Here is a 72,089-nt window from a genome sequence, read left to right as displayed (position 1 = left end):
AATCTGTTAATCCTTCAAAATTCTTTCAGCCCATCGAGCCTGCTGCACCATTCAGAATGCTTTCATTTTGAGAAACATATCAGCCATGATCCAACAGTAGAGCAGACCTGGTGGACCCAACGACAGAATTCCGATTTTTTTTTTGTGCTGTGCTGGTGTTAAGATATCTTGAAATGTCTCCCGTGAATGCAGTGTTAGGCAAAGTTGCTGAATGTTTCATTGGAGTGTCAATGATAGTATGGGATAAGATTGAGGGCCTAAATTGACCATTTCTGTCCGTAATCATTGTATTCTTTTGCTTCAAAAGAGGTGGTGGTTTGGTGTGAAGTTAAAGTGATTTAAATATCAGGGGTCCCGTATTGAGATAAACGTGTCATTTTCTCCTTCCGGGTATGCTGTCTGTGTTGTCCTCATCCACAGGGAGAGGTATTTTGCAGGTGTCAAGAAATCTGGCAATGACGTTACTTCAACAGTGAGATCATGAGTGTTCAGGGCTAGCATGTTCCTCTCAGTGTGAAGGGCAAGAATGGCAGGAATAGGGAACACTGGATAACTGGAGGTAAAAAGGCTCCGTACAAGAACAAAAAGGAGGATCAGTCAATACCTTGAAACTAAAGCGGGTGGATGAATACACTTAAGATGGTGTCATGAATTTGGAGGCATGTACTGCACAATAAAGACAGATAGAATGCCATTCTGAAATGAGAGAAACAAGCACCTAGGAATATGACTAGACGGCTGGAAAATTGAAAATATTGGAAATATGCAACATTTCGCTGAACAAAAGAGATGATGTTGTGTGTGTTGGAATGAGGCCACTTTGAAAACTGGTTAGAGAGCAACTGCCATAGAGGGAGGGCGCTAATTGTTCATCTAGCATATTTCTTTTCAAGCCATTGGGAAACACTCTCTAATAAAGTATCTTTTCATTTAAAAGATAAGCACAGTAAAAAGAAAGAAGATGACGTTGGGAGATCGTCAGCTGGAAGTCTGAAGATGCGGAAGAATACAGCGATTGTGTAGCATTGAAATTACATTGATGTAATTTTAATAAGTGTTTTATTGGGAGAACATAGTGTTATAGAACTGAGGCAGCGACTTAAGAGAAAGATGAGTTTAGAGTTATCATCAGTTATTGTTCAACGTTCACTTTTAGAGTTAAAAAAACTTATGTTATTATATCGTGTAATTTTGGATTTCTCCGTCACTCATATTTCAACAGGTATTGAAGTAAGGCGAGGCGATAATTCTGTGTTTCTGTATAGTTAACAGATAGGATTACCTCCGTTTCGAAACAAGGGAAATAAATCAGTCTTAAACGGGACGTGACATGGCAATAGCAGATAAGTTAAAGAAGAATTCAAAGATAATCTGAAAGCATATTAGCGGCAAAATAAATAATTACGGGGAGAATAGGGCCACTTATTTCTTCTATCTGTAGAACCAGTGGAGATTTTGATATCTTAAATGAAACTTTCATGTGAGTATTTACTGTGGAAGACGGCATGGGCAAGCAGGAGCTTCGGGAAAATAAATAGCAATGTTTTCAAAAGAGTTCACATTACAGAAGAGGAGCTGCTGGAGACCTGAAAATGCTTTAAGGTCCATTAATCCAGGGAACCAGATTCAGTTTGTCCCAGGGCAGTATGGGAAACTAGGCAATGAATTGAGGTGGCCCGAGCAGAGATATTTGTATTATTGTAAGCCATGTGTTATGTGGTTGTAAACTTGAGGCTGGGTACTGTTTTGTCACTAATTAAGAACCACTGCGAGGGAAAACCAGGGAATTCCAGGACGTTAAGTCTGATGTCAGTGACAGGACTTAAATGTATTTGGAAAGGCAAAGAGAGGTTGTGGATAATCAGCATTGTTTTCTGCGCAGGAAACGCATTGGTACAAACTTGATTGAGTGTGTAAGGAGTGGACAAAGACATAGATTAAGGCAGAATGGCAGATAATATCTGCATGGACCTCAGCAAGGCCACCGACAAGCCATCACATGGTCGACTGCTTAGTAAGGGTAGATCACATTGGACCAGGAATAGCCAATTGAATCGAAAGTTGGCTTGACAGTAGCAGACCGGAGGTGACAAAACAGATTGGTTGCTCCAACTGGAAGACCATGAAAACCAGTCACAAGGACCGGTGCAAGGTCCACTATTGTTTACTATTCATAGAAATCAATTAGCTGAGAACTGAGGAAGCATGGATAGTTAGGTGACACCAACATTGATAGTGTAATTAACCTTGATCAAGGTTATCGACGAGTACAATAAGGTCTTGAAAAACTGGACTAGTGTTTCGATGAGTAGAAGGTGGAGGCTCAAACACATAAACGTGTGGTGCTGCAGTTTGTTAGACAAACCAAGACAGGATTTACAATGATAAGGGAAAGGAAGTGGGGAGTTCTGACGAGCAGCAAGACCCACGAGTGCCGGTACATATATTCTTGAAAGTAGGGTGACGGATAAACAGGCCAGTGAAGAAAGCATTTGTCGTACCTGGATTTGTGAATGAGAACATCGACTACAAGCATTTATACACCGTGTTACTGCTGTACAAGATAATAGCAAAATGACTTTTGGTGAAATGTGTACAAGTCTGGTTATCCTGCTTTGGGAAGGATGTTATTAAACTGGAAATGTTCCAAAAATTGGAAATTGCTGTCAACGCATTAGACTGAAGTTTTTGAGTCATAAGCGTAGGCTGCGTGGTTTCTCTCTCTTGAGTTGTAAGGCTCAATGGGTGATCTTATACATTTTAATAAGGTCATGGTGGAAATCGAACATATCAAAAGTCACGAGCTTTTCCTCAGGGTAGAGGAGTCCAAAACTAGATTCTATTGGATTAAGATGAAAGGGTAAAGATCTCAAAGGGACCTGTTGTGTAACTCTCTCACAAAGACAGTGGTGTGTATATGGGAAATCATGCATGTGGGTATGCAAAACACACACACACACACAAACACACACACACACACACACACACACACACACACACACACACACACACACACACACACACACACACACACACACACACACACACACACACACACAATGGGGGTCCTTGTCTATTAGGACGTAAGTAACGTGTTCAACATGGTTCCATAGGGTGACCGATTTGAACAGCATGATCCCATCGCAAAAAGTGCGAAATAGTTATTTGTACAATCTTTGGCTCGAAGGCAGGAGATAAAAGTTACGGTGGAGTGTTTCTTTTCGGACTGGTAGCTCGTGATCAGGGGTGTGTAACAATGATCAGTGTTTGCACTCTACTTTTTGTCATTTTATCTATGATTCAGCTCTGAACATTGGAGGAATGTCGAGTAAATTTGCAGATGACACCAAAATCGGTTACAAATTAAAAAATGACAGTCAAGAAAGTTGCCTCAAATTACAATGGGGCCTTGATTCATGCACAAATTTCGATCTAGGTGATACCCAGAGGCTGAAACTACAGTCACCACGACTCATTCATTGTGCGTCAGCAAATCCACTGGTCTTCCAACATCTCCAACACATCTTAAACTGTAACCTTTCGGAAACCATCCCCAGCATTTCCACGAAATTCCCAAGACCAGAATGAAATGAAATGCCATTTAATTCCAAGTTAAAAGCCTGTATGCATCCATAGGAGTCGAAGGGATTCCTCCTGTTACTGAACGCATGATCAGCACAGAATGACAAATACAGGCGTTCAGTGGTCAGCCATAGAACAAATTACAAAGACATGTCGCAAAGCTGGTGAAACCCCCTGTCCAACCTGCATCAACGAGCAGGACATTTAGACGTGTAGGAAAATACAAGGCAATTTTTTTAATTTCATGGAATCTGAGGTTGTTAACGGTGGAAATCGATGCAACAGGATAAGCCACACCAAAGACCAGGGAAAGATTCAGGACAGTTTTCATGTTAAAACTGGATAATTACTTGATTAACACATTGCAGGACGATCAGAATACAGTGCGGGATGGAACTAGCCGGAGGCGTCAGAAGTTGTAGGGTCTAATCACAAGAATTAGAACATGAAATAATGATATTGCCAGGTCAACTGAAATGGTGAGTTTTATTACATTCTCAATCCACCTTATTAAATAGCGCAGACGACATAAACCAAGATGAGATATCTGTTCAGAATAGAGTACTGTGCAGAGCAGTCTAATCTCCAACTAACTATTTAGCCAGAGAGGAGAGCTGTGCAGTCCATTCACCAATAAACATCGGGTATTTATCTGACCAGGATGGGGAGCTGTGCACACCACTCCAGTGCGTTGATCTGTAAACCTGGAACACTGATTGTCCCAGCATAGATGTGTACACCACCACTGAATTGCGCAGTAACACTCTCTAAGATCAAAGTCCAGCCTGGGAAATTGACAGCCAATGTTGCATTGACTGCGTGTGCAACTTTTATCCGCTCACAGATCCAAATCTCCATTGGGTCATGACAATGTGAATGTGAAAGCTACTGCCGCAGAGAGATGTCGGTGGAATCAGCTGAAATACCAACAGTCAACAGGGTTTCGGTATCAGTAGCGATGGGGAGAATTAGAGACAATGCCTTGGTAAGATTTCAGAATGCTTAAATACACACATTTCTCCAGCATTCTGCAACATGGGCTAATATTTCAGAGAATGATATGTAAACGGGATATTGGTGAGATATCAGTCAATGGTGAGTTTTCAATAAACACTTGTTCTACAGCTATGTAACTGGGAGTAGTGTGAACAGTGTCTTCGACTCACTGGGCTGAAACTAACAATAACAGTATCAGTGTCAATTTCTTTGAGTGTGACAGAGGGATCACCTGCACGAGGCTGAGTTAATGTTATGCTGTTATCATGTCGAACTCAACTTATTAACACATACCATGGTTTTCTACTCGTTGAATTCCAGTGGGATTGTCCCATCCATTACGTCATCGAATATTCGCCTCTGCTTTAATACCCTGTCAATAAAATCAGAACAAGCATAACTAATCCTCCCTGCTCTGTCAGGATAAGTGTCAGCATTTTCTCCCTGCTCCCTCACATTCACTGTATATCTTTTATAGCACCGAACCCCAACAATGCTCGTGCTTCATCAATCTCACTGCTGCATGCAACGTTTTCTCCGGCTCTCTCTCCCTCTCTCTCACTCCCATTTTCTCTGTCTGCCTGTCTGTCTCTCTCTCTCTTAGACCCTCCATCATAATCCCATACAAATAATGCTACATGGATTTTAAACTTTGAGGAGACACACTCAGGACGCCTCAACATTTCCCATCTACAAACACCAGCACGAACAGCAGGAATACTCGTTCTCACCGTCACTCCCTCCCTCCATTTCTCTCATTTCAGAACAGAAAGGGAAATATCGGGTTGTGGAATTCCCAAAACCATTTCAACACAGCCGGACCTCGGACAGGTGGTGAGGATCCTGACACAAGCCAGAGAGAATCGAGATGACTCCTATGGCAGATTCTGTAATATCAACGACCCACCAACCATGAGACGAGAAATGTTCAGTGAAGGGCAATTCTGACTTTCAACCCACTGTCAATTCTGTTTCCGCCCGGCACAAGTTAGAAGCGCTGGCCCTGATGCCACCTCCCTTTTGTGTCAGGCCGGTGCAAATAGAATCTTGGGCGCAGGAATGTGGGCTCACAACATATCGTCTCCACCAACTCCAAAGAAGGGAGCACGGAGGCTTCCTCCCGAATCTCCTACTGCCAATCTGCGAGGCTTACGCATGGTAGCTCTTTGGTTGGCGCTGAAACATCGCAGCGTCAGGGACCCATGTTCAATTCCAGTCTCGGGATACTGTCTGTTTGGATTTTGCACATTCTCCACGCGTCTGCGTGTCTTTCCTCCGAGTGTTCCGGTTTTCTCCCACATGCCAAAGATGTGCAGACTTGATCTATTGGCCATGCGAAATTGTCCATGGTGTTCAGGTACGTTAGGGGTTCATCAGGGGTAATTATCGTAAGATAGGGTAGGAAAATGGGTCTGGTTGGGTTAAGATTTGGAAGGTCGGTGTAGACTTGTTGGACTGAAGGACATGCTTTCACATTGTTGGTGTTCGATGAATTACAGTTTTTCCGACTTTTCCTGACATTTTCGGTAATCTGTGTTCATATACATAGGAGGGTGTGGGGGGTTTCTCCTGAACCATCTTTATAACAGTAAACGTTACCTTATATTATCTTTCAATGTTCTTTCTAACACAGTACATTTCCTTACACTGTTCCTCCTCTGGCAATTATCTGAACACTACACCAACTTGTAGCTGTTCTGTTGTTGTTCCACGCTGACCTCCACGCACTTTCCAATTCTTCCAGATTTGTTCTCGACATACATTAAGATTTCCATAGAGTTGCACTCCACACAGAAATGCTAATGCACTTAATATTGTGAGAAAGTGCAATACTGATAAATTCCCCACAGACAGACTGAAACATTGACATACACCAGAAAGCGTCTATGAAATATTGGCAAGGTCAATATAGAGCAACAGAAGTACTGAAAAAAATCTACATGTCGCTGTTTTTTGTCAGTGTTTAAGTGACTGTCACTATGTCTCTGTATTCACGTGTGTGCATCTATTTTGGGCCGGTCCGTCAATCTCTCGGGTGTTTCCATTGATACATGAATTCTGAGGAATCGTCACTCGACCCGAAATGATAAGTTTTATTTCTCTCCACAGATACAGCCGCACATGCTGAGCTTTCCGTTGTTGGAAATCTCCACCTTTTTCTCACGTTACTGTATAGGAGTGGCGAAGGGTGAAAACGATCATAGATTTCTACCAAATCTGGGAGTGACAGAATGAGGGCAGCTGCTCACAGCACCATTTAAATTGATTACAGCTTCAATAGATATGCGCGCGCGCACACACAGACGCACACATAAACCCTCTCTATCACTCTCTCAAACTTGCAAAATCTGACACACAGACGCACACACTTTCTCTGTCTCTCTCTCTCTCACACACACACACACACACACACACACACACACACACACACACACACACACACACACACACACACACACACACACACACACACACACACACACACACACACACACACACACACACTTGGCATGGAGAGCATTGTCGTGGTACTGAGGCCTTCAGATTGGATCACCTTCAGATGGAGAAATGTCTGTGCTCCTGCTCCCTCTGCAATATAGAAATGCTTTGTCTTTGGGCAATACTCGTGACACACAGTGTCCACACTGAAGCATATTTCCAATTGAATTATATAAAAACGACTCCGAGTGAGCAACTTTGTATGAAGGTAAGATGAATTTCATTGCACTTTCTGCAACTTATAATGTTCACTGACTTACTCTTACAAGTAAGATTACTTGTGCGAAATGCTTGAAATGTCGTAAAACAGACCAACAGTTTGTGACATTGTCTCAATTTAAACAAAGGAAGGACAGGCAGAGGGCAAGGGAGACCAGGTTTTCACCCTCAAACCAAACGATTTCGTATTGTGCAGCGAATCGGAAATCGATAAACAAATACAAATTCACACACTAATGGAGGACAGACATAACATTCACATCCACGTGCACACACACAGAGGAGTACACAGTGACATATTTACACACATAGGTAGACATAAACACGGACAGAAACACGCAGATACATGCATTGACATACGACATACTTTATATCATGCAGCACAGAAACAAACAGTACGATCCAACCAGTTCAAGCATTTCTGTTATGGAGCTGGCCAGAATCTTAAAAACATTTTTAAGCAGGTGGCTCAAACACGAATGTTCATGTTTGCTTTATAAATGTACAGAAGTTTTCCCTCGATAGAATTAGCCGGTCAGCCGATTTAGTTAGTTTTTTTTAACAGAATTTAATTACAAAACTATGGAATGAAACAAAAAGAACAACTGGAATACTGACAATTTCAACAAATACCTTTTAAAACAAAAAGAAAAAGAAAGAAAGTCATACAGGCTTTGAAAACAGAAACGGAGAGAGAGTGACATCTTCTCACACAAACAGCAGCTGAACTGAATTGACTGATCTAAATAAAGGCTAGCTACGCAGCTAGCTGTTTACTTCCTTTTGATGATAATGTTTTCTCTAAGATATGAAAATCTTATGCCAGAGGCATTATCTGTTAGGTGTAAACAATGTCTGCCTCAATAAACAATCCAAACCCTCTCTCGTCGGAGCCGGGCACATTACCTCTTCTCTGAAAAAATAATCAAGGACACAGTAACTTTCAGAAAGGACGAGCTTCGTCACAGTCCATAATCGCAAACTAAACTAACCCCACCCGCTTGCACTTGTTCTAAAATTTTTCCAACAATCACTTGAAGGTTTTGTTGATATGTATTTTAAACATGTTCACTGCACCTGCATTCACCACTTCGTCTGGAAGTTCATTCCATACGAATAACCATCTACTAAAAAGACATGCCCTCGGGTGTTTTGTAAAACATTCGCCCTTTACTTTACAAAATTCCACCACGACTTGAAATCCCTCATCCTGGGCAAAATAAACATGTCATTCACCTCATATATATTCCTTATGATTTCAGATACCTCAATACTATCATCCCTAACCTCCTCCGCTCTGTTTCAACAGTCCCAGGCTATCCAGGCTGCTTTTAAAACTCAACATCCGGGTTAATCTGTTCTTACCCAGCTTGATAACATCCTTCTTATGACAGGGCGACCAGAACAGGGCACAATAATCCAGAAGAGGCCTCACATACGTATTTATAACCGCGAAATAGCGATCCAGCTCATGTGCACAACGGTCTGAGCAATGTCGGCAAGCGCGCTAAATGAGGGCGGCACGGTGACCCAGTGGTTAGCACTGCTGCCTCGCAGCGCCAGAGACCTGGGTTCAATTCCCGACTCAGGCGAATGACTGTGTGGAGTTTGCACATTCTCCCCGTGTCTGAGTGGGTTTCCCCCGGGTGCTCCGGTTTCCTCCTCACAGTCCAAAGATGTGCAGGTCAGGTGAATTGGCCATACTAAATTGCCCGTAGTGTTAGGTAAGGGGTAAATGTAGGGGTATGGGTGGGTTGCACTTCGGCGGATCGGAGTGGACTTGTTGGGCCGAAGGGCCTGTTTCCACACTGTAATGTAATCTAAATCTAAATGCCTTTTTCAACATCTCATAGGAATGTGACACAAACATCAAACGTTTGTACCTCAACGCTGGGCCTCTGTTATACAACACTACCAAAGTTCCGAATTTTAATTGAATATGGCCTCCCCTTGTTTGGTTTTGCAAAACTGCAGTACATTTCATTTTCCAAATTACACTATAGCGATATTGTTTGCTCCCCACCTCCTGGCCTCAAACACACTCTGTCTTCAAATTTAAAAGAACCTCCCCTTTCCAGGATATCAACAAAATTTGCCCTTGGTTACCACAAAGACCCTGAGCTTAGTTTGCTGTATGCGGGCAGAAGGAGGAGGAAGGCTTGGTCGGCAGAACCAGACAGTAGTGAGGAGAGGCTGGAAAGTAATCAGCCCACTTTTTACCAAACAAGTGGTTTTGGGAATAGGACAGTCACACGTTATAGGCGGGTAATAGTCACTGGTGCTTGGGGCCAGAAAAAGTGCTCTTTCGTTTTTTGTTATATATATTCGAGATTTTTCCAAGCGCAACGTGTGTCTGCAGGATTTCATTCCATATTATTTCAGAGTACAGATAATATCTGTTTGAGCTGGAAATCGTAGCCAAGAAATTAAATAAATTCATGGTTTTCCTCGATGACAGGTTACATGCACTCAACATCCTACAGTTGAGGCACATACCTTACATCTGATTCACAATGAATAATGTTTCCTGCAACTTTCACTAAAGTTAATGAGATTTTAACAACTCAATACTGAACTAAATACGAGCAATTTAAATGTGACCCAAAATCTGCTCACAGCGTTGGTCTTGTGAAATGGGTCGCGCCCATGTCAGAACAGGTTGATGAACAAAAACTAGAGAATAATGTTGGAGCTTTAGGAGTTATTGCCATGTGGTGGTAGTGTCCCTATCTCTGGACACAAACGTTTAGATTCATGTCACCCAGAACTGTTCCACAATATTTCTAAACATGTTGATTAAAATTATTTTAGAATTGTAACTTGATCGAGAAGTAAGAGTTGTCAGTTTACAATTTCAAAATTAAGGCCCGGGATGGCAGAAAGCACAGCAGTTTATCGGAGTCAAATTTTACTTTGTAGGGGTTTCTAAAATCATAAGGGGAAAAGATAGTTTGAATAGACAATTTATTTTCTTCAGGGTCGGGTAAACCTTTGAAAAAAGGGCAACTATTGCACGCAAAGGGTGTGCGTGTGCACAATAGTGTAAGAGGAAGTGCAAGAAGCTGGTAAAATTACAGACTTTTAATGGCATCTGAATGGATGCACGAAAAGGGAAGGTTTTGAGGGAAATGGGCCAATTGCTGGCAAATGGAATTAGATCAATTTATTGTATCTGGTCATTATGTATGAGTTAGTCTGAGGGGTGATATCGTCATACAGGTTTAAGTCTGTTTCATGCTGCACAATGCTATGACTCCTTGATCCAATTGATTCAGGTCTCTTTGCAAATTTGGAGAACCTTCTTTACTGTTCAAAACGCAAATAATGTGGGCGTCATCTGCAGATTTGCGAATCAAACCTTCCGTGCTTTCATCTTAATCATTGTTATAAATGCAAACGAAAGTGAATCGTGCACGAATAACGCTGTTCACAAACCTCCAATCAGGGAAAAACATTAAGACCCTCTGGAACCATGACAATTCTCTGTCTCCTGAAATTAGCAGATAAAGACAAACCCACACACATACAGACATTCAGAAACATGGGTCCAATCTTGTCTTTGAGACAGAATCAGGTACAATTGTAATTAGTACATAATTCAAGGCTTATGGTAAAATGGCAGGAGAATTGTATGGACATGCATATCAGCCAGGAACAAAAAGGCAGGTAGACTTGATGGTCAGAAATGATGTAATTCTGCTCCAATATCTTTTGCTCACGACGAAAGTTATTAGAAATGTCATTACAACTAAGCAGTGGAGGTTTTGTTTGAGAAATACCCGACTGGACTGGTTCAATGAAATTTAGGATAGTTTTGAGGGACTGAATAGTGTACGTCTGTTCATATTTGTTGTGCAAATATTTCTCAAATAAAAACTGACTTGCTGTGAGCTTAACAGACTTTAAAATTTAGAGGTCAACTACTTACTATTGATGCGAAGAACTTTCATTCTCCATCGGACTGTGCTGTCTGTTGTGACCTCATCCCCAGGGAACAGTGAAGACCTCAATGCTTTGAAAGACGGGAGAGCTAATATTGATTGGCAACAGTAAAGAAAGCAGTGTTCAGCCACAATGAGATCCGATCAGATGTTTCTAAATTGTGCAGCAGGTTCGAGAGGTGAAATGGAAAACTGTTGCTCCTACACATGTGGTATTCTCTCACTGCAACCTATGAAGTCTGTTACAGCGGAAGAGGAAGATCACATTAGGCCAGCCAAGATCCTTTTAAAGAGACAGGAGTAGATCATTCTGGCCAACTACGTAGTTAGGTGGGAAAATAATATACTCGTTGAGCACTTTGATTACATTGCATAGTACAGGAATATGCCGTATATCTTTTTACGAAACAACACAGGAACAGGGGAGACCTGGTTAGCTAACAGGAAATACAAAGTAAAGATAATCAATTATTTTTTTCAGTTTGGAAAGCTGCAACTAGTGGGATTTTTGCAGAGATCATTGTGAGGTCATCAACATATTATAATCTCGACTAATGATTTGGATGAAGGGGCTGAATGTGTTGCAGTTCGGTTAGCTCCAGGATGACCAGGATAGTCATTCAATAAGATTGTATCTGGAGACAAAGCAACTGGAGTGGGATACAGACAGGGGAGTGCAGTGAGTAAACATTTTGAGTAAAATGTGGTAATGTGAATTTTGTGTTTTGGGGAAATTATAAGTTAAAACGTAAATTATATAACTGGAGAGAGATTGCAGATCTCGCTGGTACAGAGGATGTCTGTATCCTGGTATATGAACCTTATCAAGTAGTCTGCAGAAGCTCCAAGTGGTTTGGAAGAAAAATGGAATGACGCTGTTTCTTGAAAACGCAGTTGAGTATGATCTAAACGATGTTTTACTGCTTCTGCACTACGGATTCCTAAGACCACATCTGATGTATTGTGTGGATTCTTTTTTAATCACCAAAACTGAAATGAAAAAAGACATAATTTTATTCAAAGGTGTTTCTTTTTATTCAGTCTTGGGATGAAGATGCTATGTTATGAAGGATTAACAGTGTAGGCCAAGAATGACAGATGTTGTACTTGACCATATAAGATCTTGAGGAGAGTTTAGTTAATGAATACTTAATGGACATTTCCTCTTGTCGGGAGAATAAAAGTGGCGAAGTAATTTAAGAATAACACACATTCATTTTCAGAAAGATACTGTGAAGCCGTTAAAAGCTTTACTTTTAGATTACATAGGCGCATATAAACATGCCTTCTTGGGACTATCCTTGCTGCGGAAACGACTCTGTGTACAACGGCAGCAATAATGCACCAACATGCAGCAGGGAATGTGCTGAAGTCATACAGTTCCGACAATGTTCAAGGAGATCACACATAGTCTAGTTTGGGGTTCAATAACATTATTGTGTGTTTCAACTCAGAGAGTGAGGAAACTAAACATTCCTGAAAAAGAACGGCCTACTGCTTCCCCTCTCTGTCCGCAGTCCTGTTTCAAGCAATGTGTACGAGCTAAAAACACTCAGGCACGCATGGAGAATTTCTGATGAGTGTTCGTATCTCTGTATTGCTTGAAGCAAAAGAGAATTTATCCAAATCTAACTGATCCAGGAGGAAATCCCATTGCTCGCAATATGTTAGAGCGGAATACCTTGGTAAACTGGACAATATTTTGGACAATCTCTCATTTTTCGTTTCACCATCAGTTCACCTCATATTTGGCCGAAGTTCTTTAAGTTAACGCTCCACACAGATTTGGTTTATCAGTTTTTCATCAAGCATGTACATGTGTCCGTTGTTTTAGAAAAGGAACATCGATGTCCATGTTTCCAATATCTAAACTGTTTATCATTGATCTCTCCGTCGTAGTTTGTTTAACATTATTTTAGTCATGAATTTGTTAATTTAAGCAGATTAGAGATACATGCCTGACTTGTTCCTAACACTGATCCTGACTCCGTCTCGGTGCAATAATATTGGTCATATCACCAAGTTGGTTACATTTAACATTTGTTGTGTCATATAGTGGAGAGAGACTAGAAAAGGAATTAGTGACCTGAGCACTCAGTGAACTATGGACCGGTGACTCTGACATCGTTGTTGTGTATGGTGTTGTAGGGGATTCCGAAAATATGATGCACATGTATTTTCAGATGCAAAGAGTGTTGTGAGATATGGTTTTGTCAATGGGAAATTGTGTCTCACGAGCATGAATGTGTTTTTTGTAGAGGTAACAAAGAAAATTTAAGAAGGCAGTGTGGTAGACGTTACCCATTTAGACTTCAGCAAAACGTTCGACAAAGCTCTTCATGGAAAGCAATTCAGTAAGGCTAAATATTAAATGGATCCTGGATGAGCAAGCCAATTATCTACAACATTGTATTGTAGGTGGGAGACAGTGTGTTGCGGTAGAGAATTGCTTATCACACTGCAGACCTCTGTCTAGCAGTGTTGCGCAATGATCAGTGTTGTGACCACTGATTTCATCATTTATGGAAGTGACTTTGATGTGAATGTGTGCATGGTTGATACGGTTGCAACAGACTTGAAAATCGATGATGTAGTGAACAGTGGAGAACTTGGACCTTTGTGTTTAGTTCTGGTCGCATTATTATAGGAAAGTTTTGGAAGCATAATAGAGGATGCAGATGAGATTTACCTGGCTGCTGCTGGAGTGGAAGGCAGGTTTTTGAAGAGAGTTTGTGGGCGCTTGGGCCTTTCTTATCAGAACGAAACAGGATAATAGGTGACGTGATCGAGGTAGACAAAATGTTGAGAAGCAAAGGATAGAGTCGAGACCTATACACCTTTTAGATTTGTGGAAATGACTATCACGATTGGCACAACTTAAAGGTAATTGGTGGAACGTTTAGGAGAGATTTAAAGGGTAGATTCTTTACACCGGGACTGGTGTTTGCATGGAGTCTGGCTGCCAGATGACATAGTAGAGTTAGATAGATTAGGGACATTTAAAAGACACTTGGATCGGCATATGGAAGTTAGTACAATGAAGGCTATGCAGGTTAGTTTAAACTTAAAGTAGGATAAAAGTCTGGCTCAGCATCAAGGGCAAAAGGGCCTATTCTGTCGTGTGTTGTTCAATTTTCTATGCTCTATTAACTTGGATGACTTCAGGGCATTTTTTCAGAGGTGCAGATTAATCTTGATTTAGATAAATGTGGGGTGTTGAATTTTGGTAAGGTGAAACAGGGCAGAACTTATAGAATTAATGTTGGCACCTGAGGAGTGCAACTTATAGAATTAATGTTGGCACCTGAGGAGTGCTATTGAAGAAAAGGTTGTAATCTCGTCGTTACTTGAAGCCGAAGTCGCATTTCGGCAGGGTGGTGAAGAACGCGTTTGGTATCATGCCCATATTAGTCAGTGCATTGAATATGGGACTTGTGAGGTCATATTCCGCCTGAACAGGACGTTAGTGAGGCCACATTTACAATACTGCATTTATTTCGGCTGACTCTGCTATACAAACGATATTGTTAACATTGAGACAGTGCAGAAAAAAATTCCAAGGATGTTGCTGGGACTGGAGGGTTCGAGGTGAAGAGAGAGGATGGAAGACTGATGGTTTTCTAAGACTGATGGGACAGTGACAGGATGTAGAGAATCTGCTGGGAAGGTTTCTCACGCGATGAAACGAAATGATCGGGTAAAGTGTATCTGCTTTAACGCAAGGTGTGTCATAATTTCTCCATGGATTAATGGAGTCTGAGAGGTGACATTATAGAGCTTCATAAAGTCATGAGGGAAATTAATGCTATGAGTAGCCAAGGGCTTTATTTTCCCAGGGCTGGGGATTTCACACACATAAAAGAAAGTATTGCAGTGAGGGGGAAACGTTTTACAGGTGCCTTCGGGGCATAATTTTGTTGCATGTATGGAGGGTGGTGCTTGTATGGATTTGCCTGTTAGAGGAAGTGGTGAAAGCTGGGACAATGACAACATTGAAAAGGCACCTCGATGGATACATGAATGTGAAGGCTTTAGAGGGGCCGAACGCTGGCAAATGGGACTGGATCAGATTAGGATATACGTTTGGCACAGAGGAATGGGTCTGTTTCCATGCTCTGTGGCTGATAAGACGGATAAGGAGAAATTCTAATCGGGCAATTCAAGTCGGAATTCTCTTCACTGGAAGTTTGTAGTGCCTTTCTGGTAAGTCAATCACGTGACATGTTAATCAAGTCATGTGATACTGATAGGAAAATGCGGCTGAGACCAAAACCAGATCAGCCACGATTTTCATGCATGTTTGAGAAAGCTCGAAGTGTATCATGCCCCACTCCTGCTCCTCAGTCCAATGTACCGATGTTCGATTCGACTACTCAACCTGCCAGCGAAGAACAGTCAGAGGTCATTTCCTCCAATAACTTGGTGCACAGGAACAGTGGAGACTATTCAGTCCCTCAAGGCTGTCGTACATGCTTCGGGTGGTTTGAAAAAATATGATGTATAAACGAGGTCTTTCATCTCTCGAAAATCTTGCTCTCTCTGCAACTTGTGCTTCATTTGTTTTCCATGTTGCAGATCATGTTTCTGTGAATGAAGTCCCCCATACGTCACCCAGAGATGGCTCACAAAATCCTCTAACCTCCCTGAGTGCAACATTCCAAAACAGAGTTTTCTGAAAAGTAAAAACTGTTAAAATTCCAGGAACATAAATTGAAAACATCAGACTCAGGAGCAGGTCGTTTCCTCCCAAATCTGCCTTGCCTTTCGAAATGATCACGGCTGATCTGCTCTCAGACTCAAATCATCTTCAATTCGCATTTCGTCATGGCCCTCAATTCTCTAAAGTTCGTCATCCACACATTTCCCCATAAATACTCTTCGTGATCTAGCTTCCCAACTCTGTGAAAAACAGAATCCCTGGCATTTTTTACTCTCTGTTTGAAGAAAACATTCCCTGCTTCTATGCCATGACCTATCGATATGAGAGAAAGAGGTGACTGCACGTGCGCAGATAAGAGATGTGGGTGGCACGGTGGCACAGTGGTTAGCGCTGCCTCACAGCGTCAGAGACCCGGGTTCAATTCCCGACTCAGGCGACTGACTGTGTGGAGTTTGCACATTCTCCCCGTGTCTGCGTGGGTTTCCTCCGGATGCTCCGGCTTCCTCCCACAGTCCAAAGATGTGCAGGTCAGGTGAATTGGCCATGCTAAATTGCCTGTAGTGTTAGGTAAAGGGGTAAATGTAGGGGAATGGGTGGGTTGCGCTTCGGCCGGTCGGTGTGGACTTGTTGGGCCGAAGGGCCTGTTTCCACACTGTAAGTAATCTAATCTAAAAAGACAGACTGTTTCTAATATCAAAGCAGTACTTGACTGTCGATGACATCAAGGATCCTGAGCAAAATGGACTTAATGAGTCAATTGTACACTCTCAACTATTCAGAGTCATTCATAACTGAAGAGAAGTAAATTATCATAAGTGGGCATCAATCATCTCAGCCCTGGAACATCATTGCTGCGGATGCTACATATTGGCACCACTGTTATAGCCAGGATAGAGATGAGGAGCTTACAAGTGACTACAGAGAGCTAGGTTAGAGGCTGAAGAGTAGGACGAGTAAAGTAGTGATCTCGGGTTTTCTACCTTTGCCAAGAGATAGTGAGATGAGGAACAGTCAGCAAATGCAGTTGAGCACGTGTCTGAGGCTGGTGCAGGAAGGAAGGCTTCAGATATCTAGACCATTGGGATACCTTCTGGGGAAGGTTGGACATGAACATGAAGGACGTTTCGCATCTGAACTGTAGGGGCAAAAATGTCCTGGATGGGAGATTTGCTCGTGTGTTTCGGGAGGGTTTAAACTAGTTTGGCTGGAGGTTGGACATCAGAGCTACATATCTGAGATGAGGGCAGGTGCAGATGGGACAGTGACAGGATGTAGAGAATCTGCTGGGAAGATTTCTCACGCGATGAAACGAAATGATCGGGTAAAGTGTATCTGCTTTAACGCAAGGGTGTCAGAAATAAGTGTGACTAACTTAGATCATGGATCAGTACTGGGGCTATGATGTTTTGGCCATTACGGAGAAGTGGGTATCACAGGGGAGTTTGATTGGCTGTTTAATGTTCCAACGATTAGAACGTTTAAAAAGAACAGTGAGGGTGGGAAAATAGGAGGAGCCCGAGCATTGCTAATCAGAGAGTGCATCACAGCTACAGAAACAAAGGTTGCTGAGGAAGGTTTGTCTACTGAGACAGTATGGGTGGAAGGTAGAAACAGCAAGAGAACAGCCACCTCATTGGAGGGGGTGGGTTTCAAAAGACCCCCTAAGAGAAGTAGAGAGATTGTTGAACTCATATGCCGGCAGATGTTGAAATATTGCAGATTTAGCAGGGTTGTTGTTATGGGTGATCTCAACTTTCCCAATATCGATTGGAACCTCTTTAATGCAGATGGTATGGATGGAGCCGTTTTTGTCAGTGTGTTCAGGAGGGTTTCCTTACTCAGTATGTAGACAGATCGACGATAGCAGAGGCCATTTTGGATTTGATGCTCAGCAATGTTCCAGGACAGGTGTCAGATCTCACAGTGGGAGAACATTTTGGCGACAGTGACAGTGGGCGGCACGGTGGCACAGTGGCACAGTGGTTAGCACTGCTGCCTCACAGCGTCAGAGATCCGGGTTCAATTCCCGCCTCAGGCGACTGACTGTGTGGAGGTTGCACGTTCTCCCCGTAACTGCGTGGTGCTCCGGTTTCATCTCACAGTTCAAAGATGTGCAGGTCACGTGAATTGGCCATGCTAAATTGCCCGTAGTGTTAGGTTAGGGGTATGGGTGGGTTGCGCTTCGGCGGGGCGGTGTGGACTTGTTGGGCAGAAGGGCTTGTTTCCACACTGTAAGTAATCTAAAATCTAAAAAATCTATCAACTGCCTCACATATACCATAGCCTTGGAGAGGGATAGGAGCTTTTCCGGAGGGAAGATACTTTATTGTGGAAAAGGAAATTATGACGCCATCAGACAGGGGTAGGGAAATACATTATGCTAGCAGTTGTCTAACTAAAAGGGCAGAGCAGACATGTGGAGATTGTTTAGGAGCTGTTGTTCCAAGTGATGCACGAACGTTTGCTCTTAGACACTTAAGAAGGGGTAAGATAAAGGAACCTTGGATGATGAGAACAGAGGAGCTTCTCTTCAAAAGGAAGAAGGCAGATTACGTAAGGTGGAGGAAACAAGGGTCTAGCACAGCTTTAGAGGATTACAGGCTTGCTACAAGGAGCTTACAAATGGACTGAGGAGAGCTAGGACGCGGCACGGAAACGGCTTGGTAGGAAGAATTCGGGAGAACCCAAAGGCATTTTACTCATGCCTGAGAAATAAGGGAAAGATCAGTGAGTAGGTAGACCTGATCAGGCATAGCGTAGGGAACTTGTGCGTGCGGTCTGAGCAGTTAGGGAAAACCCTACAAGAGTTGTTTTTTGCTTTGGTTTTCACGAAAGAAAGAGACATTTTTGTGAATGAGAACGTTGAGGAGCTGGGATACGGCTTTAGCAGATCAAGATTGATGAAGTTGATGCGCTGGAAACTGTACCAAACGTTAAGATTTGTAAGTGCCCAGTGCCAGACCAAATTCATCCTAAGCTGCTCATCCTAATAAAGCGAGAAAGGAGATTGCTAAGCGCTGGAGAGGATCTTTGCCTCCTCATTCTCCACTGAAGAGTCGTACTGCAGGATTGGAAGGAGCTGAATGTTGTTCCTCTTTTCAAAAGGGTTAATACGGAAATCTCGTCCAATTACAGATTAGTCGATCTTACATCTGTGGTATGCAAAGTTTTGACAAGAATTCTGAGGGATAGAGTTTATGAATATTGTGGCAAAGGATGGCGTGAGTAAAGGCAGTGTTCATGGCATTGTGACGGGCCGGTTATGCCTCACAAAACTTGTTGCGTTCTTTGAGGAGGTGACCTGTCAGATCTATGAAGGTCAAGCAGTGGATGTAGTGTCTATGGACTCGGCAAGTCATTTGATCAGGTTCCCCGTGATAGACTCATTCATAAAGTCAGGAAGTCTTGGATACAGGGATATTTGGATATCTGGATTCAGAATTGGTTGGTTGACAGAAGGCAGAGAGTGACGGTAGATGGAAAATATGCTGCCTGGATGTCAGCGTTGAGTGGGTTCCAGCAAGCCCTGTTCTTGGACCTCTGCTCTTCGTAGATTTTTTTAAATAAATGACTTGGATGAGTAGTTTGGGGGGTGGGTCAGTAAATTTGCAGATGACACAAAGATTGGAGGTGTCGTCGATAGTATCGAGGGCTGTTGCAGGCTGCAGCGTTACGAAGGCAGGATGACGAGTTGGGCAAAGAAATGGCAGATGGAGTTCAAACTGGATAAATGTAAAGTGATCATTTCGGAAGGTGGAATACGAATGCTGAATATAGGATTAAAGACAGGATTCTTTGCAGTGTGGAGGAAGAGCGGGATCTTGGTGTTCAAGCACATAGAACCTTCAACGATGCCACCCAAGTGAATAGGATTGTTAAGCAAGCATGTCGCGTTTTGGCTTTCATTAACAGGGGGATCGGATTTAAGAGCTGCGAGTCTTTGCCACAAGTCCCTGGAGAGACCACACTTGGAATATTGCGTCCAGTTCTGAGTGCTTTACTATAGGAAAGATACAGAGGCTTTGGAGAGGGTGCAAAGAACGTTCACTAGGATGCTGCCTCGACGGGAGTGCTTGCATTATGAAGTGAGGTTGACGAAGCTCGGACATTTCTCTCTGGAGAGAAGGAGAAAGAGGGGTGACCTGGTCGAGGTATACAAGACACTAAGAGGCATGGAAAGACTCAATCGACAAAGATATTTCCCCAGGGAAGGATTGACTGCCCAAATTGTATTTCATGTGTTATGTTTCACCCCTACCCACCCATAGACTCATAAATTCTCTCCTCAACTATGTGCAAACATGTCAAATGTCTTCTAAAAATCCAAATACTGCACTCCCACTGGTTCTGATTTGTCGATGTCACAACAGACAACTTACACAATGTCCAGCAAGTTTATCACAGATCTTTTCCCTTTCCAGAATCTCGGCCTACCCGACCAAGTCCTATCATTATTCCCTAAGTGTCCAGTTGTCATATTTCTTATAAATAGTCCTAATATATTTCTCACAGCTGACATCAAACTGTCCACTATTTAATTTTCTGTTTTCGCTCTCCTTCATGTTTTAAGTATTTAAATCCACCATGGCTGCTTCCCAGCCTTCAAGATATTTCCAGGATCAAATCGCTTTGATCAATAATCAGTATTTTTGTCACTAGCTCTATTTCCCCCTTATTCAATACTGTGGAGACGTAGCTCACCTTATACAGCAATTTACCACTCTTCAAATTAATCTGATTTTCAAAGGCATTCTTTTTATGAATTCTCGTTTTCCACAGTTCCACGTTTTCACCAGTCACTCTGTTTCCACATTTATTTTCCTCTACCTTCCTCTTTGGAGATAGATGTATTGGTTGTCAGCGGGTAGGTGGCTTCTGTCAGAGAGTAGCTACACTGGAGGAATGCAATTTGCAGATGATGCATATGTCACTTCATCCTGCCTGGAAAGTTCCAGACCAGAAACTGTACGCTTCATCTGAGTTTCAGCATGCGTCTGCCGTGGCGTGCGGCTGCAAGTTAGACTGAAGGAGAGGACAGAGCTGTGTTACCACCTTATTTTTCAAACAGACTGGGTTCACACTTTGCAACAAGCTAAGATCCAGCTCAGAACAATATTCCTGGAAAGCCCAGAGAGGAAATTGCAGTGCTCTGCTCCGCTCTGTTACTGAGGTCCCCTTCTGCATAATTTTGGCTCCATTTGTTTCCCATGGACACAGATAAAAACTAAATGCAGTGTCCAGAATTGGGTCACTGAACACTCGAGTCTCTCTGATTCCACACAGCAGCTGCAAACATAAACCGGATAAAATCGCCCACAGAAATTACGCAGAATTTCCAATGAAAGGAGCAGGTCAAATGCCTCACCAACTCAATGATGAAAATACTTGCCTCTCCTCATTTTCTCCTCCTGCTTGAAACGCCTTTAGGTCTCTACACAGTTGTAGCAATTGACAATGGAACTTTACCTTTCTCTGCATCTCAGCATTTGTAACGGCATCTTCAGCAATCTCGATGGGGTTGATCACAACACTCGGAGAGGAGAGACAGACGCAAGATGACTCACTTTAAACAGGGACTAACTTAAATGCACGTGATATTCAGTAATATGGGAAAAGCGATTCTGTTAGAACAACCACCAATTTATTTTCCTTCCAGTTCATCAGCAATCCCTTTCCTTGACGTTCGTTTTGTTTTTCCTCTTTCGGGCCATTTCTCCATCCATTCAATTCCACAGACCGTCTCCTTCCCTGCCCTCATGTAAACCAACCATCCCGATACCAGCATAAATGATAACGTTTTGCTTTCAATTCTGATGTAGGGTCACTGGACTCGAAATGTTATCTGTGTTTCTCGTGCGAGATTGCTGTAACTGCTGAGATTCTCGAACACTGTGAGATGATGGAGAATCTTATTTAGGTTCTCCAGCTTCCACAGTTCCATGGATTATTTCATCTTTAGTTTTGTTGTTTCACAACATGTCAACATCGTTGGGAAGGGCAGCATTTGCCGTCCATGACGAATTGCAATTTACCATGAGGTCATTTGTCAAGTCAACCATTTCGTTATTAGTCTGAAGCCACACGTAGTCCAGAGTTGGCAAAACGTTCAGGTTCTTTACGAAAGGCTGTCTTTAAAATAATGAAAATAAGCCCTCTGGTTTCTATCAGTGAAATTTTGGTTCATTCCAACATTTGTCTGGCTGTGGTCGGATTTCAAATTCTCCCTTCGGAGTTGTAACCTGTGTCTCTGAATTGCAATGCCATTTCACTTGCCATCCGCAGGAAGAGCGGGAGATTGGACCACGGGCCTGTCGGGAAAGGTGAGTCACTGATTTAAATCTTTACATGCACATCTCGAGCTTCGGAGACCTCCATTTCAGTTACCAGCAGGAATAAGAGCGGGTCCTTGGACCAGCGGGCCTGTCGGGAAAAGTGAGTTACTGATTTAAAACTTTGAAAACTTACCTTGAGGGTCGAAGGTCTCCATTTCAGTTTCCAGCAATAGGAAGAGCTCGAGGTGGACTAGGACCTGTCAAGAAAGATGAGTCACTGATTTAAAACTTCAAACGCTTCCCTAGACTATAGGAACCCTTCATTTCAGCTGGCAGTTGCAGCAAAAGAGGGAGCTTGGACCGGCACTTGTCGGGAATGGTGAGTCACTGATTTACAGCTTTAAAAGTCTATGTCAAACATCTGCCACGACAGCACGAAAGCAGAGCTTTCCGGTAAAGGAGAGACGTTTTCCCGTCAGCTATATCAGAGAGTGTTTCCTAAAACCGAGCCTCTACCCTTGCAGGACCTCCCACCAATCCACCTCCTCTAACCGTACATACCAGGGACACATCAGGTAATGTCAACTTCGTTTTTTTTTTAAACTTTCTGATAAGGGGACTCGCAGAGATGACAGTGCAGGGAGAGGAATGTTCCTTCTGCATATGTTTGATGTGAGGGATGCGATTAGTGCCCTATCCATTCGCATCTGCAGGAAGTGAACCCACATTTTGCACCTCAAAGACGGTGTCTGGGAACTGAAGCGGGAGCTGGATGAACTTCGGAACATTCGGGAGGCAGAGATTCTGATAGGTTAGAGTTACATGGAAGTCGTTGCTTGTAGGCACGAAGAAAACTGGGTAACAGTTTGAAGGTGTAAACTGTCTATGCCGGGGATATTTTGTGGTCGGTTCCCTGAAAAAAAGCAAGTATACCATTTTGAATACTGCTGGAGGGGATGACTTAGCATGGGCATACTGTTGCACAGAAGGGAAGGGGAGAAAAGAGGACAGTGTTAGTCACTGGAGACCAAATAGTGAGACAGTCAGATAGCAGGTTTTTTGGGAACCAAACAGACTCACGGCTGGGGTGTTGTCTTCCAGGTGCAAGGCTCTACGATGTCTCGGATCGTGCCTTTGGCGGCCTGAAGGGAGAGGGTGAACAGCCCCAGGTCGTGGTCTGCATCCGCACCAACGACACAAGTAGAATGAGCGATAGGGCTGTATGGCAGGATTTCAGGGAGCAAGTGTGGAAGGTAATAGCGAGAACGAACAGAATTGATACGTCCGGAATTTTAAATGTACCACATGTTAGTGAGGCAAAGAGCAAGGAGTGATATCAGCTGAAGACGTGGCTGCACGGATGTAACAAGAGGGTGGATTTCTTCATTTGAATCAAAGCAGTACTAATATCCTAGGTGAGAAATTTGCTTGTGCTATTGAGGTAGGTTTAAATAGCTTAGCAGGGGGTTTGGAAGCTGTGTTGTAGTTCCAGTGCACAGGTGAATGAGAGTAAGGAGGACATAGACAGGACTTCACGATCACAAGAGTGTGCTTTAAGAGAGCAAGCTGTTTAGAAGTGTGTCTACTTCAATGTTATGTGTATCCAGAATAAGGTAGTGAGATTGTACCATGGATAGGTACCTGGGACTTCGATGCCGTAGGAAAAATTGAGACATGGATAGAGCAAGGCCAGCAATGAATACTGCATGTTCCAGGGTTTAGATCTGTCATTAAATGGGGGAAGGTGGTAAAAGAGGGGAAGGTGTGGCTTACTTTTTCCGAGACGGTATAACGTGGCTGAAAGTACTTTTGACGAGGACTCCTCTCCTGGGTGGTATGTGCTGAGGATAGAAACAGGAGAGGACAGGTCACGCTGCTGGGAGTTTTTTATGGGCCTCCGCCAAGTTCCACTAGTGTGGAATAAAAGATTGGCAAATCTATTACGAATCACTTTTTGTCCAATGTGTGTGGAGGGTTGCAAGACACACTATATCGAAGCAGCGACATGAGGTGAAGCCAAACTGGATTTGATACTGGGAAATAAACCAGGCCAGGTGTTTTATTTAATGGTGGGTGATTTCTTTGGAGAAGTACTCATGATTCAGTTACGTTTAGTTCAGTGATAGAAAGGGATAGCGACATGCCAAAGGTCAAGGCTTATAGATGGGGAAGGGTAACTATAATGCGATTCGGCTTGGTATAGAAGGCATAGAATGGGACAGAAATTTGCAGGCGATGGGGACAATCGAAATATGTAGCTGGTTTAAGGAAAATATCTTGCATGTCTTTGATAGCTAAATTTCTGTCAGGCAAGGAGGAGTGATAAGTTAAGGGTATCGTGGTTTACGAAAGAAATAATATCTCTTCTTAAGCGGAAGAGAGAACCTTATATGACATTGGGGTGAGATGCTTCAGATGAGGCGATGGAGAGTTACAGTGTAGCTCGAAAGGATTTTCAGAGAGAGTTAAGAGCAAGGAGTGGACATGAGCCGTCTTTAGCTGGTAGAATAGAAGGCGAACGCTGAAGTTTCCTGCAGCTGTGTAAGGAAAGAAAAGGATGACGAACGTAGAAATAGGTCCTGTCTCAGACAGAAGTGGAAAGTTCAGTGTGGAATCCGTGAAGATTGGAGAGGTGGTAAACGAATATTACTCATCTGCTTTCACTCATGAAAGGGAGAATATTGTCCAGGAGAAGACTGAGATACGGGGCTATCAAACGCGAAATGATTGAGGTCAGTAAGTTTGCAGTTCTAGAAGGTTTGAAAGTAGGTAACTCCCCTGGGTGGAATGGGATTTTTATGAGAATTCTCTGGGAAGGGAGGAAGGAGATGGACTTGATCTTTGAGTCCTCATTGTCTACAGGTTTACAACCCGAGGACTGAAGGTTTGCAAGTATTGTGCCTTTGTTCAAGAGGGGCAGTAGATTAACCCAGGTATTTATAAACTGGTGAGACTTACGTCTTTTGTAGAACAAGTTTTCGAAAGGAGTATAAGAGATAGAATTTATCATTATCTAGCAGCAGTAATTTGACTGGAAATAGTCAACATGGAATCGTCAAGGACATTTCGTGCCTCACAAACCACACTTTTTTTTTGAGAAAGTGACCAAGCACGTGGATGGGGTGAGCGTAATTGAAGTGCTGTACATGGACATCAGTAAGCCATTGATAAGGTTCAGCATGGTAGGTTACTGGAGAAAATGTGGAGACGTGTGATTGAAGGTGATTTATCCGTTTGGATGCGAAGCTTGCTTTCTGTGAGAAAGCAACGAGTGGTGATTGATGTAAAACATTCAGCCTGAAGTCCGGTTAGTGATAGTGTGCCACAATGATCTGTTTTGGGAACATTGCTGGTTGTCATTTTCATAAACAAGTTGGACGCGGACGTAAGTGGGTGGGTTAGTAAGTTTGCAGATGCTACTAAAGTCAGTGGAGTAGTGGACAGTGTAGAAGAATGTTGCAGTATGGAGAGAGTTGTATAAACTGCAAAACTGGGCTGCAAGGTGGCAAATGAAGTTCAGTTCAGAGAAATATGCAGTGATTCGCTTCGGAAACAATAACAGGAAGGCAGAATACCCGGGTCAATGAAAAGATTTTTGGTAGTGTGGATTTGTGAAGGGGTCTTGGTGTCCATAAACATACATTGCCCCATTAAAGGAAGGATGTGGACGCATTAGAAAAGGTGAAAAGTAGATTGACCAGGATGTTTGTCTGAAGCGAAAGTCGAATGGGGAAAGTTTCAGGAGATTGGATCTGTTCTCATTGGAGGGAATAAGTCTATGACGCGATTTAATACAAACATAGAATAAGATCAGAGGATTAGATAGGATAGACAGTGAGACTGCTTTTCCTAGAATGATAACATCTGCTTTTACGAGGGGGCACAGCATCAAATTGAAGGATGATAATTTAAGACAAATGATAAGGGCAAGTTCATTCCGCAGAGTGTGGTAAGGGCGTGAAATGCCCTGCCTGCCAATGTTGTTAGCTCAGCCAAATTATGGGTAATTCAACAGTGCGTTGATAAGCATATACATGACGATTGGCCAATGTAGGGTGATGAGCTTGGATTAGTTCAAGGGTCGCTGCAACATCGAGAGCTGAAGCGCTGTATTGTTCTATTTCCTATGTTGTAATTACCCGTCCAGTGACCTTATTACTATGATGCCGATTCCTGTTCTGAAGTAACTGCAGAGACAATAATACATTTCAAGCTAAAGTACTTGTAACTCGAAGAGTGATGAGAAGAGAGCTGGAGCCATGTAGTCTCAAGATAGCAAAGATGCAGATGATGGCTAATTCAGCAACACGGAGACATTGCTAGACATTGGGAATATTATAGTGGTGAGTGTAGGCTGGTTTGATGATGGAGACGATGCAGAGACAGAAGACAGTTCAGGGGAAAAGGAAGGCTCGTGGTTTTCAGCTGTCTAGTTCAATTATCGATGTTTATGACTGAGGAGACTGAAAATCATGAAAATGAAATGGAGTTTGTGACTGAAACTGAAGATAATATTCTATGTATTCGCTAATTAGAAATAACATTAATAGCAACAGCATTCACAATAAATTATATAATTGACAGAGATAGACTTAACAGGAACACCAACAATAGCAAGAAGTGGACACTAGCCCGCCTGAACAATCATCAGTACAACTCTTATATGCAAGTCTAACCATGCTCAATTCTGAGGAGCATAGTAAAGAATCAAGGATTCACTCCTGACCATTGTTGCAACATTCCAGTCAATTGTTCTCAGATTTGGATCAATTACTGGAACATTCCAATCGATTGATCTCAGATTCGAGTCAATTGTTGAAACATTCCAGTATATTGTTTTATGATTCTCTTCTGATCCCTCTCTCTGGAGCTACCGATCCCAATCCTGTTGAAGCTGACGCCGTCTCTGATATTATGGTTTAATAAGTTAAAAGAAGCCTCTTAATGAGTGAAAAAGAATCCCTCCAGTGAAAAAGTCAGGATCCAAGGAGAATGATATTAGCCACAATCACTGGGCAAGCACTTCCATTTAACTCCTATCACTACAACCCTTTTCTATCAGAGTAATAATTGGTCTGTTTGAGATGTTGGTACTGCTGGCAATTGGGCTTATGGCATATCTCCAAATGCAAGCTTACAGTTGAGAAGAGATGATGCTTTCTCTTGACAAGCTCGATGAATTTACTGCATTTTGCAGAGTCGGAAGTTTTCTGGCTTCCGAACCTGTTTGGTTCTGATTACTACGCCTGCTGCATGCTTTTGTTCAGTTATTTGTTTCACTTCAAAAAAACTCTACCAACATTTAACAGCTTCTGGGAGCATAGTCATTTATGAGAGGCTACAATAACGGCGTGGGTTTTGTAGATAAAGTATATTCCTTATGATTATTTTGGCCCATCCTGGATACTTTGTCGTGTTGGTCGTCTTCGGTGGACAAATGGTAAAGCTCTCACAGAACCAGGATTCTCCTTTCGGCAGATAATGCTGGAAACTCAGCAGGGTCGGAATGCACCAAATCTCTCCCGGCCGCTGCACACTTTCTCTCTTTGATATCTCTTAGAATTGCCTTTTGATGTTCTTTCCCCTTGGATTGGAGAACTGCATATAAAAACGTCTACTTTCTCGGGTTTTTTTGACCAGTGTGCATTTGTCGTTTGTTACCATATTGCAACAGCTTTGGTTTAGTTGCTAAATAACCTGTTATTCAATTACGTTTTCCTATTTAAATAAGTTATTCCAAGTTCATCTAACATTTGTTGAATTTTGGCTTCAGTGTTTAAATGAATTGTGATTTGCTTAATCTCGAATATTTTGACCAATCGAATCACATCTGAAACACAGCACCTCACATTTACCTTTAAATCGAGATTATATTCGGGTAGAGTCTTCTTTCTAAGTATGTTTTCAGAGGGTCTGCTTTAGTCCATAGCAAGAATGGCATATATACAAGTTTCATTTGGATACATACTTACTGGACAATAGTTTGCAGAAGGACAGGTTTTGATAGCGGAATGGTCTGAGCTGGAGCTACATCAGTTACTCAATGTACCTCACAGATCGAGCCTGGAAAATTACGAGCCCAAATGAGATATTTGTTCAACATGGAACACTGTGCAGACCAGTCTGGTGTACTGCACAGTGCAATCCATCCACTGTGCAGGGATCACAAGTCCACTACCTACCCTTTCAATTTTGGGAGCAGTACATTGATTTGTAAACCGGACAACACGATCTGTCTGGCATGTGGAGCTGTGCAAGCCACAACGGTGACTTGTTCTGAAAACGTGAACAAGATATCTGTCCAGTATGGGAAGCTGTGAATTGATTTGAAAATCAGAAGCAGTTATCCTCTCCGCTGTAATGCTACTTATGCCACCGCAGTGCTTTGGTCGGGAAATCTGTGTCAGATCGCTGCCTACCATGATAACACTTGGAGCCCATACTGGATGTGACAGTTCACATTCACTTAATGATCCATATCTACATTGTAACATGACAGCTGGTGTTCTGGGTGTGAAACTCACTGCTAGAAGGAGATGCCAGGGCAATCTGTTTAAATACCAACAAATAAAAGGATTTCGTAAGAATAAAAGAGAAAGAAAGTTTGAGAGACAATTTCATGGAAGATCACAAGTTTAAAAATTCTGAAATTAAGTCATTTTTAAGCATCTTGAAAAATGGGTCAGTGTTCCAAGGAAAGTTGGGTGAACGGGATCTTGGTATGAGTTTAGCTAATGGAGAACATTAAATGAACATTTGTTCTGCAGCTTTGTAACTTGGAGTGGGGTCCACAGGACCATTGACTCATTGCGCTGAATCTAATGCTAAGTTGTCTCAGTGCCATTTCCATTGAGTGTGACAGAGGGATCGTCGAAACAAGGCCGAACTCGATTCCTGATACTCACTTCTCTAACTCAATTCATTAAGTACCCACCCCACCCGATGGGTGACTCTTATTCAATGCCAACCCAATTCTCCCACACATCACGGCTGGAAGAAATCACCTTCGTCCAGATATTTGGGTAATCTGTGAACCCTAGCATTGCGGCATGTTTTTGAAAAAGATAATACTAGGGACACTGTCACGTTTCTTAACCCGCAGCTCTACTGCAGTTTACCCTGAGCATGGCAGATAAGGGCAATTACACCACAATTTGCTGACAGCGGGACGCGGATCCAGAAGAATGGGTTTGCCATTTTCTACCCACAGGAGGCCACACCACCTGCCGCAATGAGCTTCATCTAATCTCACAACCCAGCTCATTGTTGAATCTGTGGTTTGAATAAATGTCCCGCATACCGTATTGAGCCATAGCATCCGACAGCACAGAGACATGCCATTCGAATAACCCCATTTCCGCTAAAAAGGCACCAATCCGTCTAAACCATTCCTGTGCGTGAATTTGTTCAAATTCCTTTGAAAAGTTGTTCATGTACCCGCCTCAACCATGTCCATTGGCAGCTCATACTCGATGTGTACTAATCCTCTGTTTAAAGAAGTTTGCCCTCAGGTTTCCTTTTATTATCTCCCCTCTAACCATAACCATTCACTCTCGAGAAATTGATTTACCAAGCCTGGGGAAATATCAAAATACATTCACTCGATCATTGACTCTCAAGATCTTATACGTTTCTGTGAGATACACCTCATTGTCCTAGACTCGAATGAAACAAGACCTGGGGTGTACAACCCCTCCCCATAACTGAGTTACTTGAATCTTGGAAACAGCCTTGTAAATTTCTTCTCACTATTTGCTGTTTAGTAACATCCTACCTATAGCAAGGTGGCCAAAAATGAACTCGGTAATGAAAGTGTGGCCTCACCAACGTCCTGCAATCCTATAAATTAACATCCCAGCTTCTCTACTCATTGCTCTGACTGATGGATGCCAGGGTGCCAAAAGTCATCTTCATTCCCTGTCTACCTGTGACTCCACTTTCAGACAACGGTGCACCTTTATCTCAATGTCTCACAATTCGACAACACACCTTAAGGTCTGCACATTCAACATGAAACTCCTCCCTTGAATTGACTTTCAAAAATATAGATCCAACATTTATCTTTGGTAAACTCCATTTACCCTTTGTCCGCCCACCTACCAAAAGATCAAGATTCTACTGCAATTTCTGATAGTTTTCCTTACTGGAAACGATACACATGTACTGCATTGTTTAATGTCTTCTTCAAACTTATTAATTATGTATTGCTCGTTCTCATCCAAATTAATGATATAGAAAACAAACAGCAATGCGGCCAAAACCGACCGCTGATGTACTCCACTAGTCACAGATCTCCAGTTTGGCAGGCATCCTTCCATTATTACCTACTGTTTCCTACCATCAAGCGAGCTGTTTATCGATTTGACCAACTCTCCCTGAATTCCATGAGATCAAACTTTCCAGAACAGCCCACCATGTGGAAACTTATCGAAGAAATCATTCAAATCCAGAAAGACTGCAAAATACTGTTCCCTCATCAAACTTTCTGTTCCCTTGATCAAATAACTCAAACGAACCTGTGAGGCATGATCACACACGCAGAATACCATGTTGACTACACAATGTGAGTCTGCATTTGTCTCTGCATGTTTGTATCGATTTGTTTTTTTGTGTATTTTTGTGCCTGTATTTTCCCTGCCCATATCTGTGTGTGTATTGCACTTTGTATGTGTGCATGTGCCGAATATATCTCTGTGTGCACCTGTGTGTTTGTAATCATACGTCCGTATTTTTTAGTTAAATATGTCACCGTGTGCCTTTGTGTGCGTGGTAAGTGTGTCTGTCTCTGTAGTAGGTAAAGTGATGCAGTGACTCCTGCATCTGGCCTTCACAAGCCACTGCAGAAATGGGATTCAGTCTGGGAAGGAGTGTGGGAGGCCAGCAGCTCACAAAAGCATCCAAACTAAGAGAACCATCAACACATGCGCACACACACTAGGCTGGTGTAGGAATATTTGAAATTTTCCCTCATGGTGGAGAAGGCATTTGGAAGGGAATGTCTGCTTCCTCTGCAATGTAGAACTGATATGTCTTTGGGCATTCTCACTGGCACGTAGTTTTAAGAGTCGTATTCATACATTTCCGAGTGACCTTTTTTGTATGGAGATGAGGTTGTTGTTTTTCCCACACCGTTTAACTTGCAATGCTTTGTAATACACATTAAAAAGTGATTTTGTGGAAGATTTGTAGCGCAGGTTGTGGATCACATTGAAAGATTCCTCGCTGAGCTGGTATATTTGTTCTCAAGGATTTCGTCACCATGTTAGTCACAACCAGCAGTGAGCCTCTGGTGAAGGGTTGGTTGTCTGCCCCCGTTGTTCCTTATCGGTCTTGGTTTGTTGTGATAGATGTGTGTACGTAGTCTTTACTGGTATGCTTGCATGCGGCCATTTAGTCAGTCATGATATTGTTATTACCTTACACCGGGATTCGCCTGGTAAGCGAGAACACTCTGATTTTCCCACATAGCTACTGCTTTCCTCAAATAATTCATGACTTCTTCATCTGCAGCCACCTTACAAGCAAAACTGCACCTCAGGCAGACACTACCAAAGGGTATACATTATACCTGGGATATGAATTGCATCAAGGTCTTGGAAGAATAATTTTTTTATGTAGTCTCAGGCAAGGCTCATCCCGGACTCTGCATAGGGTATAGCCACGTAGGCCATGTTGTGACTATCTTGTGGTTCTGTGTCTGACTGAGTTACTGTCAGCTCAGAATTTGGTGTACTATGTAAATCTGTGGCGATCTGGAAAGCTTTGGAATAGGACACGGTAGTACTAAGGAAAGATGTTCTCCTTATGATATCCTGCAATAAAGTTTATCAATGCACAATTTCTGAATCCGAAGAATTTTTTCAACAATCCAGTGTAGTCGGCAAGATCATTTAATTACGGGTTCCAAGCAAACCTCCAGTAAAAAGTGGTTGTCTGCGTGATCCTAAACTGAGTCGACAGGGTGACACAAGTTTTGGAAAGACGCTGTGACCAGTTGGGATTGGAAATTTCACTGCTGTAGAACGATAATCACTAAAGTTGACTTTGAGAATTTGAGAATGTTGCAAATGTTTTTCTATCTTTGTGTGCTTGTTGTTCATTTCTCCGCGGTTTGAAGATTTACACTTTCGAATTGAGGAAGTGACAATGTTGTCAATAACTTATAAATTTCTCCAGCCGATAAGAAAATCATGCCCCGCTGAGATGGATGGCCCACGTTCATTTTTTTCCACTCCAAGAAAACGCAGGAGCACCAAGGGAAAAGCGTTTGATGCAAAGGTAAGGTAGAAGACAACCTGGTGACAGCAGGGTCACTTCCCATTATTATTTGGAAGGAGACAGATGAGATTCAATATGTTTTTCTTTTCAATTCCGACCTATTCGAGTGATCCCATGGCAAATGGCCAATAAAGTATCTTGTAAAATTGAAAACGTTGATTACTGCACGACAAACATTGAGGGTGAGTATGGCGAACCTTCTTGGGACACTGATTACATGCTCCCATGTTTCGATAATTTTAAAGAACTTGTGAAAGGCCATCAGCTCCGTAATAATAAAGAAAGCTGTCTGCCACCAACCACCTTTCACCTTCTGCCCCCTCACGCCTCACCACCTTATAAACCCTCAGTATCCTAAAATTCTTGTCCCCACACCGACCATGACCCTCCTATGGATGAAATTGTTGCTTTCGTCGCTTCTCGTCCTCTAGTTTTCACTGTCTCAAACCCTGATAATCCCTCTTGGAACCACTCTCCCACGAACAACAAGGGGGTCGGGAAGCGACACTGGTGACCGAGACCACAAAGAATCCCATCCCACTGTCACCTCCACGTCTAACACCAGCTAAACACACTCTCAAACTCAAAGATGGAACAACCCACATATCAGTTTCATTGAGTAATGATCGGCAATATGCCTCTCGATATGCCTTGGGATCATCCTGATGTCTGTGCCGTGGGTCAATACGTCCCTTATCGGCTCAAATATCTATCACCAGACTCTCATGCATCTGGCTTAGGGAACGCAATGGGCCGCAATGAAAGGCTCTCTAGTATTCGTCATGTCACCGTGGACTGTCGGAGCCACTGCAACAAGTTAGCTTGAGATGACTGATAAGTCTGCCATTATGACGTCTGCACGGCAACAGGCGGACTTTGACAATGTTAGAGACTGTCTGCAAAAAGCAAATGAGCCTTTACTTGTTTTCCTTGCTCGCTTTAATGAAGTACACGAATTGTCTGCTGGCAACCCCCTCAGTTAATCATCGGTTTGCTGTCCAGATGCTTGTCAATTTTCTGCAGCCAACCAAGCCCGACTTTGAAATCTCATAAACTCAAAAGGCAATCCATGAACTGGGATCGCCTCTTCGCTGCCCTTACCCATATGGAGAGACAGGGTCTTTTCGATGAGAAGCAGGAAAGGGAGGCTTACTCCCGATAAACACATGCATGGAATCAAGGACAAAGCCGGGGACAGGGACAGCAACAGAGGGTCTAAAGCAGAGACAGATGCAGAGCATTTTGGAATTTTGGCCACCGTGTGCGAGGATGCAGGTCCAGTTTCCATCAACAGTTTTGAAGCAGCAACACCAAACGTCCCCACAGCGACAGCCCTACAGGTCACGTTGACACGTCACGACACTTTACCCCGCAACACACCTTAGGAAGGACAAACTGGCACTGGAACGTGTCCAGCGGAGATTCACATGAATGATCCCTGGAATGGTAGGTCTAACATATGAGGAACGGTTGAGGGTCTGGGATTGTATTCATTGGAGTTCAGAAGATTAATGGGAGATCTAATAGAAACTTACAAGATAATACATGGCTTGGAGAGGGTGGACGCTAGAAAATGGTCTCCGTTAGGCGAGGAGATTAGGACCCGTGGACATAGCCTTAGAATTAGAGGGGGTAAATTCAGAACAGAAATGCGAAGATATTTCTTCAGCCAGAGAGTGGTGGGCCTGTGGAATTCATTGCCACAGAGTGCAGTGGAGGCTGGGACGCTAAATGTCTTCAAGGCAGAAATTGATAAATTATTGATGTCACAAGGAATTAAGGGCTACGGGGAGAATGCGGGTAAGTGGAGTTGAAATGCCCATCAGCCATGATTGAATGGCGGATGGACCCGATGGGCCGAATGGCCTTACTTCCGCTCCTATGTCTTATGGTCTAACATTAAGGTATAGGTGTACCTCATAATGAAGATTTTGCAGGCTGCTTAGGTATGACTCTTTCCCTCACCATTGGAAAGCGCCAGAATGGGCATTGAGCTGTTGGTCATATCGTCTCAGTTTTGTTGAACTCCAGAGCCACTTGCTCTCATTCCAACACAGTTTCCACGGTAGGTGTTGCTGGAGTGTCCTTGATTGTACATCTCTCTCTGCCCCCCAAAACTTTTCTCATCGTCAGTCCGTCGACGTTCTCCGACACTGGCATAATTTTCCTTTCCTGTGTGGTTGGCCTTCTCAGCTGCAAACTAAATGCCACCATCCAATGGTCGCCACAGAGCCTCAACTTGGAGCTCACTGCCTCCAATAACCCCATTTAATAGTCTTCCAGGTTTGCTCTTCTGCCTCCTTCCTCTCCAACTCTTTCCCTTTATGCATGAAACTTCTGGGGAAACTCGACCTGCTCTTGTCATCCCTTCTTTCTCTTGCATGATCCTCTGCCGTCTGCAATCACCAACCTTCGCGAGATCATTCAGACTAGCTGCTTTGTGTGCAAGCTTACATGCACTGCAGCTTGCCTCCTTGACTCTGATACAGCTTATTCCACTATTTCCTCAATCTGCCTTCCAAAGTGACATTGACTGGATTTTATTACGTTGGAAATGAAGGATTAGCCACTTTTATTTGGCTCGGTGGCAAACAACGACCGCTATTCTGAAATAAACCTGTCTCATTTCTTCAGGTTTTAAACACTATTAAATCCCCTTGGCATCCAAAGGATCTGGGGCCCGTGCGATACAAAATCCACAGTTTGCCGAAGGAATTTACACCACTGCACCCTCCGGATCCAGGTGCAATACAATTTCCCTCTGAGAGTAGGAAGAGTTTTGCTTGCGTTGTTTTTATTCATTCAAAGAAGCGACCTTTACATTACAGACACCACCGCCACAACTCCCATGGCAGCCCCTAATCACTCACTATTGAGCCATAATCGTTGAAATCCAATGATGCACTCCATTGACAAGCACAGCCTTATGCGGCCACTGTGAAATTGGGCCATTTTTAAAGCATACAACTTGTCACCAGCTGCAAAAGACGATGTAAAATGAGTTGTTCATTCCCTCCTACAGCAAGGAATTCTCAAGCCGATCATTCATCCCCACAATACCCCTATCCTCCATATTCCTACGACCGGAAAACCTTGATGGTGGAGATTTAGGCAAGACTTGAGGGGTGTCAATGCCATTGTTGTCCTCCGCTCCTCATAGTGTTGAAATATGCCAATGCCATCCTTACTGTCCTTTCTGCTCCTGCCACTTCTTCTTCTGTGATGGACCTCTGCTTGGCCGTTTTCTCCATTAAATTGTCAATAGACAGCCAATAACTTCTCGGTTTTACTTGCTGTGGCCATCAAAATACATGCATACTGCTTCGAAAATGGCACATGGACAGCTCCACTGCACATGTCTCTGTGGCACAACGTACTCTTAATTACCTCCACCTACCATCTAAAAGCATCTTGGTTCCTTATGCTGATTTCTTATTAGGAACCGCCCAACCCAGATGCCTGCATCGATGAAAATGTTGCATTCCTCTGTTTTCTGGCTCCAGGATGGACATAAGTACTCTATTGAAAAGCTGCAGCTCACCCAAAAGACTGTGCAATATTTGGACTCCACCTGTCATACAGTCTCATAACACCAGCTTAAGATCACATGGTAGCCAACGTTAACATCTCTACTCCCGCGTCCTGTACATGAACTGTTCCTTTGTCTGTTTTGTGCATGATGAATTACTGCAGTCATTGAATATCAGACTATAGAGTTATTGATGCATCTCTCCGACAAGCATGCTCACCAAACAAGTTTACCCAAGTGAAGTGGACACCGGAAATGGCACAGGCCTTTCAGGAATCACAACAGTGCTTAACCTCAGCGCCTGTTGTGGGCATCCTTGACTATATGCAACAGTTTCAGGTTTGTGTTAATGAATAGAACGGATATGCGTTTTGTATTCTAACACAAATGAATGGGGATCTCCAGCGCCCTATATTTTTGTTTTATTATATGGGAAGGGCAATGCCGGCCTGTTTGTAGATGTGGTGGTTTCCGCTGTAATGGTAGAAAGGTCCACCCCTATTGTATTGGATTATCCTTGTGCAGTTTCTGTTCCTCTTTTGTTGTACCTGGTGTACCTCATGATTAATTGTGCAGCGACTGAGCATTTTACGGTGTCAAGGACAACTAGCTATGAGGGCGTCCTACTTTATCACAATCTTATGCTTTAGCACACTCCGCTTTAAACCCTGCCAGACTTCTCCCTGTTATACAGGATTCCCCGGCAAAGGATCGTTAGTGTTTCCATGTAGGTGCAAGAGTTTGTCACCCCGCAGCCTGAACTCTCTGAAACTCCTTTAGACAACCCAGACGTGATCCTTTACAAAGAGGGCTCCTATTTTCGGCTGTCTGATCACCAAATGCTCGCTGGTTATATGATATACACACATTCTGAAAGCCTTGAATCCACTGTGCTGCCCGTAAGGTATTCTGTGCAGTTGACCGAACTGCTTGGCTTTACCAGAGCCATTAGAAGAAGATTGGATTAGAATCCCTACAGTATGGGAACAGACCCTTTCGCCCAGCAAGTCCACACCGATCATCCAAAGAATAATCTAGCAGACCCATTCCCCAACCCTATATTTGCCCCTGATTAATGAACTTGAAAGTATGGGCAATTTAGCACTGCTAGTTCACTTGACCTGCGCATCTTGGGAATGTGGGAGGACACTGGAGCACCCAGAGGAAACCTATAAAAAGTTCGGGACAATACGCAAGCTCCACACAGACAGTCGCCTAAGGTAGGAAATAAACCCTGATCCCTGGTGCTGAGAGGCAGCGGTGCTAGACAGTGAGCCACCGTGCTGCCCTAGCAGGCTGCATCTGTATGGTTTTGACAAAAAATAAACTCGGTTTAGATTTATACTGACTCAATATATGCCCTTAGAGTGGTACATGATTTTGAAACCCTGTCGACATAAAAAGGGTTTATTACCTCTTCTGGAAGACCCTTGCAGCATGCTCCGATCATCAGCAATCCATTTCAGTTATTATGCTCCCTTCCCACTTAAGCTTTAATAAAGTGTGCCACTTCTACCGCCTAAAATGACCCAATCACCAGAGGAAATGCTCGTCATCACAAAGCTGCTATAGCAGCAGCTTTAACTCCCACTGAATCGGTTCCACAAGCTCCGAAGCAGAAGTAGAAACAATTACTTTAAATGTCGTCAAGGACATAAGGGAAGCATAGCAATACGCTCCAGAAGCCGAGAAAGATGGTTAGACGTGCATAGGTGTTAAGGAATCCCCTTCAGGACTAACGGTGCACCTTAACAGAAGATTAATTTGCCCCAAAGCCAACTTGCACTTCCTTGAACGGGCCGCCAATGGCGTCAGACATGTAGGAAAAGGAAGGTTGCTACTTGCAGTACGACAAAATTGGAAGGCACTGGGCTTTAACTGTGAATTTCGCTAGTGATACGATTTCTGGTTTTGTTTCTGAGAGGTTTGAAAATGTAAACATCAACAAAACCGTCCTTACGAATGATGAATTTCAACCATGGATAAAAGAGACTTCCTTGCAGTACTGGAATTCAATCGGAAAATCAACACACTGATGGACGAAACACAACAACCAATCAGACAAACTTTAGCACCAATACTAAACAGAATGAAAAAAGTGAACACCTCAGCACACTGGAAAAGGCAGTCCTCAACGACTCAGGAAAGGGAGAAAGATTATAATACTACCGGCAGATATTGGGAACATGACCATTATTCAGTACAGAACACAATATTATGAAAAAATAAACTCACTACTCCCAGTTACCGATACCTGTCAGGAGGTGGCGCTGGACTAGTCTCCATAGCTAGGAAACCGTTTTACTGCTTCCCTGAGGAAACGTTGCAAGACAAGTGAAATTGACAAGACATATCTCCAAAGCATGAAATCCGAAATATTCAATATACCTCATTTCTACAGATTACTGAAGGTACATAAACAATTCCATTCAACACGATTACCCACACGAGTCATAGTCCCAATTCCTGGTACACGGACATACAGACGAGCACATGGAATGCAGTGCAAACTGAAACACATAGTTTGAAGTCTCAACACACTCCATCTACAACATCCAGAAATTCTTGAATATTCTCAATAACACCAAGGCAAAGGGCAATGAGGTCATGGTTTCCTTCGACGTGATGACTGTGCTCACACCAAGGAACACCATCCTCGCCAAACTAATATTGGGCTTACTGCTCGAGGAACCAAAGGCACAAACGCCTAACAGCACCAATTCTGTCAACAAAGGCAACATCCTCAAGCTAGTGGAGTGTGCATCAGAACCCACTTCACTGTTAAAGCTGAGAGCATCAATCAAATAAATAGGACATCTGTGGGATCAGCGATGTCATGACTTTTATCAGAAGACCTTATGCTGAGGTGAGAACACACAGCCCTTTCCAAGCTCCAGCCCAGACTTTGGATCCACTATTTTCATGACACCTTTGCCATCACGAAATGCAACAAATTATTGAAAAAACCACAAATACACAATCAACACTTGTACTGGTATAAAGTTCACGAAAGAGGAAGAGAGCGATAACAGACTCGCTTTCCTCGACGTCACAGATGAACCAATGGAGAGTCAGGAGCAATGACCCAACAAGTACAAACGGAGCTGCATCATGACACTATTTAAACCTGCCACAAACACTTCAGCAGCGAGGAAATAGAAGCTGAGGAAAAATACCTGTAAACTGTATTCAGGAAGAACAAATACCCAATAAGCGTACATTACCATTTTCATCAGAACATACTGAAACAAGAAGACACAACGCAAACAGAGACTCGAGCCACTTTGTCATGCATCAATTCTATCTCAGAGATGACAACCAGGCTAGTCTAGCAACGAGGCATCATGGCAGTTCAGAAACTGACCATCACAATGAAACATCAGACCGAACGTCAATCACATAATACGATTCAAGGACTGCAACAAACACTACATTGGACAGACTGACAGGAAAGTTACCATCATGAACACCAACTAGCTACATAAAGACATGACAAAGTATGCACACGGGCAAAATGCGTCACCAGTTCGACTGGGACATCGATGTTGGGACAGACCAAATAAAGACACGTATGGGAAGCCTGACATTCAAACCAGAACTCTATTAACAAACATATAGGGTTAAACCACATCCTCCAACCTCTCAAATCTGAACCAGAAAGGATTAACAAACAGAGATGCACAAACACAAGTATGGAAACTTACATGCAAGCACATATGTGTGAACACTCGCACACACAAACACATGTGGCCTCAGCAGTGTTACCTTATGGGATATATACACACACACACACATATATATATATATATACGTTTTCCATTATTAAGAGGTTCACAGGCCAGTTGGAGGATTCAGGAAAATGGGATTAAGCGTTCTAGATTGATCGAATTGCGTGATTCGGCTCCAATTGTTTCCTATCTTCCAATCTCCTGGTATCGTTCATTATCTTCCCACTGGTTCAGTGGAGGCTGCGTTTGTTATGTATTTGTTTGAAGGGACTTAATGGAATGTGGGCAGGTTTGAGGGATTGACTGGTCAAGTTCTGCTCCTAATTGTTTTTTATTTCCTTGTATCTCTAAAGAGTGGTGATTGGCTTGAGGGGAACATAAATTAAGAGTGTGGGGCCTACGGTTTGTGTGATCTGTGATGTTTTTGTCTCCAAAGAGAAGTGAAGACTGGGTTATTGAAAATATTCAAGGTTGACTTTCACAGATTTTTGATGCACAAGAGAATCAATGTTTATTGGGAATAGACAGGAATGAGTATTCACGCACAATCACGCAAAGAATGAGCGTTCTGAATGACGCAGATGGCACGAGGGACCGAATAGGCAACAGCTGCTCCTGATCAATGTATTGCTCTGTGACTCAACCCCACGACATCCTTTTAAAAGGGAGAGGAAGGCACCACTCGGCCAAGCAGGATCGTTCCAATGAGACGGGAGGAAATCATTCCGCCCTTCTAAAGAACGAAGTATTCAGCCCCTTGAGAATATTACACAGCACAGGACGATGCCGTGCAACCTTTCCAGGCTACTAAATAGGAACAGGAGATTGACAGCAGTCAGCAGGGGTGAATGTTTATTTTCAGGTAGTAAAGCTATATTGGAAAGTGTGCCTCAGGGATCAATTAGTTTGAGGTAATCAACGATTTGTAATCTGTATTGGTTTGACTAAAGGGACTGATCGAATTGGATTCAGTGTGTTCACCCAACAAGATAGTCATTTAATAAGATGTGCAGTGGAGGTAGAGAGGTTGCAATGGATATGGAAAGGGAAGCTCGTGTTCAAACCTTCAGCTGAAACAGTATAACGTGGGTTATGGGAGGATCATGCTGTTACATAAGAATAAAACAGGAAACGACTTAAGTGGAGAAAGATCACAGAACTCAATGGGACAGAGAGGTCGGTGCTTCCTGGTACATTAATCTCATTAATTTAGTCCGCAGATGCAGCAAAAGGTCAGGAAAGTATATGGCATTATGTTGTTTCAAACAAAGGCTATCAAATATAATTATTGCGATGTTTTCCTGCGTCTGTACAGGGAAATACTGAGACGACATTTGATGTATTCTGTGTAACGATGATTCTCTGAACTGAAAAATCATGATGTCATTGCAAACTTTCAAATATGTTTCACTTTATTCCTTCCAGTGAGGAGCAACGGTCTGTTGCTCCATCTTTTTCTTTGTTCCTCCACACAACAATGCATGAGTGCTAAAACTCTCTCAGTAAATATTAGCATTTCTGGACGATTATTGGTTGAGTCTCATCCCTGCTAAAGAAAAAGGAAATTCAGTAAAATCCTACTTTCCCTGGAATAAATGACATACCCATCAGATCATGTGAGCAGAAGCACATCAGTGGTATTTGGAAAAATCATGTTTTTTCCTATTTTCTCGACTTTACTTATTGTTTGAACGAATTTCCTTGAAGCTGATGGTCCATAGAGAACTTTTTCTTTTCTGCTTGTCTTCAGACATGTGCGCATATGTCTGTGGCTGTGCCGTGTCTGTGCGTGCGTGCACGTGCGTGTATGTCTGCATATGCATCTTTTTTGACATAATATGGGCTGGTCCATACTCCAAGTGTCAATGCAATAATCTTTCCTTTTCTCATAGCATTGCAGATTTAACAAGTCCTTATAATATTTATAAAAGTTCGCCTAGACACTAACGTTTTTCTTATTGTGAAGGCAGATGTGAAGCAGATATTCTGTTATCATACACTTGGCATTAATCAAACAGAAATTATTTGCACTACAACTGAAACACACACAAAAAATGGAATTTAATAATTACTTCACTATAGGAAACCTTAACCAACTTGATATTGTAACAACCACGAAGTATCCATTCCAATAGGGCATGGTAAACTTAAGCAGACATTCTTCCAGGCAGGAGTGAATAACATCCAAAGAGAGATTGCGGATAAACAAAAGTCACAGACTTATTATTTACTGAAAATTACAACATTTCTCTAGGCTCCATCATGTTATGACTGCTACAGTAAAGCCAAACAAGTTGGAAACCTGAGCTGGGAGATCTGCCCACTCCCCCGCCATCATAAACAAGTCTCTTTCTCCACCACGAGAGATATGTTCTCTTCCACACGTCACTTTGAGTCATGATGGAACAATTCCCTCCGTGAACAAAGCCTCCACTCCTAGCAACTTGCAAGGACACCACAAGAAGTGCAAGACCAGCACCCACACTACCCCCTCACCTCGATCCAAGGCCCTTTCACATCGGACAGAAATGTATCTGTACTTCCACATCCACAATCTACTTTCATCCATTGGTCTCAATTTGGTCTCCTCTGCATTGGGGTGACAGGACATCAACTTGCAAAGCATTTCAGAGAATATCTCTCGGACACATGCACTAAAGAAACCGACCACCCTGGTGCTGAATACGTTAATTACCCCCGGACTCGTCCAAGAACATACAATTCCGGGTCTCCTCCACCGTCCAAACATTTGCCAGGCGATATCTGCAGGAACAAGACCTCATATTCCCCATTGGGACCCTCCAATCACACCGGATCATTTTCCCTTCCCCTACCTTATTTCAGACCCAATGACCGAACTCGGCATTGCCTTATTGAACCGTCTTACCTGTCAATATTCCTTCCCACATATCAACACCCCTTTCCATTCTATCAACTTCGCTTGCACCTTCATCTAATTATTGCATTCCCAACTCCCATCCTCCCAGCCCCAAACCATCCCAGATATCGCTCAGCCATTTGGGTCACCTCTCATTTATGATGAAGAGATTATCTTCGAAACATCGACTCTCCTGTTCCTCAGATGGTGGCCTACGGGCTGTGCTTTGACTGCACCACTCTCACCGACTCTGGTCTCCACCATCTGCAGCCCTCACTTGATTTCTACATGCTTGTCTACTCTATCTTTACGACTTCTATTCATAGATGTCAAGGACACAATAATCTTGTTAAAGTGACAGCATAGTTATACCTTCCTCCATGAAATTAATAGATTGACAATATCCAAACATGGCTTCATTTTAAATCTATTAATCGTACTCTGTCAGAATGCTACAGTGTATATACATTACACTGACGCTAGCAATGAAAACATTCACTATTACATTCTGTTTCAATCTGCTTTCTCCTGCCAATGAACGCTAACGTTTTTTCATCCAAGTCTTGGTAATGCATCGGCAAGTACGTTTGGTAGACCTGCCACGTGTACAAATATGCAAATTGAATGGATGTAACAACAAACACCATCTGAATAGTCTGGAACTTTTGTCCGTAAGAATTTCTAAGAGCATTAATAGATTATGCTCAGTATATTGTTTTGACACGGAGGTGGAATCCCTCTTAGTTGAAACCTAACACACCTCTTATTGTAGTCTATTAAAATAGGTTGTAATGACAAGGAACTCCTAATATTCACTATCTAAAGAATATTAACAATTTATTTTCCATCTCTAATAGCGAAAAATTAACAAAACTGTTAACAAACCTAAAATGTTTTTCCTTAATTGAACACACTCATAACAACATACGGTTCCATCAACACAGTTGTTACATATTACATTAAATTAATCTCAAGTTCAGGCTCTGTCTTCTCCACTGTCTTCAATCATGCATGTGCTAATCTCACTGGGTCTTCATCACTTTATGTTTGCTTCTTGTACAGGAAAAAAGTACTATTTGATCGAGAGAGTGCCTTCTTTTTTCTTTGACATCAAAATTTTAGATGACGACTTAGCTTTACAGTACTACCGTCATTGCTCTGCTGTTCGATGACAGTTATTTTCTGACCATATTTTCATAATAACATCGTTCCCTATCTTTGGTCATTTGTGGTCAAAATAATAAATTCCAACTCAAATTAGTTTTGATATTAAAGCATAATATAAAGTAATTGGTTAAATTTGAATTGTTGGTAAAATAGCAACCAAAAGTCAGGTATCAATTCAACAGCCATTTGCAGCATGGATTTATTTTGAAACAGTCCATCTCCTGGCCGTTATGTTCTGGCAGCTGTCGCCGACTTTCAAATTTACTTTAAAATTAAGAAACTACAATTAGTTTTTCGGTACGAGGTCAGGTGTAAATGTAGATTAGCGGAATGTATCTGGGTGAATTACTCTTCGGAGGGTCAGTATGGACTTCTTGGGCTGAAGGCCTGTTTCCATTCTGTCGGGAATCCAATCTATCTTAAAGTGAACATTCACTCATTCAATTTCATAACAACATGAATTTGATTCCGACACTTTACTGGTGGTATAGATAGAGTCAGAGAGTCATAGAGATATACAGGATGGAAACAGACCCGTCCTTCCAAACTGTCCATGCCGATCAGATATCCCAACCCAATCTAGTCCAACCTGCCAGCACTCGGCCCATATCCCTCCAAACCCTCCCTATTCATAAAGCCATCCAAATGCCTGTTAAATGTTGCAATTGTACCAGCCTCCACCCCATCGTCTGGCAGCTCATTTCATACACGTACTACCCTCTGCATAAAAAAGTTGCCCCTTAGGTCTTTTTTGTATCTTTCCCCTCTCACCCTAAACTTATGCCCTCTAGTTTTGTACTCCCCGACCCCAGGGAAATGACTTTGTCTATTTATCCTATCCATGCCCCTCATAATTTTGTAAACATCTATGAGGTCTCCCCTCAGCTTCCGACACTCTAGGTAAAACAGCCCCAGCCTGTTCAGTCTCTCCCTGTAGCTCAGATCCTCCAACCCTGCCAACATCCTTTTAAATCTTTTCTGAACCCTTTCAAATTTCACAACATCTTTCCAATAGGAAGGAGACCAGAATTGCACGCAATATTCCAACAGTGGCCTAACCAATGTCCTGTACAGCCACAACATGACCTCCCAACTCCTGAACAATAAAGGAATGCATACCAAACGCCTTCTTCACTATGCTATCTACCTGCGATTCCACTTTCAAGGAGCTATGCACATGCACTCCAAGGTCTCTTTGTTCAGCAACACTCCCTCTTGAAGTGTTCTAACGCCAACAGCAAGTTCAAGATCTTCTTGTCAACTGTGAATATTTCTGATGATCAATATTCAATTTCCTGGAGAAATATTCGATAGGTCTGTCTAAGTTCTCTTCCTGGAAGAGAACTGCAACAACACCCATATTACTTGAATCCAAAGCCACCTCGGATGGCTTTCTATAATTCGGTGCGGCTAATATTGGAGCTGTGGTTAACAAAGCTTTCAGGCTGTATCTTCTGACAGTCTAATATCCATTGAAACTTTCCACACTTCTTCAATAATTCAGTGAGTGGAACAGCCACAACACTAAAATTGTTCGGGACATTCCAATGAAACCTCTTCAATCACAATGACTGTAGCAGTATTCTTTTCCACGAAAGTATGGGAAACTGACCAATTACCCAGGTCCGGTAACATCATCCAGAAAGGTGATTTGAACTTTGGTGAATTCACTCTTATCCAGCTTTATTACTCAGCTTGCCTCCCAAAGTCAATTGAAAAATTCCAACAAATTCTGCTGATGTTCCTTTCATGTCGGATGAAAAAACACGAGGTTGTCAATGGTTAACACACACTTGGCCAATCGAGAAATCAATTTACGGGCTCATCTTTAAAATATGCCTGGCACAGTTTTCATACCAAATGGCATGACATTAAACTTTTAGCGTCCTTTTGGTGTTATGAGAGTCGAAATTGTCTTCACTCTTTTGGATAAGGGATCCTGAGATATCATCTGAGTCAATCCAACTTGGAAATATGTGTTGGTTGTCGTATATTCTCAATACACTATTCCAAACCTGGAATCAGATGTGCATCAGACTTTGTAATGGTATTAAATTTACGATAGTACAAACATAAACACTGGAAACAATCTGGTTTTGGGACCATTACTATGGGTGAGCTGTAGTCACTAAAACTGTCTTAAATTATGCTTTCTGAGATCGTGCGTTCGGTATCCTTTTTAAGCCTTGGCCAACTTTAAGTCGATAAGGACGTTCAAAAATTGAAACAGCATTTCCTGCATCTACATTACGCATAATTAGATTAATACACACGCTCTATTTTGTTTTCCTTCCCTATTAAAACACCTTTTGCCCATATTCACATTCTGTGAGAGTTCTAACCGTTGAGACTCCTTATTGTTACGACACAGATGCTGAACTCTTCTGTTAATTTAAACCAAACACTCAGAAAATCGCGCCTTACCTCATAATCTAGGAGGGAATGACTAAGTGTGAGGGAATGACAGAGAACTCCTAACTTTACTGTTTAAAGAAAATTAAAGAATTCATTTTTGTAACTCTAATAGTGAACACGAAACAAAACGATTAACAGACCGAATATTCTATCACTTAACCGAACACAATCCTATTGACGTGCTTTCCCAAGAATTTCTTATTAGGCATTACATTAAATTAATCTCAAGAAATAGTTTCAGTCTTCTCTGCTGTCTTCACTCTTACGTCTGCTCATCTCTTGGATCTTCTTCTTTCTTGTTACTGCGGGTATGTTTTACAGGAAAAAAGGTAACATGAAAGCCATGTTTTTTTTTAAAATTTATTTGAGAGCAAGTTTCGGATGGGCTATTTGCTCTCTGGCTCTCTGTCACTTGCTCAGCTGATCGCTGACAGTTGTCCTAATAAGTTTTCAACATGCCCGCGTTTTTAACACCCCAGTTGTCGTTCGAATACATTGTTTTGATGTTGTCAAAATGATAATTTCAAACTCGAATGTGTTTTAGTATCCTGAGCACAATTAAACCAAAATTTGTTAAATTCCAATTTCTGTAAAAACAGCAAGAAAAGTTCAGCTATCTATCTAACAACCTTCTGCTACTCGTATCTACGTTGGAATAGCCCGACTCTTAGCTGTTCTGTTCAAGTTGCTGCGTCCGTACTTTAATTTTACTTTAAACGTCTAAAAACACTTTTTAATTTAATGTGAATATGCACATTTTCGACTTAATAACATGATCAAATAGTTCACCACACTCAATTTCCTTTCTAGTTGAAGCTGCTCACAGAAACTTGCTATAAAAAACACTTTAACACCATTAGCAAAATTGCAAGTTTTAAATTTCTTGTTTGTTTTCTGATTCAACATTTGCTGTGATGATTTTAAGTGCTATCTAGCAAACTTCCCCTCTTTATTTAAGCATTCCAGAAAATTCAACACATAATCCAAACATGTGGGCTTCAAATTCTGACTCAACAATTGTCCTAAATTAATTTCCGTGGTCCTTCACCGATTCCTGTTTTGTCGCAACCATTCATTCAAACATGGCATCTAATAATTCTACTTTAACTTACTCATCTGTGTTCTTTGACTTCTACTTCTAATTCAATTGATGACTTTGTGGTCTTCTTACCACGCAGTCAGGAAACACCGCAGGATATCCATCCGATCAGTTCCTTGATTTTCCATTGGTGTTTCAACCACATTAGGCAGAACTCCAAACTGTCACCCAGGTACAGAGGAAACTCAGTTGTCCGAATGAAACGGGCGGGGCGCATTTCGTTCAGATGATCGTATGCCAGACAAATGCATGTAGAAAAAAGCAGCTTAGACAAAGATCAGGATCTTGCATTTTTGTTTGGGTGATCCAAAATTTCGATAATTGAATGCTGTGTTATCGTTACAAAGGACAAATTGTGTTCCAGCAGTTGAGATTTCTTCCAGTACTCGTACTGCCACTGCTGCATTCTCGTTTGAATGTAACAAGAATTGAAATAACCTTTTTTGCCAACGATTGCATTTATGGAATGTTGCAGGAAAATAGGAACGGCTCTTTGTTAAATTGTGCTTGCCTGTCCGTTCGGTTTTCGAATGGTAATGTTATGCTAAATTTGGTTTTGTTTTCTTAATGCGCAAATGAATTCTCTTTTGTTTAAAACCGTGTTCTTTGACCAGCTGTGTCGCTCCTGGAATATTTGGTTTAACAAAATTGGAAAATAAAAAGGTTCTGGGCTACCTTCTTGACATGTTTTTAGGATGTTCGGCCTGGCTCATAACAAAAGTATTTCCTTTTATTAATTCAAAGATCCTGCAGTTCCTCAAATTCACCAGTCACCTTGTTCCTTAAGAGTCTAGGAAGGTATTCTTTTGCTTCCTCTTTGGAGACTACAGCAACGTATTTACCTGACATGGCTGAGCAGCCACTGGTACATGATGGATCTGTCAGGCACTCCTGCCTGCAAGTTCGAAAAGCAAACCAGTTCACTATATGGCCAGTGTCAGCAATATCCTCTCCCTGTGAGACACTGCAGGTCATGGTGAAGGACGCTCTGTGATCTCCTCAATGTTGAAACAAACTAGTATAACATTTTGCATCTGGAATAGAGACAACATCAGAAAATATCCCTGGAATTTCAGCGAGGGTAGTGCAGTGTCTTACCCCTCCCTGTTGATGCAGCTTCACTTCTTTGCATCTCCTACTCCACGTGGTAGCCATGCAGCAGACCCAGATACACTGTAAATACCATCACCATACCTCACGAAGTGTGGGATCACCAGACTTTCAGGTCTCCATGAATAAATGCAACAGTTAACCATTCAAACCCGAGACAACTATCTGAAGAACCTCAACTGACATTCTAATGACAGGAACAAGTCAGATCTGTGCATGCTTGGCACATACGCTCAATGTTGAAAATGCGATCCTCCCCTCAGTTTGTTAGCATGGCTGTTAATCATCTCTGCACAGTCGGAGAAACCTGCAACACTGACAGTTCCAATCTGTAAAGAAGTAATTAACAACATAAATCCTCAATTTTCTGTAATTCAGTCATGATAACAGCAACGAAACTATTGTCATTGTTTTTGTTTGGATTTGCTAGGGAGGCGGTGGCCGGAGGATATTATCCCCAGACGTTAATCCAGATACCGAGAAAATGACCGAGATCTTAGATTTGAATCCCATCACGGTAAATCATGAAACTTTAATTCAATACATTATACAGAATGAAGGATCTAACAAAACTATTAATTCATCGTTGATGACCGAAAAACTCACCTGTAACGCTAAAATTGTTTGGGGAGGGAAATCTGTCATTCTCAACTGGTTTGGCCTACATGTGACTCCAGATTCAATGTAATATGTTTGACACTTACTTGGACCTTAAAATCTCCAAACCAGCCACTCAATTGCATCAATCGCTACATGGGCTTGAAGAGGGAGATGGCAAAGAGAAAGATGACACGAGGCACACGGACACACAAGATGGCCACTGCATCATCAGCTGGCCAACCTGACACATAAGACAGCTGATGGATCACAACATGGAGACAATAGCAGAACAGATATAGACACTGCTTGAGGCCGCCGGAATGCCAGCACAATGCACTTGATTTATTTAAGGCGGGTGGTGGAGAGAATATACATGATAATGAACTTTGCCCGCCAAAGTGTTTGGTTCCAGCCAACCTCTCTTACGTAAATACTAACAACTTGATACGAAATGGTAACAGCCAGGCCTGCTGTAATCGCTCTTCTAACTTCCAGTTCTACACTAGAAATGACAATGACCACACAGAAATTAACAAAGGCTGTTCTGGAATTGAGAAAGACAGAATCGAAACTTTCAATGATTCTGCAAAGATTAGTAAAAACGAACCATGTACAAAAACAATAATCTCATCGCTGACCTAATGTATCACAAGATGTTTCTTTGCTGTTGGTGTCCTTCTCTCCACCGAACTCCGGTATTTCTTTGGGCAATAAACTCTGTCATTGAAGCCCTATTCTGACTCTGAGACTGGTGATTTTCCCCGCAACAATCGGTGCTACGAACAGGGTTATTATTACTGGTGCCCTGGTCACAGGCCAAGAGCGGGGGACCAGGGTAACAACTAAATTATACCCACAAACAGGAAAAATCAGACCGCGCCAAGGACACAGTTTAAAGAGTATACCGATTGCAATGTCCAAATTTGCTAAAGTACTGCGTTAATTTTTTTGTGCCTGTCTGTGGAGAATGTGTTTAACTTTATTAACTGCTGTAAGAATCTGCTGCTTGTGGTGAAATGGCCAGAGGACAAGGTAATGGCTGCCTCAAAACACCTGCCCTAAAGCGGTTGTTAAAAGCGGTGCCCCCACGCGAATGTTGGGATTTGAAGTGGAAATTGAGACACAAAGGGCACCTGCAGCTGTGAAACACAAATGGAAAACTCAGGTGACACTGGACTTTGGAGGGGCGAACAACACATAATCCGTTAGAATTTAAGTGTGAAGTTGGATGCTGTCTGTATTTGCAAATTCCAATGGGGCGAGGAGGAAGAGCTCATCACTCTGCCCTGGAGCCAAACTTCAGTGGAGCACAAGTTACCAAGGTGGGGAGCACGAACACTGTTAATATTCATGACACCCTGTCAGTCCATCATTGAACAGCAGAGCTTGAATAGTCACGGTGGCTGGGAGGTAAAGAGTCCTACTGGTAGAGAGCATACCGGGCCAGCGGTATCCTTCTGGGCCAATTGGGAGACGTTGGGTCAGTAGAGGTGGCCGAGAGGTTCGAAATGTCCTACTAAGTGGGAGCACACCCTACTGCGCCAGCATTCCCAACTGACCGGTAGCTACTGACTCATAGTTGTTTTCAGGGGGGAAGAGAAGTCCCACCGGTAAAGATCACGTCTTGCTAGGAGTCTGCTATAGCCGTACGGATGGTGCTGGGGCAGTTTAATTGGACGGGTGTAGAGATGTCAGTACTGAATTAGGAACACCTTTATATTGGCAATATTTGGGGATACACAATCTGCTAAATGTAGATCAAAGTTTGAAAGGGGATACTGCTGGTTCCCCTTTTGAGAAGTAGAAGGTAGACATTCAATGGCTGACAGAGCAAATGAACAAGAGTGGTCGGGAACGTTCCCAGACATTCATACAAAAGATGATTGGATAGATAATCAGAAACGGAATAAAGCTAAAACGATAGAAGTAATGTTAGTTCAACAATTAGCAGGCTTCATTGAACAAGTGAGTGCCTCCACGAGTAGGTGGAGAAAGGACCAGGACCAGGTTAGAGAACTGGAAGGCAGAACTAAAAGAAAAGAGAATTCACAATAGGAAAATTCCGAGGAGCGAGAGGAATTAACTGTCTCCCCTCCTATGAAACTGTCCAGCATGAGCTACCTGCTCCCTGTGTTGGACAAACCGTGCAGGTGTATTAATTAGCACCCGTTACCAGAAGAGGGACAGAGTCACAAACAAAAGCGAATTATAAACCCTTCACCCCAGGAGAGAGGCAGCAGATTATGTTTCCCTGGGAAAATTACAACGCCGGAGTGCAAACGCCAATATCTGGAAAGAGCTGGAAAGTGCATGGGTAGGACACCAACTACACTTAAATGACGAACACCAGCTCGTCAGGACAACATGACCAGCAGGCAATTGGAGGCAGATAGCTAGCGAATCCGACACCACGGCAGTCCTAGACTTTACGGGAGGGCGGTGGACAAATGTCTACGCCCTCACATCAGAAATAGTTGCCCAGCAGGTCCCCTTTACAGACGTTAAACATGAAATCTAGAGGGTTCTACGAAATGCTCCCACAAACTGGAGCAGGATTACGAACACTAAGAAACTTAAAGGGGAAGGTGCCCCTGAATATGGGGAACGATTATTTAGAATATATCAAGAATGTTCAGGGTAAGCAAACCCAGGTCGAGGGGACCAGGTATTCATCCAAGCCTATAATGATGCGTTCTCGAGCGTCCACCAAACCATCCTGAATAAGATAGTGATAATGCCCCAGGATTAGAACTACCTAGTTGAGTGAGTAGAAGTGGATACTGCAGACGTTGGAGATTAGAGTCAAGATTAAAGTGGTGCTGAGAAAGCACAACAGACCATGCAGCATCCGGCGAGCAAGAAAATCGATGTTTTGGACAAAAGCCGCTCACCGGGGGTGGAGAGATAAATAGGAGGGTTGGAGCAGTGGAAAATGTAGCTGAGATTGCAATTGGTGGATGGAGATAGAGGTAAAGGTGAAAGGAGAAGATGGTGGATTGTTGAGGTGGGAAGGACAATTGACGGTTTGGGATGGTACAGAGCTGGAGGTTTGGAACTAGGTGTAAGGTGGAGGGAAGGGGAAATGAGGAAACTGGTGAAGTCCACATTAATGCCATGGGGTTGAAGGGTCCCAAGGTGGAAGATGGGCGTTGTTCCTCCAGGGGGCCGTGTGGTGACAGAATGTTGATGGATGAGGTCTCGGACGTGCAATGTCCTCGGCAGGGTGAGAGGAGAGGTGAAATGTTTGGCCACGGGACGATGCGGTTGATTGATGCGGGCGTTCTGGAGATATTTTCTGAAGTGCTCTGCGAGAAGGTTTACAGTCCCCACAATGTAGAGGAGACTGCATCGGGAGCAATGGAGGCAATAAATGACATGCCTAGAAGTGCATGTGAAACTTTATTTAATGATTGTTCTATCTGCGACTACCAGTTCGGGTCCACGCCTCCCCAACAATTCACCCTCCCCTCCCGGCACCTTCCCTTAACACCGCAGGACTTGCAATACCTCCGACCATATTTACCAATTCACCTCTGTCCAACATCCTAAAGGAGCCTTCCAAATTCTTTAAATTTCTCCGCTCACCACCCAACGCCAGGAGGGACAATGCCTCAACTGCAGCCTCCGTACACTTCAACCCCATAGCATAAACGTGGAATTCACCAGTTTGCTCATTTCCCCTCCCATCACCTAACGCGAGTTCCAACCCTCCAGCTTAGCACCGTCCTCATGATCTGTCGCACCTGCCAATCTTCCTTCCCTGCTACCTACTCCAGCCTCCTCTCCGACTTATCAACTTTACCCCAAGGGCTTTTGCTTGAAACTTCAATTTTCTTGCTGCTCGAATGCTGCCTGACCTACTGTGCTTTTCTAGCACGACTCTAATATTGACCTCCTCGAGTGAGCAAGCTGGGTGCAGGATGCAAATGTCCTGCACCAAAGGCAAGTCCTGACAAAGCAGCCAACCAGAATGGAGGCAATAATCGAACAGAATGATCTTGCCACATTTGTGGACGGCCGGGACAATTTGACAGAGACTTTAGTGTCCCATGAACAAGATATAGGCCAGGGAGCAATGTAAAACACTGCAACCACTGCAAAAGAATGTTACACATAGAGGCAGTGTGCTAGGAAAAGCATGAAGGACGCCCAATTGGAGTCCTGAGGACAGCAGAGCTGACAAGAAGCTGCTATATATGTATCTCCATGAGAATTCACATACACCAAGGTAACGAAGGCACCATAATGTGCAATGATCACATGAACGAGTATAATGTTTTAATTTGTTGTACAAAAGGGAATTTAATTTGGCCCACTCAGGAAGGTTGGAAGTCTGAGATTGGAAAACTGTCAGCAAATAGCCAAATGATAATGCAGTAACAAAATAAAGTCCCTTCAAAAAGAGCCAGCAAAAATGAATCCAAATTGGCTGCTATTCAAAGGAAACAAAGCGGCAGACCGAGCACAGAAGAAAGCACCAAACAAGAAGACATTAACGAGATGGCAATAGCCACTATTGAATTAGCAGAAGACGTTATCCAAATTCAGTCGCGACAGGAGGACACCCTGTAGGGAAAGAAAGGACAATGAGAACTGCAGCGGTGTCTGGAGGAAAGCAGACAAGATTGTAGCACCAACGTGTATACAGAACACATTGCTTGAACTACACAGGTAGAGAGGCTATGATAGCAAGCCTAGGGAGAGAGTTTTGGTGGAAGGGAATAGGAAGAGACGTGGCAAGTACTGACACAGGGACATTACTTGTTCACAGCATAATCCAGAGAGACCAATAAAAGTTAGGATTGGACACCAGCCCAGACCTCGGACACCTTCAGAATATCTTCAGCCAGATTTTACCGAGTCACTACACCCTTCCTGTGGGATAACGAACTGCCTGGTCATCATAGACCAATTCACCCATTATGTAGGTACATTCCCAAACAAAAGCTGAACTGCCACCACTGTGGCCAGAATATTAGTAGAGGTGGTAGTCCCTCGGTGGGGCGGGTGTACCCCTCCAGGTCGACTCTGACTAAGGGACACATTTGACAAGAAGAGTCATGAAGATGACATGTCGATTTGATAGAAATTTGATAGAAATTTCTCATACCCTATCACGCCCAGAGCTCAGGGCTGGTAGACAGCTTAAATAGAACACTGAAAAATATTTTAGCAAATGCTGTGCAAGCCTCAGGCCGAACATGAACGGCTGTGCTGCCGATCATACTAATGAGATTGACAGCTACTCCGAATCAGACAACAAGGCTAACACCAAATGAATTAATGACTGAGCAAGCAATGCAATCAATAGTGACAATAATCATAGGTGGCACCAATGTGCGCCCACTAAAAGACGCACATCGGTGATATGTCATTGAAGTAAGTGGCCAATTGAAAGGGATGCAGATATCTTTCATTGAGAAACAGGACAAAGCGGAAATGGTAGTGGAACTCGGATTCTACCCTGAGGAGCCAGCAGTATGAAGCCGTGTCCTAGTGCGTGCATTGCCTGACAAACGAGGATTTGCCCTAAAACGGAATGGACCATACGACATGATAATAAGTGGGGACTCCTGTGCCTGCCTCTACATTCATGACAAAGGCACATGGAAGCATTGGACGCAACTCAAACCGTTTAACGACTCCTGTGTCCAAACAAAAGTCATTGACCATTCCCCAGGTTCAAGCAACAAAGTCGAACAAGACAGTCACCCCAGGAACAATGTAATGTAACAATACACACAGGAGCACGACTGCACCTCCTGGTAAAGACAAATATATATTTTTTAATGGTAACATTATCTAAAAATAACAGATATGTACGTTTGTACATATTTCATTGCATTTAGGTGCCACAATTTTCTCAAGCATGCCAGGTTTTGAGGATAACCTCTTCTATAAAACCCACCAAAGCTTGAATGCGAACCAAACTGTCTGCTATCCACTGGCACGAGCAAGACAATCACTGTTTGTGGCTACCCCAGTTTGAAACCTGTACTAATTGGATACCTCGTGGGCGCCATGTAAGTGGCAGATATGGAAATACAAAAGGGGATAGGACTTCCGCCCGGGACCAATATCCTGTGGAAGGGAATACCAATTTAAAACGCGTAAACTACCCACTCTGTTTCACAGGACAGGGATGGCGATGTATTTATACCCTGGTTTCCAAAAAAGACGAATGCGTCCAGACTCAGTGAACTTATCAGCACTGTACGGTCACTCGGGGACAGTTTAAATGCACCAGAAGTGAGCAGGCGTGCTTCAATGTGACCACCAGCATTCAGTTATTATATGATCAATGCAATGGCACCCATGTCATCTCTGTAGCATGGAAATACCCGTTCGATACTTAGCAGCAAGGGGGAAAGATGTGGTAATTGCGACCCTTTCAGTACCATGCCCAAGCAGGGGACATATTCGGAGAAGGTTAGTGACCCGCGCCATCAGTCAGGAGTTTTGTGCTGACTGGCAGACACCCACCACATCGGAGTCATCACTGTGATACGTATTCCTGGGATTTCTAACTGTGTGGAGTGCAGCGGGGTCGTCAGCACCAAAAAATCGAAATTATCTAACGTGGCCTGACTATCCTAAGTAACAGTAACTTAAAGCTCAGGAAGCAATTCACACAGAACTGGCAGAACTCAGACTCTACACACTCTACACATGGTTATGCGGTGGATTATCAATTAGCACAGGAAGGGGGATTTTGCACAATTATTTGTGGCAATTGCAATGCTCATGTTGTTGATGCCTCTTTTAATATGACAGAAGCCATAACAATATCCGACAACAGCTGGACAATTTTCGACAGGGAGCCACAAAACTACAGAGAGCTGGCTGAATTGTTTTCGAGGTTAATCGTGAACTCACTATTCAGCACACGGGGTAGTTTTCCTCGTTGCACTCATGCTCGTATGCTGTGTGGGCCTCGGGTGTTTAATGCTCTGCTGCATAACACTACTGACGAGTAGTGTGCCAGCATCGAGTGTCACCATGGAAAAGCCCCCAATGAAATTGGCACTCCATGATCCCTCTCGGGAGTAGGAGCTCCGAGTGATGACTTATCTCTATATGGAAATTCGGTAGGCTGCAGGAAATCTACGAAGTCACGTTACTGATCAAAAAGGGGGGAGTGAAGAGGTAATGGCACGTGGCAGGTTGACATTGGGCACACAACCACACAAGATAGCCATTGAACCATTCGTCGGCCAACTTGACACATAAGATGGCCGGATCACAACATGGAGAAAAAAAAAGCAGAAGAGATGCAGACACTGCTGGAGACCCCCAGGATGCTAGCAGAATGCACTTTATTAGTTTGGGCGGGGGGGGGAGAAATAATACACATGGTTAATGAACACGACTGCCGAAGTCAGCCAGCCAGCCAGCCAGCACCACTTATGTAAATGTTAACAACTTGAAGCAGACTCAGTACGAAATATCAATATCTTCTCAGGAAGAGCGATTAGAGTCCATTAGCACAGCATTCGGACACCATGCAGACATTGAAAGTGATATTGTTTACACTGGAATCGACAATAATTGCACGAAACTTAACAAAAACTGTGCTGAGACTGACAAAGACTTTATCAATAATTCTGCAATGATTACTATAAACAAATCATGCACAAAGGCAATAGTCTCATTGCTGACATATTGCATCGCAAGATGTATAGAAAAATCTTGACATGTACTCCGGCTTGAGAGAAGACTTGCAGCTAACCTCTATGTTGTTCGTGTCCTTCTTTCCCCGGAGCTCTGGCATTTCCTTGAAGAAGCAGTGGGCCGAGCACCAACCGCTGAGGTACTCCACTTCTCACAGGCTTCCGGTCCGTCAAGCATCTTTTCATTATTACTCAAAGTTTGTGAGAAGATTTGTAGCTCGAATGCTCGTTGCTGTGGTTCTGTTCGCCGAGCTGAAAGGTTTTGTTGCAAACGTTTCGTCCCCTGTCTAGGTGACATCCTCAGTGCTTGGGAGCCTCCTGTGAAGCGCTTCTGTGGTGTTTCCTCCAGCATTTATAGTGGCCTGTCCCTGCCGCTTCCGGTTGTCAGTTTCAGCTGTCCGCTGTAGTGGCTGGTATATTGGGTCCAGGTCTATGTGTTTGTTGATGGAGTTTGTGGATGAGTGCCAAGCTTCTAGGAATTCCCTGGCTGTTCTTTGTTTCGCTTGCCCTATAATGGTAGTGTTGTCCCAGTCAAATTCATGTTGCTTGTCGTCTGCGTGTGTGGCTACTAGGGATAGCTGGTCGTGTCGTTTCGTGGCTAGTTGATGTTCGTGGATGCGGATCGTTAGCTGTCTTCCTGTTTGTCCTATATAGTGTTTTGTGCAGTCCTTACATGGGATTTTGTACACTATTACTAGAACTATGTATCCAGTTTGTCAGCTCCCCGGATTCCATGCGACCTAGTCTTCCAAAACAGCTGACCTTATTAAACACTTTACAGAAATCCAGGTGGACTCGATACCCGCCCTGCCCTCATCAACCTTGCTATTCACTTCATGAAGGAACTCCAACAAATTTGTGATTCATAATCTCCCATATACAAAGCAATGCTGCCTATACCGAATCTAACTCTGTCTTTCCAAATGCATGTACATCTGATCTCTCAGAACCTTCACAGTTAACGTACCTACCAACGTTTAGCTTACTGGTCTACAGTTAAGACGTCCTTCTTTGAAGACCTTCTTGAATAATGGTATTGGTTACACTCCAGTGTTCTGGGTCCTCATCAGTACCTTGATGTCAAAGGTATCTGCCAGGGCCCACTCAAATTCCTCTCCCCCATCTTGTTGTGTTCTTGGACATATCTGGTCAGGACCAGGAGATTGATACACGTGAATACATTCCAAAACGTCCAACACCTCCTTTAATATGACAGGGACTATCCGCAAGTTATCACTACTAACTGCCACAAGTTCCCAAGTCTTCATGTTTTTCTCCATTGTAAACTCAGAGGTTGGCGGCACGGTGGCTCAGTGGTTAGCACTTTTGTTTCAGAAAACTAGGGACCCAGGTTGGATTCCAGTCTCGGGCGACGGCCTGTGTGGAGTTTATGCATTTTCCCCGTGTCAGCATGGGCGCTTCACCCACAATCCAAAAATATGCATGTTAGGTAAAACGGTCATGATCAATTGCCCAAGATGTTCAGGAATTTGTAATTTGAGTGCATTAGTCAGGGGTAAATGTAAGGAAGGGCAATGGGTCTGGGTGTCTTACTCTTTGTGGGGTGGTGTGCACTTGTTTGGCAGTTTCGAAACTGCAATATTTGCAAAAACAAATTGAGGGCTTCGTCTATCTCCTGCAGTTCTACACATACATTCCCAGCATTGTTCTTGAGGGGTCCTATTCTCTCTCTCATTATTCATTGTCCTTTCATATACTTAAACAAACTTTATATCCATTTATTCAACTCACTCTCTCTCCCACTCAAAATAGACTTCCCTATCACAAGCATAAATCATACTATTTCCCAACAACTTTCAGTTCTGATATACAGCCAGTGGACACGGAATGTTATTTCCATTTTTCTCTTGACTGAAGTTGCCGAACTCGTTACGTTCCTCAGCACTTTCTCGTTCCTCTTGTTTCTGATCCCTAGCATCTTTGTTGATTGGTTTAACTTTTTTTTTGCATGTCTTGGAATGTAAGTGCTGGAAAGGCGCAGCAGGCCAGGCAGCATCCGATGAGCAGGAGAATCGATGTTTCAGGCATAAGCCCTTCTGCACCAGCCTCATTGCTGAAGAAGGGCTTACGTCTGAAACGTCGATACTCCTGCTCCTCGGATGCTGCCTGGCCTGCTGCGCCTTTCCAGCACTGAACTTTTCAACTCTGGTCTCCAGCATCTGCAGTCCTCACTTTCTCCATGTAAGTATTCTGGCAAGTACAACATTTGTTGACCATTCATATTTACACTTAAATATGAGTCCAATCCACACAGAAATATAGAGCCAAACATAGTTTTGAGTCTGAGATCCCTCTTTATCCATACTAAGTAATAAGGTTAGCTCAGAGTTTGTGAGAAGATTTGTAACTCGTGTGCTCGTTGCTGTGGTTTTGTTCGCCGAGCTGGAAGTTTTTGTTGCAAACGTTTCGTCCCCTGTCCGCATCCGCATCCACGAACATCAACTAGCCACGAAACCACACGACCAGCTATCCCTAGTAGCCACACACGCAGACGACAAGCAACATGAATTTGACTGGGACAACACAACCATTATATGGCAAGCCAAACAAAGAACAGCCAGGGAATTCCTAGAAGCATGGCACTCATCCACAAACTCCATGAACAAACACATCGACCTGGACCCAATATACCGGCCACTACAGCGGACAGCTGAAACTGACAACCGGAAGCGGCAAGGACAGGCCACTATAAATGCCGGAGGAAACACCACAGAAGCGCTTCACAGGAGGCTCCCAAGCACTGAGGATGTCACCTAGACAGGGGACAAAACGTTTGCAACAAAACCTTTCAGCTCGGCGAACAAAACCACAGCAATAAGGTTAGCTGTCATTGCCAATGAACATCAGAGACACAGGTGGGCCTTTTGACAAAATGCTGCTGGTTTAATGTTTGGTGTTGTTTGAATTAATTTTTATTCTAATTCTTACTTGAATTTAGTTTCGGTCATCGGTTGTGGGAGGATTTGACACAGTTACTTTTGTACAATCATCTGTGCCTCTGAGTTACCCATCGAGTTACCCATCGACATTACTAATCTGACACGGTGTCACTTTCGTGAAATAACTTTAAAGACCTCAAAAAGTTTTCGATTTAAGAATTTTTATCTAAAAGATTGGCCAGAACAAAGCTGGAACCGTGAACTCTGAATTTTACTATGGGGTAGATAATGGTTAATTCATTACAGCACTGACACAGAGGTGGATACTGTGGCAGTTTGCTGACTTGAAGAATACTGTGACATAAATCAGTTCAGGAACAAAAATGGCTCCTCAGGTTGTGAACAGTTCTGTTCTCAGATTTTTATGAGGGAGTGGTCTCAAATTTGTAGGTAATGAATGGATTTTGTGATTGAAATGGAAGGCAATAGTTTCCCTCTTTGTCAAAATTAAATGACAGAAGTAGCAATGGTTAATTTAACAAATGACAGAGAAAGATAGACTTACCAGGAACAGCAACAAAAGCGAGGATTGGATAATAACCCGCTTGAATAATCAGCAGTGCACCAAAAATCCGAAATGGTAAATTTGCCCAAGACGCAGAAAACCAGAAAATACCCCCGGATAAACTCCTGTCTATTGTTGAAACATTCAAGTTGACTGTTCTCAGATTCTGATCCATCGGTGTTACATCCCAGTCTTTATTCTTCTCAGATTCTGATCTCTCCTCTCCCTACCTTTGCAGCTTCTGATCCCTGTCTGTTCAGAGGTGGTTTGTCTGCTGGTACAAGGGCATAGTGTTTAGAGAGAAATCCCTTTTACTCACAGGAGGTTGAAAGCGTCAATTAGAATCCATGGAGTCAGACATCAGTCACAGTCATTGAACAAACAGCTCCACTTAACCCCTTTCAGTACAGCACTTTTAGTTCACAATAATAACTGAAACAGATTGGATGTTGACATTGATGACGATTGCTTTCATCGCTCATTTCCAATTGCTCTAACGAAGCCAGTGATGAGGGCGAATGTTGGATGTTTTCTTTTCACAGGCTCAATGAGTTTGCTGTGTTGCACATGTACAATTTTATAAACACTTGCCTCCCTTCAAAAAGAAACCACACACAGTCAAGTTGTTGTTGCAAAGTTGATCGCTCCTCCTATAGAACAACTGCCAATGAAAAAATTCTTAGTGGGCATATTTGCCCTGCCCGTACAGAGGAAGTGAGGATTTGCATGGAAATTCCACTCACGGGTCTCATAAGGCAAATTTGAATCTTCATTACGCAATGCTCATCAGTCTTTCTTTTTTCATAAACTTACAAAAACCTTGCTGCAGTTTTTTGTTTGCATTAATGAGTAACATTTATATTTTATGACAACAGTGCAGAGCCAACTGTGACATGTAAAATGACCGTATTCATTAAACATATGGATTAATGAGTCAGGGAAAGAACGCGTCTGCGTTTGGCACGAAATTAGGTACTGTGACTGTGGAGACTGGAGGAGATTTCAACGATATTCACCAGTCACCAGTATTCCACCATCACTCTTTCTGATAGATGGAATGATATGTAATGACGTTCAAGTAAACAGACTACATTTGAGAAATCGAATGTCGATTGAAACTTTGAACAGTTGGGATAATTTTACATGGACAATATTATTTTAACTATACATAGATTAATCATTGAACATAAAGATCGATAAAATTGCTCATATCTGCACAGGATATTCTGACTTAAAAAGAACGTCAGAGCTAAAAAATGTGCTGGGGTACAGGGAATTTACAGAATAATAACAGCAGAAAAATAGCTCATTCTGAGCTGTTGCAGAAAGGATGGTCCGATTTACAAACAGTTCCACTGCAATTATGACGTAGCATGCCAAAATTGCGGAAACAGGCAGATTGGCCAATCATCTTGTTCAGTCCGTCTCCGTACCTTCGCCCAGCATCCACATAAGATAAGCATACCTGGGCAGTATGGGCAATTTCCCTTTGCCAATCCAGCTCACCTGGACATCATAGGACTGTTGTGTACAGGAAATGACGTAAACACATAGAGAATGTGCAGCACCTATATCATTCAAGGGTGGGATTGAACTCGGATAACGACCGCTGTGAAAAAGCAGTGGTAACCACTGAGACTGAACTCCCAAACCACCCCAGAGAAATGCATTTAAAGCCGTCAAAGCCTGAGGAGACAAGTTTGTTCAGTGAAAGTCACATTTCCTGCGATCATCAATAATTTCTTCCTGTTCTTTCATGAATTGCAGGTGCCTCTGAAATGACTTTTTAAAACAAAATGAAATTCCTGAGATTTGAGCATTTCGGAGGATATTCGCAAAAACCTTTTTTTTGGACACTAAAGAAACAGCCTCAAATACATAATCGAGATTCGTCAAGAAAAGAACAAAATACTTCAGGTAATGGCAACCTAAATTAGAAGCAGAAAATAGAGGAGCAACGCAGGAGATATGGCAACATTTGTAGAGAGAACCAGGATTAACATATCCAGTCTGAAATGAGTCTGTTCTCAAAGAAAAATCATATTGTACTCCAAAAACAAAATTCGATGTTTCAAGTTCCAAAAGTGTAAGATGATTCTGAGCCCTGTACACAACTGTCTCCGACACATTATGTGGGACGTACACATTAAAATCGTGTTAGATCAGTATCAAACGCAATCGATATTTTTCGGCTGTGGTGTATTTCCTCCGGGGGATATTGAATTCCTTGAAAAATAACCAGCAATCAGTTCAAACCCATCAAAATCTTCCTGCAGCAGTACAGCTCCAACTCCCATGTCACGAGCATCGATGACAAGTTAGAGATTTATCAAAAAATTTGGTGCAGCTAAAACTTGTGCGGAAATTAATGTTGTTTTCAAGGCTTCAAATATCTCCTGGCATTGTTCTGTCCACCGAAACTTTGTTTTCTTCTTCATCAAATTGTTTAACGGTACCACTACATTGCTGAAGTTTGGAAAAACCTCTGATAGTCTCAAAAATCCAAGTGCTTGTTTATTCGAGGTTGATCGTGGAAATTGCTGGATGGCCTTCAGCTTTGCATTCCGTGTGTTCAACCTTCTATGGCCTATGTTATGTCCCAAAAATATGACCTCTGCTTTCGCGAATTCAGTTTTGCTTGAGTTTATTACCAGTTCTGTTTCTCTTAATTGTTGAAAGAGCTCTGCCAACTGTTGAAACTGAACATCCGAAGACTGCACAGTCTGTTAAAGCAGCCACAATTCTGTTCAATATAATTTGGGATGTCGTGGGTGCGTTAACCATTCCAAAGGGCATAGCTCTGAATTGATGTAGTCCATTTGGGATTGCAAAAGCAGTAATTTCTTTCGTCGTCTCTGATAAATGTTCCTGCCAGTAACCACGCAGTAAGTCCAACATGGTTATGTAACTTGCTTGTCCATCCTTCTCGACACAGTCCTCCAATCTCGGTATTAGATACAACTCAGATTTTATAATGGCTTTCACCATGTGATAATCCATGCAAAATCGTTCAGTTCTGTCGAATTTGGGAACTGAAAAAATCGGCGAACTCCACTCGCTCTGCCTCGGTTCGATGACATCCACCACATGTGCCGTTACTCACTCTGACTTCCTTCTGGACCTGTCCATCTTTGAAATTATTAATCTGATGGGACAGCTGTTTTATCAGAACAGCATTCCCTACGTCTAATTCATATACAAGAGCATTAGTCCTCTTCATTTCATTCCTTCATTCGTATTTTTACTGCATTAACAAATCTTACAACTGAGTTTTATGCTCCTGAGAAAGGTAGTTTACTGACATATCCCACCCCTCAATGACTTCTTGATTTTTTAACATATTTTGAGCCACATCAAAATCCACACGATCTGGATTTGAAATCTCACTCTGCATGGTTTAACTAACACCCGTTTCCCCAGTTAATTCTTCCTTCTCGTTGTCTGGTGGGGGCCTACACACTCAAATATAAACTGCGAGAAGGGCAGTTTGGATGCGGGGGTGACAACAAAGGTGCTGGTTTTATTATCGTCTGTGACTTACTGACCACTTGGCATGTATGACACCTTCAGCAAACGTTAACCACATCCTGTGCATTCCGGGACTATATACATGTGTTTGTACAATATCCTGAGGCTTTTGTACACCTCGGTGAGCTCCTACAGTTATTTCATATGCAGCCCGTAACACTTCCTGTCCATTTGCGACCAGCAACACAATATGATACACTTCGGCCCATTTGACGTCTGCATGAAACAGCCGTCAGGTAATAACTCCCAGGAACATTCTCTGCCTCCTTTTCAGAGTAAACATTCACTTTTATATATCTTTTATCTCACTTTTAATTCAATCAACCAGAAGTAACCGAATCTAAACAGGGTTCCTCACCTACAGTTTGTTTAAAAATCTAGGACACTAACCAGCAAGTGATTAAATCTACTGGGCTTTTTTAGTGCCCCAGCTCTATTGAAATCTATTCAAATCTCAGAGCGATCTGTCTAAACCAGTTCAATTCACGAATGACACCGAAAACCTTTTATGACATGGGTAAACCGATCTGCTAATGTAAACACGACACACAGAGACATTTACCTCGTGCTGTAATTTGTCAAAGTTTGAGAAACAAAGAACCCTTCAAGTTTTCGCTACTTATAGTAAAAATTAATTATTTTATCCTTTACGTACAACAGAAAACATTAAAACAAGGGCGATTGACAACTCCTTTCTCTTAAACGTACCTTTTACCTTCCAATCTACAATAATGGTCTGATAATTTTTTTCTTAAATTATGGCAAACTCAATTAAAAACCCAGGCATATACTTCAGATGTCGAAATAGCTCTGTAGATTCCTATAGGTCGGCTTTGGTGTTCGATGGCACATTTTTTTTGAGACAGGTGCCTTTTAGAGAGCTCGTCTGATGGAAGTTGTTGCTCCTTGGCAGCTCTGTGTAGTTATCCTCCAAACTGTTCAGAATGTCCAACTTTATACCCCAAAACATCGGATGATTTCATTAGTTTGATATTATCCAAAGCACCAAAATTCAAATTGATTGGATTTTTGTATCCATGACACAATTTAAACTAGTCGGCCTAATTTGAATTTATTTTTGCACCAAGGCTACACATCACAAGATATGTGTGTCAATCAAACTTTACATGTTTATACATTTCAGCACACTTCGTGTTTCCCTAAGTCCGTGCCTGCTTCCACTCTCTCTTAAAGGTAAAGTGAATCTGTTGGAGGTGCATGTGAACATCAGAGGATTGGATAGGGTGCACAGACAACAGCTGTGCTCTTAGTCAAAGGGTCACGACCAAGGGGACACTCTTTTAAAATGAAAGGCAAGTGATTGTGAGGGGATTTGTTAAATTTGTTTTGAACACAGTGGGTGGTTTTGTGTCGAGAATGCCATTCCTAGGAGGGTGGTTGAGCCAGGTTGCCTCAGGAACTTTATGAAGCAGTTGAACCAGTGCTTGGCATTGCAGACTCGATGGACCTCTTAATAATTATATGATTCCATGTGGTGGTAGCCGTGAAAGCTCTGATGTGTTCTGAAACATGAGCCAATGCCACTTGTTGGTTTGTCCCGTCAAATATATTCAGTAAGTGTTTACATTACAAATCAGCATTATTTTACTTAATCAACATAGGACAGCCCAGACATTTCTGGAAACAGGAAAAGGAAATCCCAATAATATCACCAACGTTGTTCGAGATTTCTGCCAATATCATAGTGACAGAGTTTCCGTCATTGGAACACACTTGCCACTGTAATAGTGTTACTTCCTGAAAGATGAATCAACTCCTTTTCCACAGGTATGGACTTTGCAAATTGGTTAGTTTTCCTGCTAATTGTTAACATTTCTGTCTTTCCTACAAATACCTCCTCTTCTCTGGACCCCGGCTGCCGAATGATAATTCACTGGTTGTTTTTTTTCCCATTATCCGGTCAAATGGTCGAGTGAATTGAAGATATATTTCGAAAGAGAAAGTGTATGTTTTACCCAAGATTGTGAATGCTCGCAACCAACAGACCACACTGGAAGAGGTGGAAAATACCAGCAACCAACTTCACACAAACCGATTCCTCAGCACTATTTCACAATCCTCAGATACTGCAGCAGGTCTATGCCCCGTTCAGAAGTACGTTGGCAGCTTTCAGGTTTTACTAATGAGCGGCAAACAAGAACTGCTGTTCATTATGGTCAAGCAGTAATTGTGTCTAACAAGAGAGAATATAAAACTTTCCCTTGCTATCAACCAGTGTAATAATGTAAAGCAGGGACCCCTGAGACCGTTCCCCCGAACAATAATTGTTCCGTTTTGAATACTGTTGGGTGCAATGAATTACCAACGATAAGCAATGTGTCACAGGTCTCTGGCACAGGGTCTGTCCTTGTTGGTAAGCAAAGAAGGGTGAAGAGGAGCAGAACATTTGTCATTTGGAACTCCATAGTTAAGAGGATAGACAAGAGATTTTGTGGGAAAGAGAGACACTCACTGTTGTATAGACTCCCAGGTGGCAGTGTTCATGATGTGCATAATCGTGTTTTCAAGGATCCTTGCGGGGAAGCAGGAACAGCCCAAAGTCAATGCGCTCCACAGAAAACAGCGACATAGGTCAGAAAAGAGATAGGGGTTTAAGGCAGACGTTCAGTGATCTAGGGTGGAAGCTCAGAATTCAGACAAGCAGACTTTTTCTCCCTGTTCTGTTGCCCGTGCCACATGCGAGCAAGGTAAGGAATGGGAGAGAGATGAGTTGAACACATGGCTTCCATGATGGTGCAGGAGGGAGTGTTTTGGATTCCTGGACAATTCGGGCTCTTTCTGGGGTAGGTGGGATCTCTAACAACACAATGATCTTCTGATGTACAAATATTTTGAGGATGAGGTATTCGCTAATGCTCGTCACGTAGGTTAAACTAATTTAGCAGGGAAATTGAAACCTAAATTTTATTCGACTATAGAGGAGGTTGAGAGTAAGGGCGCCAAGAACAATATTTCAGGGTCTCAAGAGGACACCAGCAAGCAAAAGGTTGCTTTGAGGTGTGTCTATTTCAACGCCAGTAGCGTCCGGAATCATGTGGGTGCACTTGCAGCATGGGTCAGTACCTGGGAGGTGTTGTAACCATTTCAGACAGATGGGTCGAGCAGAGACTGGAATGATTATTGCATATTCCGGGATTTACATGTTTCAGTAATAACAAAGAAGATGGAAAAAGAGGTGGGGGTGTGACCTTGTTAGTCAAGATCAATATTGCAGCTGCAGATAGTTCGTTTGAGGACTCATCAACTGTGTTGTTATGAGCGGAGATTAGAAGCAGCAGAGAGCGGCTGGAGCTGGGCGGAAGTTCAGACGGAGCGCAAAGCCGGAGGGGAAGGAAAGTGTTTACTATATAAAGAACTTACCTCGACGCCAACGGTCTTTTCGCAGCAGAGACCAGTTGGATTTGGGCGGAAGTTCAGACGGAGAGCAAAGCCAGTCGGGAAGGTAAGTGATTACTATATAAAGAACTTACCTCGACGCCAACGGTCGTTTCACAGCAGAGAGCGGCGGGAGCTGGGCGGAAGTTCAGACGGAGCGCAAAGCCGGTCGGGAAGGTAAGTGATTACTATATAAAGAACTTACCTCGACGCCAACGGTCTTTTCGCAGCAGAGAGCGGCGGGAGCTGGGCGGAAGTTCAGACGGATTGCAAAGCCGGTCGGGTAGGTAAGTGATTACAATATAAAGAACTTACCTCGACGCCAACGGTCTTTTCGCAGCAAAGAGCGGCGGGAGCTGGGCGGAAGTTCAGACGGAGCGCAAAGCCATTCGGGAAGGTAAGTGATTACTATGTAAAGAACTTACCTCGACGCCAACGGTCTTTTCGCAGCAGAGAGCGGCGGGAGCTGGGCGGAAGTTCAGACGGAGCGCAAAGCCGGTCGGGAAGGTAAGTGATTGCTATTAGAGTGGGTGTGCTCTAAACCCCAGGTCCTACAAAGTAGGGTCTCCCTCCCTCCCTCCTCCTCTAACCTTAATTAAGAGTCCACAGACGTGCCACAAAAAGAGGGTCTAAGGAAGTTTAGATCGAAGAGTGAGGCTTCAGCTCAGGAAACTTTGACAAGAAGGTTGAGGGAAGTGATTACGCCACAGTTGGAAGAGGGTGAAGACATGACTGCCCAGCTGGTTCAGTGCGCTCCGTGCTTGATGTGGGAGGTCAACGTCTCTGGTGTGTCTGCTCGTATATGTGTGGAAAATGTGTGCACATTCAGCAATTGACCGAGCATATTGGGGCGCTGACGAAAGAACTCGAAGACCTTAGGCTCATCCGAGAGAACGAGATCTTTCTGGACAAGACCTTCAGCGATGTTAATACACCAATCATGCCAGAGGCGAGCAGACGATGAGGAAGGCGGGGAGGAGACAAGTGCAAGAGACCCCGGGAGAAATACCTGTCAGGAACAAGTTGAAGCTTTTGGAAACACTTGAAGCGTGTAATCTATTTTCAGACCTCAGTTAATGCATAAATTGAAAGCAAAACATGAACTGACAGTAGGGGTCACAGGTAATTAAAAACTACAGCATTTGCATCAGATGATTATATTCCCTACAGTGTGGAAAAAGGTCCTTCAGCACAGCAAGTTCACACCAAGCCTCCAAACAGGAATCCATCCAGACCTATTTGCCTCTGACCAATGCACCAAACACTATGGGCGACTTACACAGCCAATGCACATGACCTACACATCTTTGCAGTTTTGGAGGAAACTGAATCACGCAGAGGAGACCCATGCAGATAGGATGATTTGCAAAATTCACACAGACGGTCTTCCGAGGCTGGAATTGAATCTGGGGCAGCAGTGCGAACCATTGAGCCACCATGACAAGCTAATAGCAAAGCAGTTGAAGGAGCATTACGATGCCAGTCCACAGAAGATTACGGACGAGCAGGTAATTTCAATTATTGTAGATTGGCTGGCATACATATGTTGAGCAGAAGGGTATATTTTTATGGTGTGTCACTGCATTACGGGAAATTTTGAAAACACAAAATGTCGTGGCACGATTGTCAAAGCTTATGAGCATCAACTGATGAGAAAGGCAGACTGAATCCTGACTTGCATCCATATAATTGTCCATTCACTGTCACGTGTTGAGAATCACACACCTGACTTTGAAATAGATTTGTTCGTGTCCCTACACCACGTGGACCCCTGGGATTCGCCACCATATTCTGAATGGAAATTGGACACCAGTAATAAAATGGGGCCTTATTGACACAGCTCATTTCTCAAGAACGAAGAAAATGAATTTGTACTCTGAAAGCCAGTACATCGACATTATCTGCCCCCTAACGCAGTTTTACTGAGGCTTTCCCCTTTTTCTAATTCTGAGTTTTCTGCGAAATCATGAAATTTACCCAGTATTATTCTATTGCTGTCAAATCTTTCATTTGCAAGTTTTACCGAACATTATGAAAGAGACAGTCTCATTATTTTTCAGTATGTAAAGACAATGGAAATGGCCAGCTGGTATCAGGAGTCACTCATTGGATACCTCGAACTCACTCTGCCTGTGATAAGCTCATAAATAATCGACACAATTCTGCCACACAATTCTCCCTACCACTTATAATTTGAGTGCATTATTTTTAGTCAAGAACCTGTTTGTCCCTGCCTTCAGAATATTCAACATCTTATACTCCATCACTCTCTAGAAAGAGTTTCACAAACACACAGTCTTTTGAGGCGTTAAAAGCATTCTCCATCTTCTAAACTGAGATATTGTTCAGGTTTGCAGTTCATCCACGAGTGGAAATCTCTTGCACAAATTGCAATACTGTTTCCGAATTCGACTTGAAAAGAATACTCGGAGTATTTTGGATTCGAACAAAATCACAAATCATTTACCGAAAGCCCAACACATCCAAGGCCAGTCTGATCACGATTTAACTCTGAGACAACCTCTCACCACAGAAATCAGTTGAGTAAATCTTCTCTGGACTGCATTTAAAGTCATTATTACCATAGCGTTCTCGATGTGGTTTTGGTGTTACCCTGTGAATCTGTGGAAATAAACTTCCGTGATTCGGAAAGTAAACTCTTCCAAGACGTTTCAACATCAATTTTTCTTCCAGGAAAATTAATGTAAGTGCAAAAGTTTTTTTTTTGAGTGTGTGTGAGATTCAAGTGTCTGGTTCCTCTGTGCCTCAATTGCGCAATGTCTCCATTCAATGTCGCCTTCTTTATTTTTTTAATTCAACTCCCCAACGTGTTCGCAAACAGACACATTTTTACTGTCTATTCTCCAGACACCAGTGTTTGTTATTTCACTTGACCCACCTACACCTCTCTATCGACTCTGGTCCGCTTCCGATCTTCCCATTCAAACATTTTAAATGCTTAAAGTTTTCCATAATGCAGTCATAATACTTTGACAAATATATAGATCGTCAATTTCCTTGGAATGTGGGCACAATGACATGTGGACACATTTTCTTACTCCTTGCCCAAACTACGAATTTGTGACAATGATAAAATGTTTTGCAGGCGCACCACGCAGTTCTCAGCCTGTTGAAAATTATCTTTAAATATCAAATGAATGGTCAACTCTCTTTTCTTCTAATCTTGACTTTATGTTATGAAATAAACGTCAAGTCAGTTTCATGCAACACGGAATCAGTCCTTCCGTTCAATCAGTCCATGCCAAACAGAACCCCAAACTAAATTACTCCCAACTACCTGCTCCTGGCAAATAATCCCTCCAAGTCTTTCCTAATCATGTACTTATCTAAATGTCTTTTAAATGTTTTAATTGTGACCACATTCATGACTTGCTCTGGAAGTTATTCCACATTTTATTTTTCCAAAAGAAAACTTTCCACTTTCCCTTAAAGAAAATGATTCCCTTGGTTCTGAAATATCTCATCCACTGGAAACGACAAATACCACTAACCCTATCTTTCCCAATCATGATTATGCAAACATGTATTGGTCGCCTCTCAACCTCCTATATGCTCGTTTAAAAGTATCAGCCGATCCGGTCTTTCTTTCTTCCTGAAATATTCCATATTCAGTAGCAAAATGTTATATCTCTGCTGAACCCCATCCAGCTTAATAATATCATTCATGTAACATGGTGACCAGTACTGGACATAGCACTGCAGAGCAGACCTCACCAACTTTCTGTACTAGCTCAACATGACATCTCAACTGCAGTACTAAAAGGAATAAGCAATGAAGATAAGCATACTAAAGGACTGTTAAACCATCTTGTCTATATGTGATGTAAACTTCAAAGAATTATGTACCTTAACAGCGAGGTCCCTCCATTTCAAAAAAACTATCCAAGGCCCTAAACTTGCTCACTATCCATCCTGTACCGGCATCCAATACATTTATACAAATGACGAAAAACAGTTCCGGTTCTTGTGTCACACCACTTGTCACAGTGTTCGAACCTTAAAGGAAACCCTTCACTAATACCCTCCCACCAACCACACCCCCACAGTCTTCTACCTATAGAACCAGTTCTGGATCCATATTTTTGGTTCTCCCCATATTCCATGGATTCTAAACGTGCTAACTCGTCTACCATGAGACAATCTTGTCGGACATCTTACTGAGGTTCATAAAGGTCATGTCCAGCACTCTATTGTAATCAGTCCTCTTTGTTAATTCTTCAAAACACTCAACCAAGTTCGTGAGACATGATAGCCCACGAACACGGCCCCATTGACTATCCCTAATCAGTCCGTGCCTTTCCACATATATATCAATCTTATTCTTCAGGATTCCCTCCAACAACTTGCCCAACACTGATGTCAGGCTCACCGATTTATAGTTCCCTAGCTTATCTTTATCAGTGTTCTTAAATTGTGGTGCCACGTTAATTAATGGCCAGTCTTACGGCACCTCACCTGTGGCCATGGATGCGAAAATTATTTCGACAACAGGCCCAGCAAACACTTCCCTAGCTTCACAACAGAGTTCTCGGGTGTGCCTTATGAACTCCGGGGGATTTATTCACTTTTATGAGTTTTCAGTCATCCAAGACCCCCTCCATTGTATTACCATTTTGCAAGATGTCACCATCTACTTACCCATATTCTATAACTTCCATGTGCTTCGCCACAATAAAGTACTCGTTTAGTTTCTCTCCCATCTCATGAGATTCCACACATAGGCCGCTATTGCTGATATTTGATAAGCCCTAATTTGTCATTACCAAGCATATCGCATTTTCCCTCCTAATTTCCCCTTCAGTCTACACCTACTGCATTTATATTCTCAGAATTCACTTGATCGCTGCTGTCCATACTTGATGTATGCTTCCTCCTTTCTCTTAAATAAAAGCAAAAATTTCCCGAGTCATTTAGAATTCTATACATCAACTGCCCATCAACTTAATATGAATATATTACCTCTTGAGTCTCGTTATCTCATTCCTGCCACCCCAATTAACGTTTGTACGTTTTTGCTACTACCGTTAAAATTGGCC

Source organism: Chiloscyllium plagiosum, unplaced genomic scaffold (genome assembly GCF_037043375.1).
Source record: "Chiloscyllium plagiosum isolate Xiang-an unplaced genomic scaffold, Cpla_swu_hap1 HiC_scaffold_46, whole genome shotgun sequence".
In the NCBI taxonomy this organism is placed as follows: domain Eukaryota; kingdom Metazoa; phylum Chordata; class Chondrichthyes; order Orectolobiformes; family Hemiscylliidae; genus Chiloscyllium; species Chiloscyllium plagiosum.
Note: the sequence above shows the minus strand (reverse complement) of the source record.